The sequence below is a fragment of the Haliotis cracherodii genome, unplaced genomic scaffold, assembly GCF_022045235.1.
Source record: "Haliotis cracherodii isolate W230 unplaced genomic scaffold, xgHalCrac1.p SCAF_13, whole genome shotgun sequence".
NCBI lineage: Eukaryota > Metazoa > Mollusca > Gastropoda > Lepetellida > Haliotidae > Haliotis > Haliotis cracherodii.
In genome coordinates, this window is record NW_027266268.1 from 21,045,682 (window position 1) to 21,117,770 (window position 72,089).

At 39.4% G+C, this 72,089-nt stretch overlaps 4 protein-coding genes and 2 pseudogenes across 4 annotated transcripts; 5 read left to right on the top strand and 1 right to left on the bottom strand.

Annotated features, from left to right (window-relative positions):
- Window positions 1-1,736: 1,736 nt before the first annotated feature.
- On the top strand, window positions 1,737-3,644 carry LOC139458517 (uncharacterized). Its single transcript, XM_071239953.1, has 2 exons — window positions 1,737-1,866; window positions 3,523-3,644. The coding sequence occupies exons 1-2, from the start codon at window positions 1,737-1,739 to the stop codon at window positions 3,642-3,644; spliced, it is 252 nt and encodes an 83-aa protein (XP_071096054.1).
- A 324-nt stretch (window positions 3,645-3,968) lies between these two features.
- LOC139458519 (toll-like receptor 2 type-2) lies at window positions 3,969-4,325 on the top strand. Its single transcript, XM_071239954.1, has one exon. It carries the CDS (start codon window positions 3,969-3,971, stop codon window positions 4,323-4,325), a length of 357 nt encoding a protein of 118 aa, XP_071096055.1.
- An 8,191-nt stretch (window positions 4,326-12,516) lies between these two features.
- On the bottom strand, window positions 12,517-12,873 carry LOC139458520 (myeloid differentiation primary response protein MyD88-like). The gene has a single exon (XM_071239955.1). The coding sequence runs from the start codon at window positions 12,871-12,873 to the stop codon at window positions 12,517-12,519; it is 357 nt and encodes a 118-aa protein (XP_071096056.1).
- A 26,441-nt stretch (window positions 12,874-39,314) lies between these two features.
- Window positions 39,315-41,700, top strand: LOC139459716 (toll-like receptor 4; annotated as a pseudogene).
- Window positions 41,701-46,582: 4,882 nt separating this feature from the next.
- Window positions 46,583-49,102, top strand: LOC139459712 (toll-like receptor 4). Its single transcript, XM_071241359.1, has one exon. The coding sequence runs from the start codon at window positions 46,583-46,585 to the stop codon at window positions 49,100-49,102; it is 2,520 nt and encodes an 839-aa protein (XP_071097460.1).
- A 9,532-nt stretch (window positions 49,103-58,634) lies between these two features.
- LOC139459720 (toll-like receptor 2) lies at window positions 58,635-60,773 on the top strand (annotated as a pseudogene).
- The last annotated feature ends 11,316 nt before the right edge of the window (window positions 60,774-72,089 follow it).

Sequence of the window (72,089 nt, forward strand, 5' to 3'; positions counted from 1 at the left end):
CAAGTCCTGACCACCTTATCCCGTTAGTCACCTCTTGCGACAAACATAGTCGCGTTCAACCGTGGGTTGCTGAAGATTTCTGATCTTCACGAATGGCTCGCAACTTGATGACGTCGTAAATAGGACTGCGTTATGTTTGAGAGGGAAGTGCCTTGTGAGTTCCTCACAGACGTAGCTTGTCAACGCAGATGAATGCAAGGGCCGAACGATCGCACCGAAAAGTGGGAGAAATACATGACAATCGGTATTGGGAGAATAGGAGGAGATAGTGGACGTGAAAATTGTGAGAATACCAAAGTTAGCCCCCTGTACATAAAATGGACTTGTCCGACATTGCCAAGGTCATCATTATTTAAATACGGGTTAATGTTTCTAAAGCTTGTACATTTGTCTGGTCCAGACAATTATTTATATAGCCGCTGTCATATAGCTGGAATGTTGCTGAAACAACACTGTGACACACACAAAAATATCGGTTGCGGGCGTATGTTCGAATCTCCAGAAATAACGTCATGATAAAACACCCCTTATTCTTCATTCTTCGATTTATCGCGTAGCTGTCTTATATAACCATATAACATACCAACAAACATACATACATTCAAGTATATCGGTAATATGGAATATCAAGTTTAATATTTTGATCTGTGATCAGGGCGACAAAAACTACCCATAGTGTGGCATGAGAAGAGGGATGACTTCAACTGTCTTATAATCAATTCGGACTGTTTAACTGTAATACAGCAGCCCCGACCCAGTCATCGGTGTCTACATTTCTCATATTTTAAGATACAAACGAGCATGCTCTGTCAACGAAGAATTCAAAGAGGATCTAGGACTACAACGATTTTTAAATAATTAAGAAGAGATTTCCAATTTCAGGCGTCAAAATGATTATTTTGAGTTGTACCATGTGTTCCCAGATTGTTCCAGTGAACACTTGCCTTCTCGTGTGTTTGTGATGATGCCACCAGTGGGGCGCGATATATGCACTTTTTCATCCATTGATAGTAGTTCATTAGCATACGCACATACAGTCGGAGTTATACAATGGACTCCAGATGTTCCAGATTACAATCTGGTGCCATACGCCCTTCTTGCATGCTAAGATACAAACTCCACAATTACTGAAAACAATAACTTTTGTTTTATTTATATTCACTGTAATACTGATTTATCAGTGCAATATTCTGAAACCATGTACTCGTAAGTGCTTCTGTAAAGCACAAAACCGCATACGCAAAGAACAGAGCACAAAGTAATAACAAAATACCATAAAGGTTTAGATGCCTCTCCAATTCGCGTAAGATTTGCAAATTAGTTATGAAAATACTGGTCTCAGTATACACCCTTGTTTAACGCCAGCACAGGTTAGAAAATATGTAGTTAAATCAGATACAGTTTAATACTCGTTTTAAGATCACACCATATACTTTAAAGTACAATTACTATGGCTAAAAATAATACCAACAACATTTCCTAATCTTCATAATCAATTACTTGGAAAATTTATGTAAATAGCAACAGCGACCTTAGGCTTAGAGTAATACTTGGTATATAAATAAGATTTACATGAATAAATATATTCCTAAACGATACAATCAAATGTTTATTCCTCTTAGTTTACAATCAATGTATCTCATACTAGCTTAAGATTTGAATTTACTATACATATTTTGACTTGATAACATTTATGTTTGTGCATGAAATGTTGTCTTAATCATTTTCAGACAACCATGAACCCCAGGTATTCGGCAGTGCTTTTGCTACTGGCGGACTTGCTTGTGTCATCGCTTTCTCAGGTCCCGCAAACAGACAACTGTGAGTTTGAGTATCTACGAGAAGGCCTTAGGGTGGACTGTACAAGTAAAGGTTTTACGGATGTACCACGTGGATTCCCAAGAAATGTATCAGTCATAGATCTGTCAGGCAATGAAATAACCAGCATCAAGAACACTTCCTTTACTGTTCTACCTCATTTACAGGAACTCTGGTTATTCTACAACAATATAGATCACATGGAAAAAGATTCACTTCAGAACCTTCCAGCACTGTCACAACTTCATCTTGGAGGAAATAAGATCAACTTCACATATTCTGCATTACCACAAGGGCTCTTCAGGAATATCCCATTAAAAGCGCTTGATCTGTCCTTCATGTTATTTAATGATGAAAACTGGAGTTTTCCCGATAAAACCTTCTCCGATCTCATTCATCTGGAATCATTTGCAACAATTACACCTATGACGCCGGTGTTTGGTCCTGGATTTGAATCACTGAGCAAATTGAACACATTAATAATCCAATACTGTCAACCTGGTGGTTATCTTTCCAAGGATTCCCTGAAAATATTCCTTAAAATGAACATAACTACAGCTTCTTTAAGTGGATGTGACTCAGGTACAATAGATGGCGACGTGATTGTTATGTTTCCAAAAGCCTTTAACTTAGAAATAAGTAATTCTGGAAACACTGGTCTAATAAATGCTTTGGCCAATTTCAAATGTTTCCTAACTTATGGGACACATTTTATGAATCATGTTTCATTAATCGACATTAACACAATTGACATTACACTAGACAATGTCCGAAACAATCGATCACTTGTGTTGACAGAGTCTATGACTCGTCACCTTGTAAAAATGTGTGTTATTGTATTGATTCTTGACTCTAACAGAATCGAGATCATTGAGAAAAATGCCCTTAATCAGCTACCATTGTCCTCATGTCTCAGATACTTAGATCTGAGCAACAGTGAAATACTTGGGGACGTTTGTTTTTTTCAATCGCTCACCAATTTTCCCTTTCTATCTGTCATAGTATTAGGACACAGATCAGAATTATCACGATTTAAGGGTTCCACAGTAGAAAATAACGTAATATCTCATCATCAAAGGCCTTCGAATTCTGCTATGCAAATATATCATGGATATGTTCCTCACCTAAATGATCAGAAACTGTTACGACCAAAGGAAGTGAAATTAAACAATATCATCATGAGTCAGATCCGCAACAGTCATATTCAAAATGGTAACATATTCACAAGTATGAATGTTTCCCTGCCACCAAGACTGTCCTATCTTACCATGACCAATTTCTTATCAGATATCAAAATCTCGATGAAGATTTTAAGGAACATATGTTTTTCTGGAGGTCATCTGCACCTACTCGACGTCTCTAACTGTTCTCTAACTGTTATGGACGTTAGTGTTTTTGGACTTGAACAACTTCAGTATTTAGATTTTTCCGGGAATGGATTTTATGAACTACCCTTGAACTTGATGAAATCTTTTCCCGCACTCCGCAACTTATCCCTCAATTACATAAATCTCGGTATAACAAATGTTTGCAAAAATATTGAAAGCGTATTTGGTCATTTGCAAAATCTAGAATTACTCACTTTGACTCACAATAATCTAGAGGATTTGCCAAAAGATATCGAGAAGATCCCAAATATATCGAAGATTGACGTTTCATATAACTCAATCAGTCAACTCAGTGTAGATACAAGACTAAGACTAGATAATGTGAATGAACTGAGGAATGTGAGACTAATTCTTAACCTTCAAGGAAACATTCTTTCCTGTACATGTGGATCCCTTGACTTCATTACTTGGATGCTGGAGACGGATGTGGTGTTTTGAATTAACTATACATACAAATGTATAGACGACAGTGGAATCATAAAGGAGATAAACACTGTCTTGGATGCTTATATAAAATACTGGCGATCATGTATATCGCATTTCTGGTTATCATTTGCAATTTGCCTTCTGCTGGTATTCTTATTGGCCCTTACATTATGTGGTCTGATTATTAATAACCTTCTCAGATTAAAATGCTTGGTACTTAGATGGTTTGGAACGTCCTTCACAATCCCTGAGAGACGTGACTTTGTTTATGACGTATTTGTCTACTATTCATCAAAGGATGACCATCGATGGGTGTGCAATACCTTCAGAGAGAAAATGGAGACAGGCAGAGGTCTGCGTCTTTGTATTCCTGACAGAGACTTCCAACCTGGGGCCTGCACTGCTGAGGAGATTCTGGACGCCATCAACAACAGCTGGAAGACGGTCATCTACCTGACAGAGACCTTCCTTGAAGACGAACTCTGTTCCTTCACGCTCTCCTCGGCAGTCTACGCCAGCACCAACCTCATGCCCAACAGACTGATCATTCTCTACTCTGATGCGATCTTCGATCAGCCATTGCCACGCATCCTGACTCAGCTGCTGGATGGAGATCACAATTTCCCCTTGGATCTGTTTGATGACAATGAGCTGTGGGATCAATTGTATGGAAAGATACTGTGTTGGGTCTAACACCACTGCTTGTCGGGAATGACGAATAGCGTAACATTGATGTACCCTTAAACACTACAATCACAGAAACATGTATACTTAACCTTTTGGACTTCAACTTCACTGATGTTAATATCGATCTGTATTCATATTTGATCCCAAATATTGCCCAATGCAGCATGTAGTCCTATGTCTAAAGTAGCCCCAATACAAATTCTTTACAACTGTGAAATAGAAAGTTCGATGCCACTTACGACCATAATAGTGAGCAATATGAATATTCTGGTCAGATGTCTTTGACCTTTGATCACAGTCATGAGCCGTCAGAACATTTCACACAACGGGCATATCTAGTGTAACAAATGTTAAAGCAATGTAGCATACGTCTTAATAACACCTTGCTTTTGACGCCAGTCTATCCCTCTGAAGGGGATTGCTTTGTGAATAAGAAATATCCACATGAGAAATAACTGTCCTTACTGTCTGAGGTGTAATAATTTCTCTTGGCCATTTCACGGGAACAGGTAGTTGAATTAAAACATGTGTTCATGGTGTTTTGTTTTTTGTGAAGTCAGTTTGTGGTGTAGTATTTTTTTTTTATTGTTCCGCATTGTTATAAATATCTTCAGCTGTATTATTGTGTACATGCCCCTGGTGTTCCACATTCAGTAACATTATGGTTTTTACAGCTGCTCTCTTATTACAGTGAGGTTACCCAGTCAAGCTTTCCAAATATTGTTTTAGATAATGAAAAGCGGGAAAGCTCTATATTCGTCTGGGATTGAAGCATTTCGAAACCTATTAGCTACACCCTTCTGTTTTTTATGTTATGATGTCAGTAGTCAGTAGGCAGTATCACCCCTGTAAGTGAAATATCTGTATACTATTTTTTAGATCCTTTCCCGTTCGGAATTGAGTATGGGTCATACCCGTGGTACCTTGGAGGCCAAGAGGGTTCATGCCCCACTTTTTAGACATATTCTGTTTGTCGTATTTAAATATTCTCAAGACTAAAATTGTGGTTTGAAAGCCTTCACAATTCATGGGACAGTAGGGTTTTCATACTTCGACGAGTCTATGAATGTATTGTTTGGATATTGATATTATGCAGCCTCGTGTAAATAAGTGCTTAAATGTCATTATGTTCAGCATAACCTTGAATTTTAGAATAATGTTTGATGATATATAGTGTACAAAGGCTTTCTGCTTATGTTTGTAGCCCACCTGACTTAGAGTCAAGTCCACATCTTGTCATTATTGTGCTTTGAAATAAACTATTTTGCTTATTTTTAGAACCATGTTGAATTTTATTGCCGGTCTGTACTTGAAGTACATTGACAAGACATGGATAAACAATGCAGTGAAATTATTATTATTATTACATTATGATACGAAACAAAAGTGACGCAAAGCATCGCGATCTAGCAGCCAAATAGGCATCAGTGCGAGGTAAACACAACAAAACATCCAATAAAGCTGAAAGAATGCAAACTGGTGGTGACAGTTTAATCCTGGAACACCGAGAGCACCAGTTCTGCCCTAGCCAGGTGTATTGAAAGTGCCCTGTGGACATATTGAACCATAATGTGTTAAGCTCATGAGGGAGCGAACAATGCATACATTTGAACCATTTCTAACGTGTTGCCTTGGCAATACAAAAATCACCTGGGCCCCGTTCCACAAAGCAATTGTAGTGTTACCACTACGACTGTCGAAAATCTACAGCACAGTATCGTTTTAGTTCTACGATCGTTTTGATGAACGAGGCCCCGTTGAGTCTTATACCTGTAGACAACGTTTAGCGAAGAATGTTTGTTTGTTTGTTTGTTTGTTTGTTGTTTAACGCCGCACTCAGCAATATTCCAGCCATACGACGGCGATCTGTAAAGTAATTGACAATCTAGTGATTGACATCATGAGCATCGATCCACGCAATGGGATCGATGACATATATCAACCAAGTCAGCGAGCCTGACCACCCGATCCCGTTAGTCGCCTTTTACGATAAGCATGGTCGACTTTTACGGCATGTATGGGTTGCTGAAGACCTATAATACCCCGGAATCTTCACGGGTCGAAGGGGTTTATTAGTAACGATCCGGAAATGAATCTCTCCTTCATTGTGAAGTCACAGTAGATTCTTGAATAAACAAGACACACCATGAACACTGACCACATGTACAACAGCTCACTCCTATAAGAGATTCTTCCATGAATTTGGAAAATACGCATTTTGAAAGGTTAATCAGAGGTATCTGAACTGAACTGAACTGAAAATTTATTTACATGCAATCAGCGGCATCAGCGGTACAAATATATTTCAACAACATAATACATATAAATATAGAATAGATACCAAAACATCTTTGCCGAGCATGCATGCATATTTATACAGATTAACAAGGGTAGCAATATATGTTCAATTCAATAAGAGGGAGGATTACTTGAAAGGTTTAAACAATGACATGATGATTTCACAGAATTTGGACAGTTTTCTCAATGTTCCTAATCGTTAATTATTGAACAGTAAATTCACGTTTTGCATATTGGGTTTGATGTAGTAGAATCTGTGTAAAAATTGTTTTCTTTCGTTAAGATAGACAAATAGTGAGCATTTCCTTTCGCTAAAAGTATGTTTCTCCATCTCCCAGTTTCAATAGGTATATTATGGATACAAGTTCTAAACTTAAGTAAGACTCGACAAAAGTTTAGGCAATCATGTTTTATGATACTATACAGTGTACCTTTTGAAGACTTATCTCTTGCACTTGTCCAACACTGTAGGTTAATGTCATATAATCTTTCATGGACTAAATGTTTTAGATAAGTAGGATTTTTTAAACTTTGTCAAAACCAGATGTAGCTAAGTCAAAGTTTGTCAAAAGTACGTTTGATTTATGTAATCCATTTATGTTTACATTTTCCAACTAGGTTGCCATTGAATAACAACTTGTATTCAAGAAAGGATAATTTTCCCTGAAAGTAATTTTGCACAAAACTTATCATTCTCATTTTAGCAATGTTCGATAGAGTCTCCAAAGTTCCCCATGTACCATGTAATTTGGCGTACATTTTCTCAAGTGTAAATCTTGCTCAAAAGCATATAATTCTCATTTTAGCGATGTTTGATAGAGTCTTCCAATTTCCCAATGTAACATGAAATTTGGAAAACATTTTCTTAATAATAATAGATATTTTAGAAAACGCAAATGGACACCTTGCAATAAATCACAATAAACCACTCTGATTGAATTGCCGATTTGATGGCGGCATCACCGAAGAAGCTAATATTTTTTATAGTACTTCTTTCACTGTGATCGTAGGAAGGCATATCTAAATAATTTATATGTACAATTATAGGAAACAAAATGCAAAGTTGCGGTTACTACAATATTCAAAGGATGTGTGGTAATACGATTGTGACGTTATATCTTTTGCGTCACAATGAGCATTATGACATCATATTAGTGACGTCCGGTTTAGAACAATTTTTTTGCAAGGCTTGCTTAGTTTTTCGTTAGCTGTGTCCAACTCATGCGAGCTTACTAAGTTGCCGTGCTTCATGCTTTTGTTTTTGTAAAGTATTACGGAGTAAACAAACTGTTTGAAGATATAGATCGCCATATTTTGTTAAATATGTGTGGTCTTCCGTGAAGTCTGATCGACAAGCTACTCAATATAATAGTTCACATGAGCTATTATAGAAAGAAAGGTATTACGATACTTGCGATTCCTTCGGCATCCCTGTGTATTCCAGTATTGTACAATGTGAACGTAATACATACTGATTATCAGTTATTATCTCTATAAGTATTTGTGTTGAAAGACTTGTGTTTAGATTGAAAGTTTTGTTGAAACTGAGACAGTAGAGAAAATCCAGCCGCGTTTTACCGACCTCTCATTTGCGAATGATGTGATGAAATTGATACGGTTGTCATTGGGTGAATGCCAAACCAAAATGTCTTGTGCGCAAAATGTTACCCAGGGTTACGGGCACAGGGGGTACGGTGGCCCAATCGTCTAAGTCGCCGCAATTCGCTGTGCAGAGTTGCCTTCCTTGGGCACGCTAGAAACCCTTGATTTGGGGTTCGAATTCCGGTTCGCCCCGAATATGTGTCTGGGTTTGTCAGCACCATACCTGTACTCGTGGATTTCACCAAAGTGGTAAACGTCTGACTAGTGATGCAATACTGTTCAAAGTAGCGTTAAATCCTTTCCATGTTCATGAGAAATCTCTGCTGTATCATGAGTATCTGTTTATGAATGACTATGAAATAGTGATGATACCACCAGGTGTTCGCGAAAAGGAACCAACTCACTTCGAAATTTATTTCGCGCACAAGATATTTTCGTTTGGCATTCGCCCATGGACAACCGTAACATGTCTGTTTTGCCAATTTCATCACATTATTCGCAAATGAGAGGTCGGTAAAAACGCGACTGTATTTTCTCTGCTGTCTTCGCCTCGACCAAACATCCGATCCGAACAAAAATCATTCATCTTGTATAATTGGTATAAATCACCTAACATATAAATATGCACTTGTAGAGATAATAACTGATGGTCAGTATGTATTACGTTCACATTGACCTCCAAACTGGATTACTGCAATGCATTGTATGCTAATCTTCCCATGAAAGCCATATCAAAGCTACAACGCATTCAGAACTCCGCAGCTAGATGCATCTCTAAAGTTCCAAGATCCAATCACATCAGTCCTGTCCTCAAAGCACTACATTGGCTTCCAGTCTCCTTTCGTATAAACTATAAGGTATGTATCATCACTCACGACTGCCTCAACAATACCGACTATCCAGACTATCTCAAAGATCTTATATCCCTGTACTCTCAAGAGCGTGCTCTCCGATCCTCTGGTGGAACTCTACTGTACCAGCCTCTGTCTACTTCTGCTACGTCTGACCGTGCCTTCTCCTTTTGCAGTCCAAAGTTATGGAACTCTTTGCCTTTGAATCTGAGAAACTCTGCTTCTAAGGAAACGTTTAAGTCTCTCCTCAAAACCCACTTCTTCACTTCAGCTTTTCAATATATCTCCTGATTGTTGGCATATGTACATAGACATTACTTATTAACCTTGTCACAGCGACAGTGAGCAACTGTCGATGGATATTAGGCGCTTTACAAATCAATTATTATTATTATTATTATTATTATTATTATTGTACAAGACTGGACTACACAGCGACGCTGAATTAACGTGACCCCTTTCCTTATATAAAAACTCACATGAGCCGCCCTCCACTGTGATAGTTTGGCGTGTATCCGGTGTTGGTTTAAAGTCAAACTGTATTGTTTATTTAGGATATAAACATGCTGTGTTTTCAATGTAGAGCTAGGATACCTGAAGATTTAACCGCGCTAAATTGAATTTGGAACAAGACGCGCATATTACCATGATTAAATTAAACACGAACGCTTTGGTGTTAGCAAAGATATTGAGTGAAGCAGCATAAGTTGATTCCAGTGTTTTGAGTGGTTTGTCGATCAGAACAGCCAAATAGGGCGATCTATATGCTTGAGCAGTTTGTTAACACCGTAATACTTCGTTGTGTTCGTAAGAGGCGACTAACGGGATCGGGTAGTCAGGCTCGCTGACTTGGTTGGTGCATGTCATCGATCCCAATTGCGTGGATCGATGCTCATGATATCAATCACTGGTTTGTCTGGTCCAGACTCGATTATTTACATACCTCCGTCATATAGCTGGAATATTGCTGAGTGGGGTGTTGAACAACAAACCAACCAACCAATGTGCGCCATGTTTATTCAAGGATGTATTGTAACTTCACAATTGCATTGTATAGCCATGTGTTGTAATAAAATTCAACATAGTTCTATAATTTTTTAATTTTAAAAATAGCACATTTCAAAGCAGAATAATGACAAGACGTGCACTTGACTTTAAGTGAGGTGGGCTACAAACATTAACAGAACGCCTTTATACAATATATGGAATCAAACATTATTCTAAAATTAAAGGTTATTTTAAAAAAAATAAAAATTTTAAATCTTTTTTCACATTTCAAATCAAATACAATGTGTAGCATTTCATCAATTATACATTATTCAAAAAACAATCCCTTTACATCAAACTTTCAAAACCTTTTGCAAATATAGACAATCATAAAATATCATATCGTACTAAAGTACTCATGGAAATGAAAAAAAACCCTGTTTTGCTGGATTTAATCATCGACACAAAGCATTATGTAGATGTAAATACCAAATAACAAAACAACTGGAACGGTAATAGTCTGGATTTGCTAGTTTTATCTCAGTGCTCAATACAAAATGTACTTTACAGGAGGTAATTTGTAGGCACTTTCAAATTGACATGGCAGAAACAGGCTATAGGCAAATTAGCCTGGAAAAAAGTTATCAAAACAACAATTAAAATAACAGCCATATTTATGTACATAATAATAATGACATGTAAGTTGTTGTTTGAGAAGGAAATATGTTACTTTACATTCTGATATTTTGACGATGATTCACTATCACCAAAGGCCACTCACAAATCACTAACCACTGACAAATCACACGCACGTGGGTTTCAAGCACCTGTTTTCACCTGTCGTCAAGGTGTCATAGGTCATGGACATTCACCTTGATCTACTAACACCTGGTTATGCTCAGTTTCACAATAGTCTTTTTTGTTCATATTTTTTACACACTTTTACGTGTAAAAAGACATAAAAACTTTTGATACACTGTATTTGTACTTGTGCCAAGGCCCAATTAGTACTAATTGAGTTGTTTGAATATTTATATATTTTGTATATTAACTGCATTTAATTAAAATCTGAGATCGAAAAAACAAGTTTTTTTCATTTCCGTGAGTACTTTAGTATTCTTTGCTAGGATTGAAAAGTCTGTGGAAGAAAGACCAGAACTGAAAGAAATCTGTGTAATTGCAATTTGAGAATGCAGTTAACTTGGTCATATTGTAGCAACTAATAACTTCACGTTGAATATGTTTCTACTTTAGCTGAAAACCCTTTAGTGATTGTTTAAAGACAATAAATGTGATAAGTAATATAATTACATTGAGAGAGTTGTTATTCTTCCCCTTAAATCCAAATAAAATAATCTCTTTACAGAAGTCAAGTCTTCCTTCCACAAATGTTTTTAACCAGTTGAGAACAAGCTGCTACATGTGTGCAAAATAATCACAATCATTAAATGCATGTACAATAGTTCCACTATATAAACCACAGAAGTTGCAACTTGGTCAATCTTTTTAACCAATACAATGTAAGTAAAATTCAAGGTTATGCTTAAACATAGTGACATTAACATATTTATTTACATGGGACCGCTTAATAACAGTATCCAAACAATACATTCATAGACTAGTAGTAGTGTGATACCCCTAGTGTTCCAGAAAATGTTAAGACATTCAAACAACAATTTTAGTCTCATTAGAATCATTAAATACAACATGTGAAATATGTCTAAAAAGTAAGGTATGAACCCTCGTGGTCTCGAAGGCTACCACGGGTAAGACCCATACTCAATTCCAATCGGGAAGGGATCTAAAAAGTAGAACACAGATATTTAACTTACAAGGGCCATACTGCCTTCTGACAACTGACTACTCACATAACATAAAAAAGAGAATGGTGTAGCTAATAGGTTTCGAAATGCTGCAATACCAGGGGAACATTGAACTTACCCGCTTTTCATTATTTAAAAACAATATTTGAAAAGCCTGACTGGGTACCCTTAATGAAGATATTTCTTATGTGGACATCTCTTATTCATGAAGCAATCCCCTTCAGAGGGATATACTTGTGCATAAAGCAAGGTGTTATGCAGACGTACGCTACAATGCTTTAATATTTGCTACACTACATGTGCCCGTTGTGTGAAATGTTCAGACAGTTCATGACTGTGATCAAAGGTTAGCAAAGGTCAAGGTCATTTGACAAGAATATTCATATTGCTCACTGTTATAGTCGCTTATGGCATCGAACTTTCTATTTCACAGTTGTAAAGAATTTGTATTGGGGCTACTTTAGACACAGGACTACATGCTGCATTGGGCAATATTTGGGATAAAATATGAATACAGATCGATATTAACATCAGTGAAGGTGAAGTCCAAAAGGTTAAGTATACACGTTTCTGTCCAAGTAGTGTTTAAGGGTACATCAATGTTACGCTATTCGTCATTCATGACAAGCAGTGGTGTTAGACCCAACACAGTATCTTTCCATACAACTGATCCCACAGCTCAATGTCATCAAACAGATCCAAGGGGAAATTGTGATCTCCATCCAGCAGCTGAGTCAGGATGCGTGGCAATGGCTGATCGAAGATCGCATCAGAGTAGAGAATGATCAGTCTGTTGGGCATGAGGTTGGTGCTGGCGTAGACTGCCGAGGAGAGTGTAAAGGAACAGAGTTCGTCTTCAAGGAAGGTCTCTGTCAGGTAGATGACCGTCTTCCAGCTGTTGTTGATGGCGTCCAGAATCTCCTCAGCAGTGCAGGCCCCAGGTTGGAAGTCTCTGTCAGGAATACAAAGACGGAGACCTCTGTCTGTCTCCATTTTCTCTCTGAAGGTATTGCACACCCATCGATGGTCATCCTTAGATGAATAGTAGACAAATACGTCATAAACAAAGTCACGTCTCTCAGGGATTGTGAAGGACGTTCCAAACCATCTAAGTACCAAGCATTTTAATCTGAGAAGGTTATGATTCCACTGTCGTCTATACATTTGTATGTATAGTTATTCCAAAACAACACATCTGTCTCCAGCATCCAAGTAATGAAGTCAAGGGATCCACATGTACAGGAAAGAATGTTTCCTTGAAGGTTAAGAATAAGTCTCACATTCCTCAGTTCATTCACATTATCTAGTCTTAGTCTTGTATCTACACTGAGTTGACTGATTGAGTTATATGAAACGTCAATCTTCGATATATTTGGGATCTTTTCAACATCGCTTGGCAAGTCCTGTAGATTATTGTGAGTCAAAGTAAATAATTCTAGATTTTGTAAATGACCAAATACACTTTCAATATTTTTGCTTATATTTGTTATACCGAGATTTATGTAATTGAGGGATAAGATGCGTAGTGCGGGAAAAGATTTCATCAAGTTTAATGGTAGTTCATAAAACCCATTCCCGGAAAAATCTAAATACTGGAGTTGTTCAAGTCCAAAAACACTAACGTCCATAACAGTTAGAGTACAGTTAGAGACGTCGAGTAGGTGCAGATGGCCTCCAGAAAAACATATGTTCCTTAAAATCTTCATCAATATTTTAATATCTGTCAAGAAATTGGTCATGACGAGTTGGGTCAGTTCCGGTGGCAGGGAAACATTCATACTTGTAAATATGTTACCATTTTGAATATGACTGTTGCGGATCGGACTCATGATGATATTTGGTTTATAATGTTTCTGAACATCTAGGTGCGGAACATATTCAGGGTATATTTGCATAGCAGAAGACGAGAGCCTTTGATAAGATATCACATTATTTTCTTCTGAGAAACTTTTGAATCGTGACAATTCTGATCTGTGTCCTAATACTATGACAGATAGAAAAGGAAACTTGGTGAGCGATTGAAAAAAACAAACGTCCCCAAGTATTTCATTGTTGCTCAGATCTAAGTATCTGAGACATGAGGACAATGGTAGCTGATTAAGGGCATTTTTCTCAATGATCTCGATTCTGTTAGAGTCAAGAATCAGTACAATAACACACATTTTTACAAGGTGACGAGATCAACACAGGTGATCGATTGTTTCGGACATTGTCTAATGTAATGTCAATTGTGTTAATGTCGATTAATGAAACATGATTCATGACTTTCGTCCCAGAAGGAAGGAAACATTTGAAATTGGCCAAAGCATTTATTAGACCAGTGTTTTCGGAGTTTTGTACAATTAAGTTAATCGCTTTTGGAAACATAACAATCACATCGCCATCTATTGTACCTAATTCACATCCACTTAAAGAAGCTGTAGTTATGTTCATTTTTAGGAATATTTTCAGGGCATCCTTGGAAAGATGACCACCAGGTTGACAGTATTGGATCATTAATGTGTTCAATTTGCTCAGTGATTCAAATCCAGGACCAAACACCGGCGTCATAGGTGTAATTGTTGCAAATGATTCCAGATGAATGAGATCGGAGAAGGTTTTATCGGGAAAACTCCAGTTTTCATCATTAAAGAACATGTAGGACAGATCAAGCGCTTTTAATGGGATATTCCTGAAGAGCCCTTGTGGTAATGCAGAATATGTGAAGTTGATCTTATTTCCCCCAAGATGAAGTTGTGACAATGCTGGAAGGTTCTGAAGTGAATCTTTTTCCATGTGATCTATATTGTTGTAGAATAACAAAAGCTCCCGTAAATGAGGGAGAAAAGGAAAGGAAGTGTTCTTGATGCTGGGTATTTGATTGTATGACAGGTCTATGACTGATACATTTCTTGGGAATCCATGTGGTACATCCGTAAAACCTTTACTTGTACAGTCCACCTTAAGGCCTTCTTGTTGATACTCAAAGTCACACTTGTCTGTCTGGGCCTTAGAAGGCGATGCAACGATCAAGTCCGCCAGTAGCAAAAGCACTGCCGAATACCTGGCGATCATGGTTATCTGAAAAAGATTAAGACAACCTTTCATGCAAAATCATGAACGTTATGAAGTCAAAACATGTACAGAAAATTACAATCTTGAGCTGGTGTCCGTTCATAAACTTAGAGGTGTAAACATTTGACTGTGTGGTGTAACAATTTATTTATTCCTGTAAATTATTTTTGTACCAAGTATTAATGTAAGCAAAAAAGGTTGTTGTTGCTATTTATTTTGATTTGAAAACTAATTGATTTTGTAGATTTTGTTGTTGGTTCTATTTTTAGTCACAGTAAATGTAGTTCAAAATATATGAATTGATATTACAAAGTGGATCTGATTTAACTCTATAACTTCCAGTGTGTGCTGGCGTTAAACAAGGGTGTACACTGAGACCAGTATTTTCATTTCTAATTTGCAAATTTGAGACGAAATAGAGTGGCATTTATGGTATTTTGTTTTACTTTTACTTATTTTGTTACTACTTTTGCTCTGTTCTTTGCTTATACTGTTTGTGCTTTACAGAAGCAATTACGAGTACATGGTTTCAGAATATTGCACTGATAAATGGGTATCACAATGAATATGAATGACACAACAGTTCTTGTTTTCGGAAATTACATGCAAGGAGGACGCTGTATGGCAGTAGATCGGAATTCTGTAACAAATAAATATTTAGGGACAATATTTTCCTTTTATAAACGCGAAAAAATTCATCTCATAATCAAAACAAATATCTGCTTACAGTAGTGACCATTGTACAACTCCGAGTTGTGTTTGTGTGCATAAATTAATGAACAACTATCAGTTGGTGAAAAAGAGCATATATCCCGCCCCACTGGTGGCATCATCACAAACACACAAACAGGCAAGTGTTCACCTCAACTATCTTTGGAACGCATGGTACAACTCAAAATAAGGGAACTGCATTGGACATAATTTTGTCGAGTGAAAGCGGAAATATATGAATTGCATTGGACTTAATTTTGTCGAGTGAAATCGGAAATAAAGGAATTGCATTGGAAATAATGTTGTCGAGTGAAAGCGGAAATAAATTAATTGAACTGGACATAATTTTGATGCGTGAAATCGGAAATAAAGGAATTGCATTGGACATAATTAGGTCTAGTGAAATCGGAAACAAAGGAATTGCATCGGACATAATTTTCGTGAAATCGGAAATATAGGAATTGCATTGGACTTAATCTTGTCGAGTGAAATCGGAAATAAAGGAATTGCATTGGACATACCTTTGATGCGGAAATCGGAAATGTCCTCCACGTGTCTTCAACAAAACTATTTGAAAAACGTAGAAGTCGTAGGCGCGATTGTACCTCAAAATATGGGATATGAAGGCATCAGTGACTGGACAGGGGCTGCTGTAGTACAGTTCGACATAAAGGGAAAGTTGACTGTTAGAAAGTTAAAGTCATCCCTCTTCTCGCACAGTTTTGTGAGTAGTTTTCTTCGCTCTGAATCTTTTACAGAAAATCTCCAAATATTAAGCACATCAGGCAGTTTCACTAGTCTCTTTTATATCGCGTTGAGATGGGTATTTATTTTATCGTTATTGAAAGATATCGAATCACCGACCTATATACTTGAAGCTTAAGTTAAACTTATTTGTTTTCCAATCCCAGCAGATAGTCCAATTCATATGCATAAACAAACAAACAAACAAACAAAAGGAAAGAAAGAGGCCACATTTGGCTTCTTGTCTAAATGTCCTTCCCCACATTGATATTATCAATGAGTGAGTGAGTGAGTTGGGTTTAACGCCGCTTTTAACAGTATTCCAGTTATATCACGGCGTGTCAGCTTAATGTGGGAGGAAAGCCCGAAGTGATGCGGGTCTCAGACGTTTACCACTTCGGTGAAACCCACGAGCACGAGTATGGTGCTGACAAACCTAGAAACATAATTGCGGCGAACCCGGATTCGAACCCACAAACATAGGTTTCTGGCGTGCCCAAGGGACGCAACTCTGGACAGCGAATCGCGGCGCATTAGCTAGTTGACTTGGCCATCATGATGTGAAAATCACGAGGAAACGTTGAATTGTTTATACGTTATGTTATGAAACATAACGTAACTTAAGTCTCTCTCTCTGTGTGCGTGTGTGCGTGCGTGTGTGTGCGTGCGTGCGTGCGTGCGTGCGTGTGTGTGTGTGTGTGTGTGTGTGTGTGTACATTACATTTTTACAAACTGTGGCAGGAATGAGTTTGATTATGTCAGGGTTTTAGGCAATTTGTATTTATATGTGTGTATGTATGCACATGTGCAAATGTAAGTAAATGTATGTATTTATGTATGTTAATGCCTGTATAAGGGTGTGCAGGGATGTGAATGTGCATGCGGGAAAGCGCTTGCTGTGTGTATGATTGTATGGTCATTTGTTTGTAGGTAAAGATGGTTGCATGGCTGGATGATTGTTGTGTGTATACACCCAGCAATATTCCAGCTATATGCCGGCGGACTGTAATTAATCGAGTCTGGCCAGACAAACAATTTGGATAGATGACATGCATCGACCAAATCGGTCACAGCCAGTCTTTTGTGTATGTTCAAAAGACTGGTTGCGACCGAATGGGTTTTGCGACCGCCCTGAAGCCTTGTAGCGACCTCAGTGAAATCTTTCAGAGACTCCTGAAACCTCATTGCGATTGTCAAATATTTTGGTCGCCAGGAGGTTGCATCGCGGTCGGACTGTCTGTGTGACTGTGGCTCAACGGCAAGCATGGTCTTCTTTTACGGCAAGCATGAGTTGCTGAAGACATATTCTACCCGGATCTTCCGGATCTCGATGACGTAGATCACAACTTCATGACATCGTAAATTTGACGACGTTATTTTATGAGGGGGAAGTGTCAACTGAGTTCTTCCCATAGATGTAGCTGGGCAACGCAGATGAACGCGAGGGCCGAACGATCGCAAGGCTAAGGTGCAGATACTCGACGTGAAAATTGTGAGAATACCAAACTTAACCCCCCTGTACATAAAATAGACTTGTCCGACATTGCCAAAGTCGGATTGTATTCAGGGAGTCATCATCATTTAAATACGGGTGAATGTTTTTGAAGCTCGTACATACTATTGACCTCCGTAAAAAAGGCTTACAAAATGTTGACATCTCATATAAGAAATAAACGACTCGTGGTCGTTGTTTATCGTACAATAAAACACTGCTGGGAGAATACAACATACCATTCAGGAGATAAACACACTGTGTAGAGCTAGGTTACCAGAACACTTAACTGCACTAACTTGAATTTGGAACCGAACGCGCATTCTACCATGATAAAATAAAACGCGAAATCTTCAAAAGGTGTCAGCAAATATATTTAGTGAAGCGGCATGGGTTTTGAGGGGGTTGTCGATTAGACTTTACGGAATCACTGCTCAAGCAGTTTGTTTACAATGTAATACTTCACACGCATTAATGACGGGCAGTGAAAGCATGTAGCATGGCAACTTCGTAAGCTAACGTGAGTTGGGCACCCCGCAAAAAAACTAAGCAAGCCTTGCAAAGATCATGTTCCACACAAGACGTCACTATTTTGACGTCATATCGCTCATTATGACGCAAAGGATTTGACGTCACAGTCGTATTAAGAAAAGAGCCAAATACCAAGGTATCTGTTGTCCTCATAACTTGATATACATTTTCTTTGCAGATTCTATCCTGTTTTCTGCACGCAATGTATTGCCACACATCCTTTGTATATTGTAATAACCGCAACCTTTCATTTTTAGCCTGTAAATGTATATAACAATATGTAAATATGGCTACTGACAATGCCTATAAAAGAAGCACTTTTCTAAAGATATTAGCTCCCGCGGTGATGCGGCAGTCAAATCGTCTGTTTCAATCAAAGAGGGTTTATTGTTATTTGAAAACTCTGATTGACCAATCAAAATCGAGAATTCACATATTCATGGTAGAATGTACGATGAACAATTTCCACTTGTCGTTTATTTCTTCACAATATGGCTCTATATGTGACCTTATCGGTGTATGGAGTGTACGTAAGAGGGTATAGTTACAATATTGAAAACAACCTATAAACTATGTCTTTTATGGGAATCCTATGACGGAGCATGTGATACCACCAGTTTCACTTGTGAAGATCAGGGTTAGAGTAGGTCTTCAGCAACCCGTGCTTGCCGTAAAGGGAGACAATGCTTGTCGTAAGAGTCGACTAACGGGATCGGGTGGTCAGGTTCGCTGATTTGGTTGATGCATGTCATCGTATCCCAATTGCGTTAATCGATGCTCATGATGTCAATCACTGGATTGTCTGGTCCTGACTCGATTATTTTCAGCAGGACTATAGCTGAGTGCGGCGTTAAACATCAAACAAACAACTTGGACATGTAAATACTTTCTACGAATTTTATGATTATTTTCTCTCGAACTGACTAACTGTATCCGGGAACATTGATATTAACAACCAAATCGTAATAGTTTTTCTTCACGTTACTTGCACTTTAAGGCTAGTTAAAGTGAGCTAAAGCGATGAACACATTGGTTCAGGTGAGACCATTTGATTGGACATCCATTTTTGTCAACCTTGAATTTGCAGTAAGGAATCTCGTTTGGAGCCCAACATTGCTATATTTTCTTGTTAAAATTTAACAATAATTTGTTTTGCATTGCAACTATACAACATATCCCATATTTCACAAATACGATTTCAAATTTGTTTTTATAATCACTGGCATATAGATTCTAGATAAGCCCTTGGTCTGAGGGTGAAGGAAGGTGGATCCCTCATGGATGGTAGGTAATCTGTATTGAGAGTATTTTACTTTTAGGTATCTATTAAATCTAGAGAATTTAGTCCAACTGACCACTTGAAATACCGAAGAAGGTTACTGTACATTCTGTTGCTCTTGGCACATTTATTTCTACCCCTGAAATTCAGACTTGACCACAGAGGCGACTATGGAAATATTTACTGTATTAAGCTTTCATCTTTAAAATAATATAATAATCAAATGTGCATCAGTGTGCTTGTTTTTGAGTGAACGGATATTCGCATATCAAAATTACTTCTCTCAAATTCTAACATGGAGGGTCATCAATATAATTCTATTGATGACGTCATTCAGTGTTATTAATATTCAACTATTTCAAATGTTAATCATAAAATACAGTGACGTCATATTTAAAAGAACGTACATATCTTCAATTTGTATATTCAGTCACTTATTCGCTATCTTGATTTTCTGATATAATGAGAGTTTTTCCGCGTCAGCCAGCGTTAAGTCAATCGTCAGCCCAACGTAGCCAGGAGCCAGTAGTTAGTAGTTATGATATCGTACTCACCTGGTAATTCCTGTTTTCCTCAACTGTTTGCAACCGCAGCACTTGCGTTAATGTTAATGTTTAACGTGTGAATCCAACGTGACTTGAACTATGTAGGTGATTTATTTCCTGTTTCATTTTCATTTCCTTACTGACAGACATTTTTACCCCCCGAATTGAGTCGACCTAGGCTGGGATCGTGCAAATTCCAAACTGGCCACATGAGCGTGGATCATGATCATGTTGTCATCAAGCGTTTGTGGGAACCGATGTAGTTCACAGAATGCCCCCTCCCTAATATACATGTATGTCACAAAAATGGATACAAATTGTTTTCTTGTAAAATTTCATGTTAAAGGGCAGGAACAGTAGGGAATGTAAAAAAAATTGATACTTTATAGATGTATTTTAATTGTTTGGTTTGGTTTGTTTGTTGTTTAACGACGCAATATTCAATCTATATGACGGCGGTCTGTAAATAATCGAGGCTGGACGAGACATTCCAGTGATTAATATCATGAGTATCGATCTACGTAATTAGGGATGCAATGACATGCATCAACCAAGTCAGCGAGCCTGAACACCCAATCCCGTTAGTCGCCTCTTACGACAAGCACAGTCGCCCTTTACGGCAAGAATGGGTTGCTGAAGACCTGTTCTACCCCGGATCTTCACGGGTCCATTGTACATTGAGACAAGAACAACAGAACCGGTGTGACGCGGGACTATGTGGAGAACGATGTTATTCACCATGTTGAAAGTAATGATAACTTAGTAGATTTCTTTTACACAATTTGAGATGGAAAGATATTCATGTGATAAATTACTAAATAACTTTTGAAAAACTCTTTTGGAAATGGGTTCAATTCTGAACATATATTTTGTGAATGGAAGATTTGGAACTGACTATCAAATAGTCGACCGTTGGTTGGTTGGTTTGTTTCACGCCGCACTCAGCAATATTACATCTTTATGACGGCGGTCTGTAAATAATCGAGTCTGGACCAGACAATCCAGTGATTGACATCATGAACATCGATCCACTCAATAACGATACGATGACATGCATCAACCAAGTCAGCGAGCCTGACCACCCGATCCCGTTAGTGGCCTTTTACGACAAGCATAGTCGCCCTTTACGGCAAGTACTGGTTGCTGAAGACCTATTCTATCCCGGTTGGTACGTTGACCGTACATTTATTGGGCTTTGTAGTGTGATAGATTATGTTTTGACATCGAGTCACATATTCCCCGATGACAATGAATGTCTCTGTAAAACACATAAACGATGCAATTATTTAAATGCGTTCAGAAAAAAACTAAAGATAACTCGTACCTTATTAAGTAGAACAAAATTTGCAATGAATACAGATAACTGTGTAGAATCAAGAAGGACCACTATGCACAATTGTAAAAGGAGTGACCTAGAAAATGCAGCAGCGGTAGACTCTTAACGTTTCTGGGACATCATTAAGCGGGTGTCTGGACGACCGCAACGCCCCAACCCTATTGATTACAAGACTGGTGGACTATTTCTCGTCGCTGTATTCTGAACCAATGGTTTTCAGGATAATGTTGGTGAGGGGGAGGACATTGTGATATGTCAAGGTTATGTGCAAGAACTGACCATTGACAGAGTAAATTCCCCAATCACCAGATCCGAACTTTTTGAAAGCATCAGTGCCAAGAAACAAAATAAATCAGCTGGTCTTGACGACATTCTTAGTGAATATCTAAAATATTCGTCCGCTGTTATAATACCATATTTAGAAATCATATTTAACAGCATTTATCAAAACAATGCTTTCCCTGAATGTTGGACTACTGGGATAATTATCCCATTGCATAAGAAAGGAGACGCCTCTGTTCCTGATAATTTTAGGGCTATAAGCCTCCTGAGTATCCTGAGTAGAGGTTTTACTTCTATTTTAAACAGAAGACTAGTGTATTGGACTGCAACACTTGAAAAATATCTGAATGTCAGTCGGGGTTTCGGAAAGCTTATTCAACTATTGATTACTTTTTTGTTTTAAACTCTGTCATTCAGCGTTAACTTTCATGTAAATGAGTTCATTTTATATAGCGGAGGACCTGATTGTGTGTGGCAGTACTGTCACTAACTTACAAATGAAGTTGAATATCATGCATAATTACTGTTGTAAATGGGAAATGCCAGACAATCTATCGAAAACAAAAATCACTGATTTTTAAAAAAAAATAGGCGAGGTTTATCACGTTATGAAAAATGGTATTATGATGGAAATGCGTATAAAGTAGTTACAGGATGCAGTTATCTTGGCTTATATTTTAGCAATAGATTACTGAGGTCGAATGCTTAATTAGTATTGCAATTCAGGCAAGAAATGTGTTCCTGGTCCTTTTATTAGTATACATTTCTTGAAACCATACTCGTCTCACTTTTACTTCATTTTTTTATACAAGGATAACACCAATACTTTTATACGGGGCTGAATTTTGGGGTTTCAGTGACATAGAACCGACTGTGGTAAATGTTCTATTCAGTCGCTTGCTATTTTGAAATGTGTCTCTTTATCATATGCAGGAATCTCGGTTACCCCCAAAAATGTTACAATGTGTTGCTGTCGTACACTACTGCCTAGAAGTTCATTCCCCTTACACGCATGGGCAACGCGTTACGCAACCAGTGTGCATCGGGTTGGTCACGCGTGTGATACCCGTGTGCAACGCGTTGCACACGGGTGTGCACCCCGTCCGCCACTCGTGTGCAACGCGTGACACACTCATTAGAGGGGGAACAAACTTTTGACCAAAGGAGGACCCGTCTTAAGCTGAACCTGGAGGTGGTAACAAGGAGAGAAAATTTTGTTATCCTGACGAAAAATGATAATGCACATGTATTTCCTAATGTCTCCTTTCTTTATGTGATTTTGTGGGAGTAACATGAATACTGTTGTGATCAAATAGATGTGTTTTGTTTTATACGACCATTGCTTCTAAATCCGATGGTGTTAAGAGAATACATGGTCCTGGAACATGTTATTGCAATTGAAATGCTTTTATTGTGATTTGACATTAACCGTCTGTAGTACGACTTTCAGTGATAATATGTATGAGGTTTGGCGGCGCATTGTTTTTATTGGACCCTAATTACTTTGTGATGACTTGGACTCTTTATCACAGCTCCATAGCCGTGAGGCTGGAAAAGAGCAGCATGTAATTAATGAGGGTGGGTTATATCATTGAGGATACACTTGAGGGAGAGAATACTAATTACCGTACTACAGGAAGAGACCTGTAGACGTAAGCGCGGGGTTGTGTTTTAGCTGGCCGTTCGATAATGGCCGCCAGGAGAAGTGAGCTTTGACTGCGTCATCTAAAATAAATAATAAGATACAGCAGTGTTATTTTCACGGTCTGTTGAATAAACTCCCAGTGCAACGGTCAATGTATCTTCTACTTGATCCTTGATACATCATTTTGGCATTCACAATATATAGTATTTCAACGTACAAAAGAGCACTGATCTAAAGCAATTCCGCGGGAGTAGTTGTTACCTGTGCATTACTGTATTTTCTCAGTGAGTACCCGGATGATATAGCAGAAATCTAGACTTGTTCGCAACCTGTGCTCGCCATTCGTAAGCGCATTTTTATTGAAAGTAGAAGGACATATGGTCACACTGATCAACAAAAATGAAATACAGTTTTTGAAATGTAGGTATATTTGTGGGGAGCATCGGTAATAGTGATGCAGTTTTGATAAGTCACTTGCTTGGTAATTGTGCGATCTTCGTGTACACTATTTTGACTTGCAACACAAAGAAAATATTTCATCTGCACATTGCTTATTTTACCGTGTGTATATGTTTACATTCAAAATGTAAACAGATTTCACTAAGGAAATGTATTAAACGCCTAAATATTCAGTTTATTTTACAAATTAACTGAAAAATATGTCCATCTTTATTAATATGATAACGAATTCCAAATATTTGTTTATGTTTAATATCATCACCAAGTACAGTTCTGTATTGTTTGGCTTCTTTTCTTAGCATAATTGATATATTGTGATGTGTTTAAGCTCTTTTGGTCGTCTTTATCATTTTTAGTCAGTCGGTTAAATAAATAAATGGATTATTCAGTCAATTTGTAAAATGACTGAAATATTTAGATATTTAATAAATTGCCTGAGTGAATCATATTTTACACATTGACTGTAACATATACACGCTTACAAAAGAAAATACTTGTGAAAACAACGTCTATCGCGCATCGAAAAACTTCCCAACCAAACGGAAAAGAACAAGAATGATTCTGTTCAAAGCTGCAGCGAATGAATGAAAACAAAATGCAAATATCATTATTACAACCTACCAAAGTTATAATGTATCCGGGAATATCAACATAAAGGAACAATATCCATTGCGTCTGCAGCTTTAAAAAAATACTTATTCGATGTCAAATGCCTATGTGAGAATCAAATACTTTAATAATAATTATTTGGAAACAATATTTGGAATATATATGAAATATATTAAAATATTTAAATATATCGTTTTTAAACGTTATTTAAATGTATCGAATATTATAACCCGTATCTGTTTCTTAACTGATCACTTAGTTTGTTTCAATTGTTTCACATAGGTGCCACATAGGTGCCAAGTTAGCTGAGAAAGCCCACGTGACAACTATTTTTATGATGTCAACGGTTCTTAAAAACATACATTGAGTTAGATAACAATGAACAACCAGTCAGTGTATTATCGGTTACCCTTTGAACAAAGTATGTTGTTTTTACATCTGTACTTCACGCCATGATATGAGTGTATTCCCTAGGTTTAGTAACCCTACCTTCACATGTAAACACTTACTTTTGACATATCCACTGTGCAAGATAACAGTAATTAATCAATCAACGTATTTCCTGTTGATCCTTTGATGTCTGGGAATGATCAGTTGATTTACAAAAAAAGTAAATCAACAGATCATACATCTCTTGCTGGGCTGCCACGTGCATAATTCACATTCCACCTCACTTCAAACCTGGATTTAGATTAAATAATTACCCCAGGTACAAGAAAGACCAAATTTGAACCTTTATCCGGTAATCTGAGTGGTGCTACAACTGAGTATACATAATATAAATTCATTAACTGAGCAGCATGTGAATTACGACAAATACAGAAGTGTAGGGTTATACCAGAAAATGTGGATGACAACAAGGGAGTAGTAATTGTATCATCCACGCAATCCGAAATCCGCAAATGCTTTCACTCAGCGATACTTTTTTTATTATCAAACTGTAACAATCAGGGGTATTTCCAAATAACGACATCCGATGAGCTTTCGCCGTTATTTGTCTGTTTGTTTAGGCTGAAGAAATTAATTACCATGCGCCCTTTGTTGAAATCTTCATAGATCACGGGTAACCAATCAGTTTTCAAAAATGCGAAAGTTTATTCAGCTGTCCTTGCAGACTGGTAGCCCAGTCTCTTGTCACGCTCGGTTGCGTTAACGAGCAAATTGACTCACGGCAGCTAGTAAGCCCAAGCGGAAATCCAAAGGTCGTATTACCTGAAGAATCAACCTTCATTTGCGAAATATCTACTGCTCTTAAAATCAATATTTCTCCCAATACTAAAATTCAGAACTTTCTAACCAAGGATTACCAGTTGAAACTGGTCGATGGCTGAACATTCCCAGGGAAGACAGCCAGTGTCCACTCTGTGATTCTATCGCTGTGGGAGATGAATTGCATTATTCATTCCGATGTGAAGCTTTACACCAACGGCGATATGAACTCTTAAATAAGCAATATCTTAAGTTTCCAAACATTTATGAAAATTATGACCACTAACAGTGTAAGAAATCTAAAAGGCCTATCTAAATTCCTTAACAATGTGTACAATACAATTGGTAAATTGTATTAGTATCCACGTATCCTATTTTTATTATTTTTGTTAAATTGTACATAATAAAAATTGTAGATAATTGTATGTCATGTTATTCTAAGAATAAATGAGTTTGAGTTTGAGTTCGACACCCGAGAAGAAGCCAGAGATTAGTGCTCCTTTTTGAATAGTTTACAATCATGTGTTTTAGGGTTAGCTGTGTTGGCTTAAACGTATTTTTATTTCAAAAGAAATCTGGATCGGTAAACAAGCAAAACTTGCTTATGTAATACCTCTCCAGGTAACAACTTAACAACAGCTGGATATATATATATAAGAGAGTGATGAACATAAACATACAAAATGCACAAATGAAATACACGAAGCCAGTACACTGAAGCAAGTGGTGTCTGTGAAATAAGGTAATGCAGTTTTCCTTTACTACATGCATAAAATTAAGCTACTCAAACCTTTTGCTTTTGACAATGATGTCATGGACTGATTTAAGAAGAGTCATGTTTGTAGAACTGCTTAACTACTGCCATGTAATATCATGTTTATTAATAATTGCATCAGAACGATTAATTGAGGATTTGATTTCTTTTAATGAGCGAGCATTAGTTACTTCATCGGATAGAGGGTTCCGCAGGTTGATCATATCCAGAAGAAATGATAATAAGCATAGGTCTGTGTTCTACATTTGATTGTTTGTATGTTGAATCTTTTTCTAAGGTTATATTTGCTGTTATCAGAGAATTGAATATACACTTTTCAAATATTTTGGCTAAGCAACTTGTGAGTGCTACAGGTCTATGATTTGGGCATTCATGTTCATCGCTGACACTGACACCGCATCAGCCCGGCAGTGGACTTGACACAGTTATTTGCGCACTGATTATATAACTCCTACAGACAGGTGGGGTGGTTGTTCAAAGCGAAACGGACGACCCCGTCTGTTATCTAATAAATGCTGTGCGGCGCCTTTGATCTTGCCTCCAACCATACACCTTATAGTAGTAAACGACGATCAGGATGGCCTGGAAATAAACACAATTCTGTCTGCCCAGTGTATCCACAATTAACTAGAATGCTTCATATCTACAAATATATATATAGAAAATTGCATCAGTGTGGTTTATCATGTACAATGCTTTCTTACGCTTGGTGAGGCAGACTGAAATTGAACATTTGGATAACGTCAGCAGGGATAAAAGAGGTCATACCAAAGAACTTTATTTACTAGTGGAAAAATCAGACATTCCGATCAACCACTACAAGCCCCGGCCGGTGTTTGCACTTCTTTATTTAATCATTACGCTTTTTTACCCTAATAGTATAAGTGCTTCCCCGTGTGCGAGATAGGCTAAAGTCGGAAAGCGCACGTTAAATCTCCGAGGTACCTATCTACCAGAACTTTATTTGCTGTTCTGGTCATACATAAATATATGTAAGTTACGTACATGGGGAGGCTAGATTATTTACAGCTTACAGCAATATAGTGCAAATATTATGTTCAATAAAAGAAAACGTTGATAGATCTATAACACACTTTTTGTACTTTTAAACAAACTGTGGACTTTTAAGACATTTTCGCTTATTGTAATAACATCTAGCTAACCAATCATGTCTATCTATGAAATCTACAAGCATAGTTGCTGTCAAACCTAAAAAAACATATACAGGGAGGTAAGTTTTGACTTGCCAAGCACCTTAAGGTGAGTTTACTTTTAAACTGTCAAAAGCTATTGTCCCTTCAATACTAGTATAAGTCTGGAAGCTGTCTCTCGGACTGTTATGAGTTATGATGTATTTTATGATATAACTGGGGAATGTTCAAATTAGTTACTGTCATTTAATCCAACGTTCTAACTGTCAACTGTCTCAACAGGATCATAGGTTTGGTTATATATCTCCTCCCTGTCTCTATGTCTTAAGTTAGTAATCGGTAACTGCGGTCCAAATGTATCAACTTATTCATCTATTGTTGCAAACTTGACTGATTTAAACATATCTTATTGATCATGAACTACTCAGTCAGTCAAGCACCTGTATCAGAAATTTAAAACCAGCCATGTTTCATGTAGTCCCAATATCACTGAAAAATGCCGATGTAACGTGACATATAAATTTACTCACAGACAATATATTTTTCGTGAGAGTGAAGCACAATTTTATTAAAGTTTTATTAACAATTTCATAAACTATAATAATATTAATATTAAAATTCATCATCACTTGCCAAGTGTATGAAAATGTCCCCATTTGGGAGATGTCACATATAAACAAGGATTCGAACTAAATTTGATCGTCTTTGACACTGAGGTTTATCCCCACTTTGCCAGCAAACTGCAGAAGATTAACAGTGAGTGAGTGAGCATCGTTTCTATGTTTATACAAGAAAAGATGTCATCCCAAAAACGCTCACAGTAGTTAGTGAGTAAACTCACAACCTGTCATGACCTGGTTGAGTGACTTCCTCCAATCAACATGAAAGGATTACCCACAGAGAAAGAAAGGATTAAAGTCACCCATAAATCTTCTCCTAACGTAGTACTCCAACTTCTAAATGCCTCTCAAAGAAGGATTAAAATCCTAAAGATATCCTATCTACGTGGTATAGGTACTCACAACCTCTAATAATAAACTGTTACGTTTGGTATCCCCAGCAATACTCACCATGGTCATTGGGCAAATGTAAAAATCACAAACCCTAACGAGATTCTGTCAACATGGTCACACCCGGTGATTGTGAAGATCTCAAATTCTATCAACTGTCAGACAGCATGGCTGTTCATATTCATTTACAACATCCTCTTATAATTAGTATAAAAGTGTCCCACACAAAACCTTCTTTTATTTATTCTTTCAAAATACAACACAGAAAGTGGGGTGTGGGGAAATGGGACATATTCCTACGTGAAATAATGAGACATTAGTAGTGGTGACGGCTATATCATAATTGTACTGTCTAAAGCATAAATTTGGCGAACGAAAAACGTTATATTTGCAATCAAATGGAATGACTCGTGTGGGCAAATGAATATGTTCGCAATCCACAAACAATCATTTTATTAATGGCGAACATTTACCAACCCCCGACAATCGTGTCAACACGGGGGTTCCCCTAGCAATAAACTCGCATCTAAATTCACTACTGTTCTACTGTCGGCTAGCCACAATGGCTAGACTGGACCCTAGTGGAATGGTTCATGCCATAAAAGTCTAGCAACCGAACACTAATTAAGATGGGCCGACCTTGTATTTACGGTCTGGTGAGCACAGCTCAATGGCCGCTCATTAACTCAAATTTCACATCTCACTGTTTTGTTTTATCTCACTATTCATTTGATAAATTTGTCAACTTCAACTGGAACCCGGTCCCGTGTTACACGCGTGGCACACGCGTGTGCAACGGGTTGCACACGCGACGCACACCCGTTGCACACCCGTGTCCAACGGGTGCTCACCCCGTGTGCAACCCGTTGAGCACCCGTGTCACATGCGTGTTACACGCGTTCTCAACGCGTGTTAGGGGAATGAACTTTTAGGCAGTAGTGTACGATGAACAAGGCCACGTAAATTAGGTAACGAAACTTAAAACTGTTATTTTCAGATTAGGATTTGGTGATGTCTGGTACTTTCAAACATGTGGTAATAAAACTATGTAATAAATATTTATGTCAGCGGTTAAAAGATACATTCTGAAGTTTAATACACTTCCGTCATCGCAAAGAAAAGTACATGTTTTCCGCCGATGCTGTAAGAACACAAGAACTCCAACTTTGATAATATGCAATTATTTTAAAACTGCCCGAGGCCAAGTGAAGACCAAACATTCGTAATAGACTATATTCTCCCTTCAACTTTGCGCCTTTTCTCAGAAACAACAAAAAGTAGAGCCATGGAACTTTCAACGTGCACTGCACCTTTCATATTCGAACAACCTCACAACAACGACAACCTGGTCGTTATTTACAGGTTTTCTTTATGGGTCATTACTGGCGTGTCATTTAGCCGATTGTGTTAAATCTTTGTACAAAGGTGTATCTAGGGACACTATACAATATGACTTTATTTACACTACTACCTTGCTTCCATGGAAACGGAAAGGGCATCTGCTGAGCCCATTGATCGATATCCAGAGATTTCGTTCAAATTTGGTATTTAGGTATAATGTATTTCAGGACTCAACCGAATAGGTTTTCTTACCACAATGGCAATGCAACCGAGGCATCTGATTGTTCGAAATTTAGTTGTTCCATTTCGTTAAAGGATATTTACATATATTTTTGCACACAAAGCACATTTTATTACAATAGCAACGGAATGGAGTCCTCTGGTCGAAATATTTTCCCATACTAATAAATTATGAAACTAGGTGTGGATGATAGGTGCAACATCCAGTAATATAACCTCATTCAGAAATCCAAGATTGTCTCACAGTCGCCATTTTGTAATTTACAGGTCTCAAACATCTTAATGAGTAAATATTTATTTATGAATTCCTTTTGAAAACCCTCGTGAATATCATTTCATTAGATTATAAGTTCATTGTACGAGGTTAGGGGTATAATGGAATCAGTGTGTCCGCCCGTCTGTCGGTCTGTCCGCAGAAAATAACTTTCCGGACAATTCCTTCTGAACTAATTGACTGATTTCAATTAAACTTGGTACACGTGGCCACTTCAACATGTTGTTGGGCACATTGCAATTGTTGTTGTGTTTCATTATTATTGCCTTCTATGACTTCGTCATTTCAATTTGTCTGGACAACATCTAAACTACTGCATCGATTTCTTTCAGATATGTACGTAGGTGTAGCTACGGACACTGTACATAAATTCCCTATAGGACAGTTCTAGTTAGCTTAATTTGTATCTATACATGCAAGATCTCCGAAAGGCTTATGTGACGTATTGACGAGCGTCATCCGTCATGCGAAATCTATTCACAATCCAATACGATTTATTCATAAAATATGTCGAAAGATAGCATTTGCAGCTCACATGGCACGAAGTTCCGCGGTGAGCTTATGTCAGCTCCCCCAGAAGATCGAATGATCAGTACCTAACTGGCATGAAATACTCTACAGGCCGTATGCCTAATGTTCTCTTTCGCTGTTTTCAATCAACAAAGATCTTATTACAAGATATTCTAAACTTCTACAGAAAAGGTATAGACTTCACTTCCGAAATATATATAACTTTAAGTGGCTATTTTTTACTCGACACGGTACTTGGGAAACCGACGGTTTTTTTTAAACCAAACATCACTGCATTGGAATTCCTGTCGTTTGTAATATCATATGGTTCGGGTGTATGCTTAACTGTCATATCCGTAATACTGCAACAAAATGTCCATTATTTATGATTTGATTGATTAGTAAAATGTTTTAAAGGTGTTCGGGCAACTAGGCCCATTTACACCTTGCCCATAATAAAGGTTTTCTAAGTACCTGGATATTTTATAAAGTATCAAAACTGCCATTCTGAACATCATGGTGAACAATATTCCGAGAACATAAAATACCAGACAATGAGAAGTCAATATTGAGAACTGTTAGTGCCTCCACCATTGCCTTACGCTGATTAACATACTTTCGGCAATGCAATTAAAAATGAGCTACATTATCAAGCTGATTACACACTGAACAATGTGCAGAAATGTCTGATCTGCTTGGTTTGAGTCCTCCTTTCCGTCGTTATGGTAATCGGATAGTAACTAGTAACGGAAATGAGGTTACCTTGCAGAGAATCGAAAAATAACTTTTGTAAAACAGTAAGTTTGATAGAAATCGGTTAAAAGGGTTTGGGGTTATAAACCCTTTTATAAGGCCTGCATATAGCAACCAGGTGGTCGTTGTAGAGAGGGCATCTAAAAATGATTAATCATTTGCACATCTAAACAAGGTAACGATCAATTAAATCATGAATGTTAGAAAAGTTTTATTTCATAGTGATAACCCTAAATGTATAAAAATACTATCTATCACTTCAATTCTTAATGTAAAACAAATTACATAAAGAGTATTTTTTACATTAAGAGTTGTAAACCCGCAACCCTAAATGTAAAATATTTTTACATTAAGAGTATTTTTTACATTAAGGGTTGTAACAAGGGTCAACCCGCAACCCTTAACGTAAATTTGTTTACATTAGAAGTAATTATTAAACTCATGGGCAAAAGAAACGCTGGTTTTATAAACGTTGACACAGTTTTGATCAAAACCTAAAACCATGATTCGATACCATATAAAAACATTCTCCCAAACGAACCAATTATTTCCTAGGGGTTGTGGCGAATCGGCAGCACGTGATTTTCGGAGAAATACGTTTTTTTCCTCTTTTTGTAAAAAATGCATAAGGAAAATTTCGTGCTAGATCGAGGTATAAATTGTGCACAGAAACCTTCTGTAGCATTGAATGGTTTAGATTTCACCTACAAGAATACCACGTTTGACGTCTGAGCAGCAATCGAGAGCAATAGGAATGTTGCAGATGGGTGAAACTCAGATCAGAGTTGCAGAAATCATGAACTGTCACAAAACCACCATCGAGAGACTGGTGGAACGTTTTAGAGATACTGGCCGGACATCAGACAAACCACGAAGTGGAAGACCACGAGTAACCACGCACAACGAAAACCGCTATTTGCGTATGTTGCACCTACGTAACGGATTCCTCACTGTGACGTCATCAGCACAAAATGCTTTCCAACACACCGTTAGCAGAAGGACTGTAGCCCGACGTCTTCGCCATTTTGGTTTGAGAGCTTATCGACCTTTGAGGGGAATGGCCTTGACCCGACAACATAGACTCAACAGATTGAGGTGGGCTCGTACCGTGCAACGCTGGCAAAGACGACATTGGGACAGAGTGCTGTTTACCGATAAGAGTAGGTTCCAGGTTTTCAGTGCTGACGGCCGATTGCGAGTTTACCGGCGTAGAGGCGAACGTACGTCACGTTGCTGCGTTCAGGAAATGCACCCCCCTGGCGTTGGCAGTGTGATGATCTGAGGCGGTATTTGCGGTGACACCAAGACCGATCTGGTGGTTATAAATTGTAACCTCAACGCTTACGGCTATATCAACCAGGTCCTTACACCAGCCGTACTTCCATTCCTGCAGAATAATCCCAGAACGCTGTTGCAACAGGATAACGCCACTCCACACCATGCACGTGTTACAAGAGACTTTTTGAATGCAAACAAGATACAAGTTATCCCGTGGCCAGCCCGATCCCCTGACATGAATCCAATAGAACACCTCTGGGACCATCTTGGGAGACGTATTCGGCAACGTCAGCATCCCACACATGACAGACAGACATTGACGCAGGCACTGCAAGAAGAGTGGCGTCTCATCACTCCAGCTATTGTGATAAGACTGGTAACATCAGTACAACGTCGTGTCAGGGAGTGCATACGTGCTAGAGGTGGACACACTCGACATTGATCTTCACTTGTCCCAAACTTGAAAGGGACTATTGTTGTAACTTATAATATACTGAAAGGCAAAATAAACGTCACATCTGAAAATGCTGATAAAACTTAACAGACATTGGCAGTTACATGCTCTGTGGTCAATAAACTCATTTAACATTGTACTGCGTCTTTTTGCTGCCTTAAAGTCCATTTAACAATTTAGTTTAAAATGGAGTGCTTTGCCCAAACGCGGCCTACAAAAGTGCAATCGGACTCAGTTGCGGAAAAGTCTTGTCAAAAACATGATGCACGTGCATTTCGTGGATGGTATGGGTATAAAATTCACCCAAAACTGTTAAGCTGGCTTTCGCTATTTCGATTCATCAGCCATGCCAAGGAATTGAGAGACAACAAGCGATTGGAAGACTGCAAGCAGGCCAGAGTGCACAGGTCGTTGCAAATGCATTCAGTGTCAACGTCAGAACGATATATCGTTTGCAACATCGCCACAACCCCACCAACACCACCGACGACCGACCGCGTAGTGGTCGTCCTAGAGTCACAACTCATAGACAAGATCGGTTCATTATACGCCAACATCTGCAGAAACGATACCGAATGGCCGTCCTGCTCGTGTACCCATCCTGAGAGATCGTCACCGACAGGCCCGACTGCAATGGGCCAGGCAGCATCCAAATTGGCGTCAACAGCAATGGAGAAGAATCATCTTCACTGATGAAAGTCGCTACTGTGTTTCAACGGTGGATGGCAGAGTCAGCGCCTGGCGAAGGAGGGGCGAACGTTATGCTGATGCTTGTGTTATGGAACGAGACCCGTGGGTCGGCCCAAGCATCATTGTTTGGGGTGGAATCGGACTGAACCAGAGAGTGGGACCTCTGGTCTTTCAAAATATTGGTCCAGGCAGGGGTAATGGCCAGTGGTCCAGTGTCCCAGTCGTCTAAGGCGCCGCGATTCACTGTGCAGAGTTGCGTCCCTTGCCTACGCCTGAAACCTATGATTGTGGGTTCAAATCCCGGTTCGCCCCGATTATGTTTCTAGGTTTGTCAGCACCATACCCGTGCTCGTAGGTTTCACCGAAGTGGTAAACGTCTGAGACCTGCATCACTTGGGGCATTCCTCCCACATTAAGCTGACACGCCGCGATATAACTGGAATACTGTTAAAAGCTGCGTTAAGGTTGCGTCACAATGATCTAAAATGAAGTGTGATGCAATTGCATGCAAGACATATCTCATGTTAGGGTTAATACCTCAAGATAATAAAGATTAACATTATCAGCAACTTCCTGTACCACAGGCGGAAATAGGATCCGAGTTTGATTTTACACTACTCACGTGTTTTATGCACGCATCAACAGGAAACACATTTCTACGGAAGGAAATGTCACTGCTAACAATATTCCCCGAGAAATTGTTTGTAATGCACACGGTCATGTTGAGAATACAGTTACTGGGCGCATTCAAAGGATGTTTCGTTGTTGTTTAACGCCGCGCTCAGCAATATTCCCGCTACATGGCGGTGGTCATTGAATAATCGAATCTGGGCAAGACAATCCAGTGATTGACATCATGATCATCGATCCACGTAAATTGGATAAGATGACATGCTTTGTTTGTTTGTTACTTAACGCCGCAATATTCCAGCTATATGACGGCGGTCTGTAAATAATCGTGTCTGGACAAGACAATCCAGTGATTATCATCATGAGCATCGATCCACGCAGTTGGGATATCGTGTAAACGTCAAATTAAAGAATTATTCAAGTCTGGACCAGACAATCCATTGATTGATATTATGAGCATCGATCCTCGCATTGTGGGATCGAGGACATACAAAAACCAAGTCAGCGAGCCTGACCACCCGATCCCGTTAGTCGGCTTTTACGACACGCATGGGTTGCTGAAAATCTGTTCTACCCCGGACCTTCACGGGTCTGTTCTTTAGAATTGGTTTCAATATATTTTGTGTTTATGGGGGTATAAACGTAAAAACCGGTGTGCAAACTGTAAATCCGCGCATACCGTTTTGTCTAGACGGAATCGTACAGTTTGGCGTGTGTAATTGACTGGACCATGCGCGTAGTCGTCCCGACGTCCCAGAACTCCATGATACCAACACATTCTCGTAATATATATTCACAATTATGTATATGACATTTCGTATTGCCGATGATTGGAGACAACCTCTTGTAACATATCGTTGTAGTAACCTCCTACTGAGTGACACTCGTTAATCCGTACTTTACCGTTCCTCTGGGTGAACTGACCCGTGAAGATTCCGGGGTACAATAGGTCTTCAGCAACCCATGCTTGCCGTAAAGGGTGACTATGCTTGTCGTAAAAGGCGACTAATGGGATCGGGTGGTCAGGCTAGCTGACTTGGTTGGTACATGTCATTGATCCCAACTGCGTGGATCGATGCTCATGTTGTCAATCACTGGATCGTCTGGTCCAGACTTGATTATTTACAGACCGCCGTCATATAGCTGGAATATTGCTGAGTGCGGCGTAAAACAACAAACCAACCAACAATCCAATCACTAACGGGATCGGGTGGTCAGGCTCTCTGACTTGTTGGTGCATGTCATTGATCCCAACTGCTTGGATCGATGCTCATGTTGTCAATCACTGGATCGTCTGGTCCAGACTTGATTATTTACAGACAGCCGTCATATAGCTGGAATATTGCTGAGTGCGGCGTTAAACAACAAACCAACCAATCCATAGAGGGCAGCAGGTGGTTTATGATATGGTTTAAGTTATTCATAAAAAGATAGTTACAAACAATAACTGTTATTTGTAGATCAAAGGACGTTTCACACACTCAACAATGTATGCAAATGCTGTAGTCTGGTCTGCGATTGGCACTTTTATCAGCTTTAACTGCACTTGAATTGTCGGCACAGTAGAAAGAGACAAAGTTTTTTTTTAATCAGTCCCTGAGTCGTCTGAGAAATGTTCTAAACACAATCACGAAAATTTGTTTAGGTGCCAGTTTGGTCTCGGGTCGACAGATCTGACAGAAACCGAAGAAACATAACATTACAGTTCAGTAAACTACGGTTATAACGAACTCAAAGGGAGCACTAATTCAGTTCGTTATAAAAGAAGTTCGTTATAAGCATATATACAGCATATATGCAACAAATGGCAGGGACTAAAAATAAATTCGTTACATCGGTCAGTTCGTTATTTGCGTGTTCGTTATAAACGTAGTTTACTGTAAACTGGACACAATTTCCAGCTACACACTGGTCACTATTTCAGCAAAATAATCGTACTAAGTCAACAATCAGCGTAAAATAAAACTGATGGACAGCTGCAACGCATCACAAGATACTTTATATAATAGATCGACGTTGCAGCCAAGTCTACATTTGTCATGCACCGATGTTGGTTGGCTTGTTGGTTGGTTTGTTAGCTTTTAACGCCGCACTCAGCATTATTCCAGCTATATGACGGCGGTCTGTAAATAATCGAATCTGGACCAGACAATCCAGTGATTGATATCATTAGCATCGATCCACGCAATTGGGATCAATGACATGTATCAACCAAGTCAGCGAGCCTGACCACCCGATCCCATTCGTCGCCTTTTACGACAAGCATAGTCACCTTTTACAGCAAACATTGGTTGCTGAAGACCTATTCTACCCCGGATCTTCACGGGTTCCACTGTTGAGAAAAAGCCACCTGGAAGACTGCAGGTTAATAAATATCCTGTTTTTGAAAAAACATTCAGAGCAGCTTAGACCGGTATGACACTCATCATTTATACACGCAGGCAACAATAACTTAAGGTGTTATCACTGATTTCATAAAGTAACTTTGTTCCGTTGACGTCTTTCTTCTGCTGCTAGGAATATTTCGTTAGGGTTTTACATGAATACTACAATCAACTCCATTTTCAACTTAAAGTTCTAGACCGCTTCCGTGGGATAGTGGTAGAGTGGAAGGTCCGGGGCTCGATCCCCAGCCGCGTCATACCAAAAGACGTGGTACTTGTTGTTACCCTGTCTGGCGCTCGGCATTAAGAGGCTAAAACAAGGACTAGCCGGCTCGGAGTCAGTATACTGTGTCTGAGTGGGGTATTCATGTTAAACTGTGGCATGTTATCTCAGTGGGCTAGCACTATAAATCGGCATCAGCCCGGACTAGTACAAGCACACACACGCACGCACGCACGCACATGTGCATGCATGCACGTCGCTATATAAGTGCAATAATCTTTGATGCGACGTTAAACCCTATTTCACCTCACCTTAAAGTTCTAATAAGTCGGGATAGTTCTTAATTGCAATATTAGGTTTTACAAAATACATACCTTATTCTACGTAGTAACCGCGATAATTGCAAATGTACTGGCTTGTGAACAATCCCAATCAGCACCCCTTCCGATTGATCAATGTACACAAGACTTATTTATTCGTGTATAATACTCACTCGTGTGATAAATGCATCCTAAATTATGGGCAATTAAATTCTGGAAAATATATCTGTCGTGTATGATACGCACAAACTTTTCTTTTGTATCATTTCAGGCTGTCAGCATAAACCACGAAATTTACCATCTTTCAACCTCTGTTTTTTTTCTCAATACAAATTATATTCTAATAAGAGCCCTCTATTTTTAATTTTGAGAACGCCCCGGGCGCTTATTACATCGAATACGGTATGTAGTATGCTCCATTTGAAATGCGACTGATATTTGTATATTTTGGGGTAGGAGCAACAACTTAAACACGTCATAGCTGTTCAATCCTGAACGAAAGATCGAATGATCCACATATACTGATGACGTCACGCAGTGACATGGTACACACAGAGTAAGCGTATTAACAATACCACGTGCTTCTACGGCACACAAAATATACAGTAATAATATTCGAAGTACTGCACAGTGTATAATAATGAGTGAGTGACAGAGCATGGTTTTACGTCGTTTTCAGGAATATTCCAGCACTATCACGGTGGAGAACGCTGGAAATGGTACTGCATCCCAAGTATGCACCCATGTAGGGAATCTAACCCAGGGCTTCAGCGTGACAAGCGAACGATTAAACCACTAGGCTAACCTCACCGCCCCTGACAATAATGAACAGTTTAATCCAAACTATGGTAAAAACAGAATTACAATGGCTTGCAGCGGACTGTCCTTGTGTGTGTGATTAAAGTCAACTCCGTAGTGTTATTACTGTCTGCTGAAAATTTGTATTTCGTAGTTTCTACACTTAAATATTGAACACATCATCATCATCCAAACTAGAGGAGTTATGAGAAGTTATCATTACATCTGCAACCAAGGTAACCTGATGACATTTTCAAAAGTAAAAGTCAAAGGTCAAATCGGCATGTTGGTCTGCTTTCTTTGACAGGATATCCTCGCTTATTGAATGATTGTCTGGTTCAGACTCAGTTATATTACAGATCGCCGTCATAAAGCTGGAATATTGCTGAGTGCGGAGTTAAACAACAAACAAACAAACTCTTTGTCCTCTGCACAGTCAGATATACATACATGTACATTATTATGCTTTTTTTATTTGTTTGTTGTTTAACGCCACACTCAGCAATATTCCAGCTTTATGACGGCGATCTGTGATATAATTGAGTCTGAACCAGATAATCCAGGGATTGATATAATGAGCATCGATGCACGCAACTGAGATACGATGACATGTATCAATCACGTCAGCGAGCCTGACCTCCCGATCCTGTTTATCGCCTTTGTTTTAAGAACACAATCTGTTTAACCTGATCTTATTCTTGCAGGCAATGACAAGAAACGCCTTCCTCACAGTAGTGACGCTCTGGCTGGTCGTCTTAGGGTTGCCATGTTTAACCACGAAAAAATGACATTAACAGATGCAAGTATGCGGAGACCGATCGAGATGTAGTTGCCAACTGTTCGAACAGAAACTTCACTGATGTGCCCCAAGGATTTGCTGAAAACGTGACTTGTCATAGAATGAAATAACAAGCATTGAGAAGATGTCCTTTCCTTATCGTCTGAAGGTACACACACTCAGTATGTATTGTAATAGTCTCACTCATCTAGAAAGAGATTCACTCAAGAACTTACCACACCTTTCGAAACTTGACCTCAGAGGAAACAAGATAAACTGTACGTCTTCATCATTACCGCCAGGCCTCTTCAGAGATCTTCCAATAAAACGCCATTTTTTGAGTGACATGAACATTAAACAGATTTATTATGATTTGGAGTATGCAGAGGAGACATTTCTTGAACTTGCTATCGACTCTCCTCCAAACCCAACATTTGGTGTCGGATTTGTCAGTATGACACATTTACACACTTTAACAATTCAAGTTTGTCAAACAGGAATCCTAAATACCAGTGCATTTGACGTTTTTGCAAAGGTTAATCTTACAGCATTTCAGATAAATGCATGTAATAAGGGTGAGATAGATAGAAACAACTTATCTGTTTCCATATTTAGATATCTTAGATATTAGGAACACAGTCCACACTGATTTATCTAAGCGATTGGTAAATCTAAATAATTATGAAAATGCATCCATGCGACGAATTTCTTTCATAGCAAACACCGCAAGATATGGAGTCAGAATTGACCAATGTTTCACGCTATCCACAAATGATACACGTTTTCTTGTCACAATGTGTGTTTCATAAGTTTATCTTGTAGGCAACAGAATACGAATCATTCAGAGAGGTTCTCTGACTCAACCTCCATTTTCCCAATGCCTTCGTTTTTTAGATCTCAGTCACAACATGATCCTGGAGAAGTATGGTCTCCTTCACTCTCTTTCTGTATTCACAATTTGGCTTCATTTCACTGTGTACAAAACGAGAAAGATCCTAAACAAGCTAATGACCAAATATACAATTTCTTTGACTCACATTCAATTTTTCAAGATACAAATGAGATGGTATGGCCAAGAAATGACCCTCAAACATGTGTTTTCTCGGTCAGTGCTGAGACACGAGACAGTGAAGTCAATCCTCAAAGTGAAAGTAGTGCCACAGTGTTGGTATTTACACGAAAGCTTACCTCACTTTATTTTGCACCAGCATTTAAACTTTTTGTTGATATAGACGCTGATTTGGCCTTTCGTGGAACTGATAATGGTTAAACATAGTATTTTCTAGTTGTTTGGTATGTGCAAAAAATGTTGATATCTCTGAACTGAAGAACCTTCAAAGTTTGGAAATTTCCGGAAATGGATTTATTGGATCCCCAAAGACATTGATGAAATCCTTTCCAAGCATTCAAAAACTATCATTAAATCGTATCACAAAGGGATTTATGTGTATTGTTTACAACATAGAATCGATATTGGGCCAATTTCAACATCTTCAGAACCAGCCCCAGTTAGATAATGTCCTTTCCGATTTGCCAAGAAATGTGGAGAAAATATTAGATATTAGACTAATAGATGTCTCGTATAACTCAATAAAAGAGCTGAGTGTGGGAACAAGAAACAGATTAGACACTGTAACTCAAAAGAAACATATATCGGTTAATCTGCAAGGGAATGTGGGTGTGGTTCTCTTGAATTTATTTCATGAGCAGTGGATACAAAGGTACGGCTCATTGAAAGGACATATTACATGTGTCGAATTGATAATGGGAAAATAATTCACTTAACAAATTTTGTAGATTCATACATGAAAGTGTGGAGGTCGTGCATTGCTTTCGTTTCACTTGTATTTCAATTTGTCTTGTTTCCCTTTTTTATTAGGTTTGGACTTTCAACGACATTTTAAGTAGGGTGTATTTGTCTACCATTCATCAAAGGACGACCGTCGGTGGGTGTGTTGCCTTGAAGCAAAAGCTGGAAGGTGAAAGAGATCTTCGTCTTTGTATTCCGGACAGAGACTTCGAGCCCGGAGTCTACACGTGTGAGGAGGTTCTGGGTGCCATCAACAACAGCTGGAAGACTATAATCTATCTGACTCAGACCTTCCTGGAAGCCGAGCTCTGTTCCTTCGGGCTTTCTTCTGCCGTTTATCTTGATGATAATCTGAAATCTGACAGATTTATCATCCTCTATTCGGGCGCGATCTTCCGTCATCCATTGCCACCTATCAATAATCAACTTCTGGATGAAGATAACAGGTTTCCTTTGGAGTTCCTTTTGGGATCAGCTTCACAGCAGGATATTGTGTAAGAATTAACAATAACAATGGTGTGTCTGGTGACGGAAGTAATGTAATGGCATTTATCAAAAGGGTAAACCAGAAGATCATACCAGGCTGTGCCGAATTGCGTCACTTGGGCACGCCAGAAACCTTTGATTGTTGGTTGGAATCCCGGTTCGCCCTGACAACACCACACCCGTGCTCGTGGGTTTCACCAAAGTGTTAAACGCATTAGAAGGTTTCTGAAGACCTATTCATCCTCGGATCTTCACGGGTCTAATGATAAGCACCCCTGTGTTAATAATATACTTAGAATAATGGTTTATCTTACATATTGTTTAAATGCATTTTACATATTATTTAATTTCTTTCTGTTTATGCTTATACATATGCTTTATTTTATATAATATGCTGCTTTGAAATAACCTATTTTTTTTCATTTTAAGAAACGCGTTAAAGCGTATTGCTGGTCTGAACTTGAAGTACATTTGACAATATAATATAAAATGCTAATGCAATTACCAGTCTTGATTATCCATCGCAAACAGATTCCATTTTGGACGTAAAGGGCAAAATAGTTGTGACAATATATGGACGGTCCACTGAAAATCAGTGATGACACCAGCTGTTCCTGAAAGGGACCTAGCGGCAGCACCCGCCATTCACACAATTTGTATAATAATTATTTTTTGCCAGTAGTACCCACCCTTCACACAATGTATATACGAATGTAAGTAATTACTGCCTGACGCCGCACGGTGGTTCTTCTGCCATGCGACGGCGCCCTTTACACAAACCTGATCGATTAACCGGAAAATCCAAGGACACGATAATGCATTTACTGATTTGTTGAAACTAATAAAATCGATGTGTTAATTTTGAATTATGTCTCCTGTGTACAAGTGCAGATATTTGCAGCTTATAAGTAAACAAAAACGTTGACGAAATATATTCGTTTTGCAAAACAGTGGGGGACAGTTTTGATGTCTCGGCACGCCAGAAACCTATGATTGTGGGTGCGAATCCCGGTTCGCCCTGATTATGTTTCAAGGTTTGTCAACACCATACCCGTGCTCGTGGGTTTCACCGAAGTGGTAAACGTCTGAGATTTGTATCTCTTCGGGCTTTCCTCCCACAGTAAGCTAACACGCCGTGATATAACTGGAATACTGTTAAAAGCTGCGTTTAACCCAACTCACTCGCTCACTCACTGAAAACGGATGTGTTATGCTCAGGAATTTTCATCGAGTATTCACGATGTGGCATTTCATAGTGTTTGATATCATTCGAGGTGAGGTGAAATGCGGCTTAACGTCGCGTCCAAGATTATTGCACTTACATAGCGACGCGCATGCACGTGTGTGTGTGGCTGCTTGTACTAGTCCGGACTGATGCCGATTTATAGTGCTAGCACACTGAGATACCATGCCGAAGTTTAACATGAATACCCCCAGTCGACCAGTCCTTGTTTGAGCCCCTTAATGCCGAGCGCCAAACAGAGTAACAACAAGTACCATCTGTTAACGTCTTTTGATATGACGCAGCCGGGGATCGAACACCGGACCTTCCGCTCTCCGGGGGACGCTTTACCATTAGACCAAGAAGGCGGTTTGATATCATTCGAAGGTGAACATTGCTGATAATAGGAGAAAACTTCCTTGAGAAACCGGTAACGTAACATTGCCGTCACATTCTACACAGTGAAACCCCGTTAATCCAGACACTACCCTTCACTGTGAAATCCTTTGAATAAACTAAATTCAGGATAAACGAATCAGTCTGTACATAGTTATGTCATTAAATAGTAACATTCTCAATAGATATGATTCAATTACCGGGTTTCCGGATTAATGAGGTTCCGACTAAGCATGTTTCGCTGTTTCAAAATGTTTCATACATGTAGATTTGGCTAATTATGTGAGTACGTTAAAAATATCTGTCAGCACGGAAAATAAAATCAAAACAGGAAATAAATCACTTTTCCAATTCAAGTCGCGTCTGTTTCACTCCGCAAGGAAGTTAGACGGTAACTTTAGGCAAGTGCTTCGTTTGCAAAAAGCGGTATTAAAAGGTGAGTACAACTGAAACAATCATTATAACGACCAGCTACCGGCCACTGGTTGCATGGGGTTGACGATTGAGTTAACGCTGGCTTTCGCAGTACAACGCTCATTAGAAAACTAACCTGGCAGATCAAATTCAAATGGTTATGCTGACAACCAAATGTGACTTCCGGGTTTGTTAAGCGACCTTTCAGCATTTGTATGGTTACAAAAGCATAATTACTCATCTACACGAAGTCCACAAGATTGTATGTATGCCTTAGAATGTGATTTCCAAATAGTCTTATATTGTAGTCTGTTAATCGCTTTACGCCACACAGCATCATTCAAGCTTTATCATGGCAGCCTGTACATATTCAAGTCTTGCCCCGACAGGCCAGAGGGACCTATCCTGTCCACGAGATCACGTACACTTGTTTATTGACATGATCAGATTGAAACCGGTCATGTCACATGTACGTGTATCCTCGTGTTTGTCGATGCTGACAGAATCCTATACTTCATGGAAAATGGCACACTGCCTTACTAAAACAAGCGTTTCCTCGATTGGTTGGTTGGTTTGTTGTTTAATGCCGCACTCAGCAATATTCCAGCTATATGACGGCGGTCTGTAAATAATCGAGTCTTGAAGAGACAATCCAGTGATTGATATCATGAGCATCGATCCACGCAATTGGGATCGATGACATGCATCAACCAAGTCAGCGAGCCTGAACACCCGATCCCGCTTTTTACGACAAGCATAGTCGCCGTTTACGGCAAGCATGGGTTGCTGAAGACCTATTCTACCCCCGAATCTTCACGGGTCGCGCGTTTGCTCGATCACAAACGTGATAGTAGTGTATCGCTGCCTCTGCATTTTAAACGTGTGCACATTCTATTGTAAATCACCAGCACACACACTGGCTGCGCCATGCTGTGGGAGCCAGTATTCCGCTTGTGTAGGATATTTAATGGGGAAGGGTGGGCTTAGATCACCTGACACACTTCTCATTAGGTTTACTGCAAATGCCCTTCACAAGCTACACACAGAGTAAATCAAGTCCTGTTCACAAAGCCGGGTAGCATATTTAGTTTCTGGTATTCTGTTCATACGGGTAGGGCATCTGTAACAGTGTGCGGGGTTATATCATAATTTGTGATTGTGTGTGGTTAAAAGCCGCTACGAATATTACAGTCGAACCTCGTTGTGTCGAACTCCCGGTTGTCTCGAATGGGAGACCCAAGTGTCCAAAAAACCTTCTTTCACGACGATAGAGATTGACGTGAGGGTGTATTCTGGTATGTCACTGTATTTAAAGATCTTTGGTAGACGTCATAGTACTAAATGACGTCATCAATGAGATGAGTTAGAAATTGAGGAAGATATATATATATATATATATATATGTATATATATATGCGCACGAATGTATCAGTTTAATCCAAACTAAGCACAATAATGTACAGAAATTATGATAATGTTTTAAAGATGAAAGTGCTAAAAAAATATTGTTTGGAAAGTGTTAAATATTATTCATAATATTTTCATACGAAACTGCTAACACGGTTTCTCCTTTCAGTCAAGTGTGAATTTCCGCGGTAGAAGTAAATGTACATTATGTCACAGAACGCAAAATAAACCACTTCTATACAAAGCATCAGGGTCATTCTGACACCTGCAGCCCAAGTGAAACTAGCCCATTTTTAACAACGTGTGCCGGGACAACAAGAAGGCTAACAGATGTTATATATACTAGTTTATATATATCTTCCCACAACATAACAACACTGTGAAGATCCGGGGTAATATAGGTCTCCAGCAACCCATGCTTGCCGTAAAAGGCGACATGCTTGTTTGTTGTTTAACGCCGCACTCAGCAATATTCCAGCTATATGGCGGCGGTCTGTAAATATTCGAGTCTGGACCAAACAATCCAGTGATTGCCATCATGAGCATCGACCCACGCAATTGGGGTAGGATCACATAATCAACCAAGTCACCAAGCCTGACCACCCGATCCCATTAGTAGCGTCTTACAACAAGCATAGTCGCCTTTTATGGCAATCATGGGTTGCTGAAGACCTATCCTACCCCGGATCTTCACGGGTCAGAAACAAAGAACTAGAAAGTCATATGGTTCTAGCTCAGTTAATAACAAAATTATCAGTTTGTGTTAATTTTTATCCCGTTTATGAATACATTTTTTCATCGCATAACAAACAGCCCCCGATGTAAAAAAGCTTTTAGTACTTCCTGTTCGGATTATCTTACTTCTGGGTTCAAAAACACATTTTTACTTCAATAAAACTTTAAATATAAAAGTTCCTTGTTTCTAGTTTTGATCTGTAAATAATCGAGTCTGGACAAGGCATCCAGTGATTGACATCATGAGCATCAATCAACAGAAGTGGGATCAATAATGTGCATCAACCAAGTCAGTGAACCTAACCACCCGATCCCGTTAGTGGCATACCCAGTAACATATGTTTGTACACGATTTTGGTAAGGGTTTTGTCGCTTTTTATTATCATTATTAATATGAGTAGTAGTAGTTGGTTGGTTGGTTTGTTGTTTAACGCCGCACTGAGCAATATACCAGTTATATATGACGGCAGTCTGTAAATAATCGAGTCAGGACCAGACAATCCAGTGATTAATATCATGAGCATCGATCCACGCAACTGGGATCGATGACATGCATCAACCAAGTCAGCGAGCCTGACCATCCGATCCCGTTAATCGCCTTTTACGACAAGCATAGTCACCCTTTATGGCAAGCATGGGTTGCTGAAGACCTATTCTACCCCGGAATCTTCACGGGTCCTGTAGTATAGAACACATCCTCTTTAAGATAATTTCTTTCTTTCAGGCAATGACAAGGAACTCCTTTCTTGAAATGCTGACTATTTGGCTGGTCGTCTTAGGGTTTCCCTGTTCGGCCAAGATGTACGATTTCATCAGCTGCATTTACGATGAGAACGATCGAGATGTAGTTGCCAACTGTTCGAACAGAAGCTTCACTGATGTGCCCCAAGGATTTGCTGAAAACGTGACTGTCATTGACTTGTCACAGAATGAAATAACAAGCATTGAGAAGATGTCCTTTCCTTATCGTCTGATGGTACACACACTCAGTATGTATTGTAATAGTCTTACTCATCTAGACAGAGATTCACTCAAGAACTTACCACACCTTTCGAAACTTGACCTCAGAGGAAACAAGATAAACTGTACGTCTTCATCATTACCGAAAGGCCTCTTCAGAGATATTCCACTAAAACGTCTTTTATTGAGTGACATGAACATTAAACAGATTCATGATGATTTGGAGTATGCAGAGGAAACATTTCTTGATCTCAATCAACTCGAAGAACTTGCTATTGATTCTCCTCCAAACCCAACATTTGGTGTCGGATTTGGCAATTTGACAAATTTACGCAATTTAACTATTAGATTTTGTCAAAAGAATAGCCTTAATACAAGTGCATTTGAGGTTTTCACAAAATTTAATCTTACAGCATTTCAGATAAATGCATGTAATAAGGGGCAGGTAGATACAAATATAACTGATGTGTTTCCATATTTAGATATCTTAGATATTAGGAACACAGACCACACTGATTTATCCCAGCGATTGGTAAATCTAAATAATTATGAAAATGCATCCATGCAACGAATTTCTTTCATAGCAAACACCGCAAGATATGGAGTCAGTATTCAGCAATGTTTCAAGCTATCCACAAAGGATACACGTTTTCTTGTCACAATGTGTGTTTCAGAAGTGTATCTTGTAGGCAACAGAATACGAATAATTGAGGGAGGAGCTTTGATTCATCCTCCATTTTCCCAATGCCTTCGTGTTTTAGATCTCAGTCACAACATGATTCTGGAAGAGTATGATCTATTTCAATCCCTTTTCTTTTACACACATTTGGCATCATTTCACTTTGAACAACACGAGATAGATCTTAAACAATATAATGACTATATATACAATTTCTTTGACTCACATTCAATTTTTCAAGATACAAATGAGATGGTATGGCCAGGAAGGGAACCTCAGACATGTGTTTTCTCGGTCAGTGCTGAGATTCGAGGGAGTGAAGTCAATCCCCAAAGTGAAAGTAGTGCCACAGCGTATCTGATGTTATTTCCACGAAACCTAACCTCACTTTATTTTGCACCGGCATTAAGACCTTTTGTTGATATGAAACATGATGTGCATTTCCTTGGTTCTGAAAAGTGGTCAAAAGTCGTATTTGTTAATTGTTCAGTAGTTGCATATAATGTTGGTGTCTTTGGACTGAATAACCTTCAAAGCTTGGAAATTTCCGGAAATGGATTTATTGGACAACCAACGACATTGATGAAATCCTTTCCCAACATTAAAAATCTATCATTAAACCATATCACAAAGGGATTTAAGGGTATTGCTGACAACATAGAATCGGTATTGGGGCACTTTCAACATCTTCAGAACCTGCATCTGAAGAATAATGACCTTTTTGATTTGCCAAGAAATGTGGAGAAAATAACAAATATCAGATTAATAGATGTCTCGTATAACTCAATAAAAGAGCTGAGTGTGGGAACACGAAAGAGATTAGACGCTGTGGCTCAGAAGAAAAATATATCAGTTAATCTTCGAGGGAATGTTCTGTCATGTGGGTGTGGTTCTCTTGAATTCATTTCATGGTCAGTGGATTCACTCGTAGATTTCATTGACATTGATCATTACATGTGTCGAAATGATAATGGGGAAATTATTCACTTAATGAATATTGCAGATTCATACATGAAAATGTGGAGGTCGTGCGTTTCTTTCTTTTGGCTTTTATTTTCAATATGTCTTTTTTTCCTTCTTATCTTAGGATTTTCTTTAAGTCTTCATATTGCAAGAAATGTAAATTTGTTAAAGCGATGGAGTGTCAAATGGTTAGGTTTGGACTTCCAACAACATTTTAAGTATGATGTATTTGTCTACCATTCATCAAAGGACGACCGTCGGTGGGTGTGTAGCACCTTGAAGCAAAAGCTGGAAGATGAAAGAGATCTTCGTCTCTGTATTCCGGACAGAGACTTCGAGCCCGGAGTCTACACGTGTGAGGAGGTTCTGGGTGCCATCAACAACAGCTGGAAGACTATAATCTATCTGACTCAGACCTTCCTGGAAGACGAGCTCTGTTCCTTCAGGCTTTCTTCTGCCGTTTATCTTGGCGATAATCTGAAATCTGACAGATTTATCATCCTTTTTTCGGACGCGGTCTTCCGTCATCCATTGCCACCTATCATTAATCAACTTCTGGATGAAGATAACAGGTTTCCTTTGGAAGAATTTCATAAGAGTTCCCTATGGGATCAGCTTCACAGCAGGATACTGAGTAAGGATTAAGAATCGCAAAGGAGCGTCTGGTGACGGATTCAAGCAGTGTATAGAGCGGATACGCCTAAGGATCACTGAACATTGTTATGTAGTGTTACTGATAATTGCATACGTTTTTGTAAATGTATGTCAGAATAAATTGCTCACACTAGACTTATTGTAAAATAATCTGTGCTCCTAAAACATAACATGTTTCAGGTGATTATCGTTACACAGTGACTGGGGTTAGCGATAATATCAAGTTAATCATGAAATGTAAATTGTCTAATGATAAACCCCGTTAGGCCTTACTCATTCCGGTTAAAGGGACTGTTTCGATGTATCTGCTGTGTTTTAAACATTGTTAATGTAATTATTATTTGCGGTTTCGTTTTGATTTTTGTTTACATTGTACATTGTTTACATTTTTATGGGGTGAGATGCGAGGTTACTTTACCCTCTGGCGTTGCCGTTGGATGTCTGAGGCATATTCTGGGTGTCACCTATTGAACAGGTTGTGCAAAAGAGGTTTTACTCCCTCACCACTTTTTATTCCATGACATTTTGTTTGTTTGTTGTTAAAACCGCACTTAGCAATATTCCAGTTATGTGACGGCCGTCTGTAAATAATCGTGTCTGGGCCAGACAATCCAGTGATTGATATCATGAGCATCGATTCACGCAATTGGTTCGTTGGTTGGCTGGTTGGTTTGTTGTTTAACGCCGCACTCAGTAATATTCCATATATGACGGCGGTCTGAAAGTAATCGAGACCAAACAATCCAGTCATTGATATCATGAGCATCAATCCACACAATTGGGACAAGATTGCATGCATCAAATCAAGTCAGCGAGCCTAACCACCCCAATAGGTAGAATAGGTCTTCAGCAACCCATGCCTGCCGTAAAAGGCGACTAACGGTATCGGGTGGTCAGGCTCGCTGACTTGGTTGATGCATGTCATCGATCCCAATTGCGTGGATCGATGCTCATGATATCAGTCACTGGACTGTCTGGTCCAGGCTCGATTATTTACAGACCGCCGTCATTCATATGGTTGGAATATTGCTGAGTGCAGCGTTAAACAACAAACAAACAAACAGCATAGTCGCCTTTTACGGCAAGTATGGGTTGCTGAAGAACTATTCTACCCCGGATCTTCAAGGGTCCCACGCAGTTGGGATCGATGACATGCATCAACCAAGTCAGCGAGCGTGACCACCCGATACCGTTAGTCACGTCTTACAAGCATAGTCGCCCATGACATGTTATGGGTGGTATATATAAGTACCGTTAGAGTCATGTCAGTGCCCATTATACGACCTTGTGTATTTAATGTAACTTAACTGCGATAAATAACATTTATAAAGAATTTTATTCACAGTATTTTTCATTTTGTGCATGTTGGTAAATTATCCGCCAATATTTTTATGTATGTTTTCACTTGATTATGTGATTGTCCGTGGCTGCACCCTCAAAGGGGGTTGAAGTAGTGTCAAATTATTGTCCCCCTGAGAGGGTATGTAAGACCACGTCTTTCAAAGTGTATTTATTGTTACCACGTTTTTAATCGTAGAATATGTGTTGTTTTAATGTTCGGCTAATTGTGTCAGCCATCGCCAACACCTGAAGGGATGGTACAAATCCTGCTGGGGTCCATGCAGATAAAAAAAAGTACTGTAAGTCTCCATGATCTATCTTCAGTTGCTGGCGATCTATAGCTTTTTTTATATTGTATCGTTACGTATAGTGACATCTTTTTATGGCTGTATACTAGTTTTAAATAATATTCTGTGATCTTCTAGTTATTTTACTGTCCTTTGTTGACAGGCTTTAATTGTTTAAATGTATATATTATGTATAATTTTTGTAAGTCACGATATGGCTGAAATACTGCCGATAAATTTTAACTCATTCACTCACTCACTTTTGATTATGTTGACATTATGTTGGAAGTTGTGATGATTATATGCTGAATTTGCATGTAAACTACATTTATGATCTTCCCAGAAATCTAATAAAAGTGTGCTATCCTAATTTATGTGTTCTGGGTATAAATTCCGACAAACTATGTTGAACATTAAGGTTCGTTTTTCGAGGATTCGCCTTGATTACAACCTTATTTTGTTTGTACTTTATGTGCCGCCTCCGTGGTAGAGCGTCCTCCGCCCGGAGAGCGGAAGGTCATAGAGGTCCGATCCCCAACCGCGTCATACCAAAAGACGTCAAAAGATGTTACCCTGCCTGGCATTCGACATTAAAGGTCTAAAACAAGGAACTGTCCGCTCGGTGTATACTGTGTCTGAGTTGGGTATTCGTGTTAAAACAGCGTCATGGCATCTCAGTGGGCTGGCACTATAAATATCGCCATTTGGTCGGACTAGTACAAGCGGTAACACACACGTGCATGCACATCGCTATGTAACGCAAATAATGTTGAACGCAACATTAAACCCAATGTTACTGTGAAGATGCAAACCGCATATATGTGATAAACAACAGTGAACGTTAAATTTGTATGGTTTTAATTTACTTAGGAGTGCGTGACATTTAATTACTGTAAATTATGTGAGAAAATGAGTGAGTTAGTATGGTTTTACGCCGCTTTTAGCAATATTCCAGCAATATGACGGCGTGGGGGCACCACAAAGAGGCTTCACACGTGTTTATCCACATTGAACAGTTACTGTATGTACATCTATGCTGATCAAGGAGAGTTACTGTATGTACATCTATGCTGATCAAGGAGAGGTACTGTATGTATGGTTATGCTGATGGAAGAGAGGGACTTACTGAATGTATGGCTATTCTTATCGAAGTGACTTACTGTATGATTGCAGGATATTATCGAGTGTCAATATCCGCCAATACATTTGTCATGCACCGATGTACCAATGTTCTGTCCGCTTTAGCTCACTTAACTAGCCTTAAAGTGCAAGTAACGTGCAAAAAACGATTGCGATTATGTTGTGAATATACTTTTTCATAGCTACAGTAGGTCAATTCGAGAGAAATTAATAAAGAAATTCGTAGAAAGTATTTACACGTCCAAGTGAAAGTGGTGATATCACACGCTCCATTCCCAGACAAAACTATTTGGTGTTGCTGCAATGGTGCAGCGGTGAGAGATAAATGGTTCAATTGTCTGATATTTAGACTTGGTTGCAGAGTCTGTGTACTATATAATCTATTTTGTGATGCTTAGCAGACAGAAAGACGTACAGACATTGTATTACAGTCTCACCTCATATTTACAATATATAAATAATGCGACAAAACCCTTTCCATATCCAATAGAAATGTCTGCATAAAGCAGAGTTGACTGTACGATTTCGACTATATAATGAGCATGTGTTTATGAATCACTACCAAATAGTAATGATACCAGGTGTTCGCGAAATGGTGAACGTATCCTGCCCCACCAGTGTCACCCATCACAAACACATGCAAATGCAAGTCAATTGTTCACCTGAAAATAATAAGGAACATGTGGTACAAGTCAAAATTGGGAATTGTCTGGGACATCTTTTTTGTCAATGATGTGTCAAATTTGGGAATGTCCTCCACATGTCTACGATTAAACTTTTTAAAAGCTTTACTGAGGCCTTGAATGTTGTTGCCTTGATCAAACAACTTCTATTCTACTCCGGATCTACACGGGTACCAATAGAAGAGGCGCCACGCCCATGGGTACATACATCCCAATTCATTGAAAGTAACAATAGTGACGACCCGTGAAGATCCGGGGTAGAATAGGTCTTCAGCGACCCATGCTTGCCGTAAAAGGCGACTTTGCTTGTCGTAAGAGGCGACTAACGGGACCGGCTGGTCAGGCTCGCTGACTTGGTTGATGCATGTCATCGTATCGTTATTGAGTGGATCGATGTTCATGATGTCAATCACTGGATTGTCTGGTCCAGACTTGATTATTTACAGACCACCGTCATATAGCTGGAATATTGCTGAGTGCGGCGTTAAACAACAAACAAACCAATCCTGCAATATAACCTGAAATATGAAAGTCCAATGATTATTGTTTCTTCTGAAAACAGGAGCCATGTTTATAATTAGAACTTCCAGCGAGAGGGGTATTAGAAAACTTTGCATCTTAGTTTTTAGTATTTACTGTGTGGATCATAGCTCTTCCGGTATCGACAAAAAAGGATACCTTTTAACTTCTTTTAACTGAAAGTCACATACTGCAGTTTAGGTTATGGTAAAATTAATAATATCTTTTTCTGTTTCGGAGATTAGGTTAGTTGGTTTGTTGTTTTACGCCGCACTGAGCAATATACCAGCTATATATGACGGCGGTCTGTCAATAATCGAGTCTGGACCAGACAATCCAGTGATTGACATCATGAGCATCAATCCACGCAATTGGGATCGATGACATGCATCAACCAAGTCAGCGAGCCTGACCACCCGATCCCGTTAGTCGCCTTTTACGGCAGGCATGGGTTGCTGAAGACCTATTCTACACCGGATCTTCACGGAGAACATATAAACATTGTTGTTGAACCTCAAACCAAAAATACCTCCTTCAAACGCAATCAGCAAGATTCATACTTCCAGTCTCTAGCTGACGAAGGTACAAAGCTAATTGTAATTGTCACTTCCTTAGAAAAAACTAGCAAGGTTATTGCTCTATTTTATACGAGATCCTCCATCGATGTAAAAACAGTTAGTGGGGAGATTTTGTGTGTCCCGACCCTCCGTCGACAGCGGAAGTACTCATAGGACAATCATTGAAAAAAATTAATTAAAAGATATATTAATAAACACAACTAAACAAAAACATTGCATTTATCAAACAGTGAGAAGGGTTCCTGTTATGGCTTTAGTTATCACTTCATCTTGAGCAGTATTTCATATTGCACGATTTTACGACAGGTTCTTAGTCGATGTAAAGGCAATTAGTTCAAGTATTCTATTGACGCTTCTTTGAAGATGTATGATTGGTTAATTTGCTGTTTTACGCCGCCCTCAGCAATATTCTAGCTATGACGGCGGTCTGTAAATAATCGAGTCTGGACCAGACAATCCAGTGATTGATATCATGAGCATCGATCCTAGCATTGTGGGATCGATGACATGTATCAACCAAGTCAGCGAGCCTGACCACCCGATCCCTTTAGTCGCCTTTTACGACAAGCATAGTCGCGTTTTACGGCAAGCATGGGTTGCTGAAGACCTACCCCGGATCTTCATGGGTCTGCACCGATGTACCGATGTACTACCCCAAATAGCATTCGCGGCGAACTCGTGTTATTCAGCAGGAAGCAGAGTCTGTAAGTCCCCATGATCCCCAGTGAGGTGGTCTCACGTTGGTTGCTGGTGGTTTATAGCCTATTTCTAATTGATACCACTAGGAACATAGTGAATGAGTGAGTGAGTTGGGTTTAACGCCGCTTTTAACATTATTCCAGTTTTATCACGGCGTGTCAGCTTAATGTGGGAGGAAAGCCCGAAATGATGCAGGTCTCAGACGTTTACCACTTCGGTGAAACCCACGAGCACGGGTATGGTGCTCACAAACCTTGAAACATAATCAGGGCGAACCGGGATTCGAACCCACAATCATAGGTTTCTGGCGTGCCCAAGGGGCGCAACTCTGCACAGCGAATCGCGGCGCCTTAGACGACTGGGCCACCCAGAGTATGCAGAGCCCTGAGCATGCAAAGTCTTGTAGTTTGGGCAGGTTGGGACGAGAGGTTGGGCAGCAATAGAGCGAAATATGTTTCTGGAAAAGATATTATAGAATAGTCTGTCCAAGGCCGCAGGCAAAGGACCTGGCGATTGTTGCGGTATCTGGTACTCAAAATAACTTTGAGTCTGTCTCGCGCTTCACGAGTTACAGTTGCTACAAAGAAATGGAAGATAATAATATTATTCATCATCAAGAAATTACGACAAGGTTTTGAGTTGGATAGTATGTAATCGATTCGGGGCTAATCGATTAATAAAAGCGGCGAGAACCCTTTCCCGAACTAACTACAGGTTGACAGAAGGAGCCCTTATCCACGCCTTGGGGACTGACGGGTCATAATTAGACAACTATTACGACAAACATGGGGTACTTAGACCTATTCTGCCCAGGAATGTCAACCGAATGTAGTTGTATCTCCCACTTCTAAATACAACAACATATTTCGCAGGTCACCTTCAAAATGATTGAAAAAACAAAATGAATAAAAGAAGGCGTTTTAAACACATCATATAAAACAAGAGTGCTCTGAGAGCACAACATCCCCCGCATGAATTATTTTAACGAGTTTATATTTTCTTTGTATTTTTCATGAAGCCGCGTAAAACAGGGGCAGTAACTCTGTCAACATTAGTCGCGGAACTGCGATATGCGTATCATCAACATGTCGACATCTTGTGTGTAGAGTGTCAGGGATATTCTCTGGAAACTGTAGGAGGAGTTGATTTCACAAGCTTAGTACCCTCTCTCACAATTAGGCAAATGAAGCGCCGTAAAACAAGGGCAGTAACTCTGTCAACATTAGTCGAATTGAAACGGGACTGCGATATGCGTATCATCAACATGTCGACATCTTGTGTGTAGAGTGATAAAAACAACTGACAAAATTAAGTACACTGTTTAAAGTTTTATCAATAATCTAGTTATATGACGGCAGTGTTGCTTCCAGGAATTTGTAAGTTAGAGGGATATACCCCCTTCACTTTATGAACAGGGCTAAGTGCTTACTACCTATGAGCAATGGTTGTTATCTCTATACCAAGAGTTGCCACTTCCTAAATAAACGCCTCTCCTCCAGTATGCTACAGTTTCATCATGAGGGAACATTCTTGATGAGTGACCCTCAATTGGAATAATTATCAGCTGATGTACTGTGTTGCATCTAAACTGTAGCAATGTGTGCATTGTGTGTCAACAACAGAACCCGCGTTCGCAGTCAGGTGTCTGAAGGTGTACATGAAGTGAACGTTTTTCCCTTTTTCGGGAAATCCATACTTGTCTTCTTTTCAAATAGCTTCATGCCATATCTGAACGTTTTGCCTTTGTTGGAAAGTTGAACATACATGTACAGTTGCAAGGGCACTTTCCTGAAACTTTTTCAGATGGGATGTTTCAAGTAACTGTTCAGAGTGGCTTTTTCCTGTGTTTAGCAAGCTCCACTGTTGCGTTGGTTGGTTTGTTGTTTAACGCCGCACTCAGCAATATTCCAGCTATATGACGGCGGTCTGTAAATAATCGAGTCTGGACCAGACAATCCAGTGATTGATATCATGAGCATCGATCCACGCAATTGGGATCGATGACATGTATCAACCAAGTCAGCAAGCCTGACCGCCCGATCCCGTTAGTCGCCTTTTGCGACAAGCATAGTCACCTTTTACAGCAAGCATTGGTTGCTGAAGACCTATTCTACCCCGGATCTTCACGGCTTCCACTGTTGTGAAAAAGCAACCTGGAAGACTGTAGGTTAATAAATATCCTGTTTTTGAAAAAACATTCAGAGCAGCTAAGACGGGAATGACACTCATCAATTTATACACGCAGGCAACCATAACTTAAGGTATTATCACTGATTTCATAAAGTAACTTTGTTCCGTTGACGTCTTTCTTCTGCTGCTAGGAATATTTCGTTAGGGTTTTACATGAATACTACAATCGACTCTATTTTCAACATAAAGTTCTAGAGCGCTTCCGTAGGATAGTGGTAGAGCGTCCCCACCAGAGTGCGGAAGGTCCGGGGCTCGATCCCCAGCCGCGTCATACCTTGTTGTTACCCTGTCTGGCGCTCGGCATTAAGGGGCTAAAACAAGGACTGGTCGGCTCGGAGTCAGTATACTGTGTCTGACTGGGGCATTCATGTTAAACTGTGGCATGTTATCTCAGTGGGCGAGCACTATAAATCGGCATCAGTCCGGGCTAGTACAAGCAGCCACAAACACACCTGCATGCACGTCGCTATATATGTGCAATAATCTTTGACGCGACGTTAAACCCCATTTCACCTCACCTTAAAGTTCTAATAAGTCAGGATAGTTCTTAATTGCAATATTAGGTTTTGCAATATACATACCGTATTCGACGTAATAAGCGCCCACGGCGATATTTGCTAATATATTGGCTAGTGAACAATCCCAATCAGCACCCCTTCCGATTGACCAATCTACACAAGGCTTATTTATTCGGGTATAATACGCGCTCGTGTGTTATATGCACCCTTAATGATGGGCAATTAAATTCTGGAAAATATATCTGTCGTAATTGTATCATTTCAGGCTGTCAGCATAAACCACGAAATACACGATCTTTCAACTCTGTTTTTTTTCTCACCAAAATTATATTCTAATAAGAGCCCCATATTTTTAATTTTGAGAGCGCCCAGGGCGCTTATTACATCGAATACGGTATGTAGCATGCTCCATTTGAAATGCGACTGATATAGGTATATTTGGGGGCAGGAGCAACAACTTAAACACGTCATAGCTGTTCAATCGTTAACGAAAGATCGAATGATCCACATATACTGATGACGTCACGCAGTACACACAGAGTAAGCGTATAAATAATACCACGTGCTTCTACGGCACACAAAAACATACAGTAATAATATTCGAAGTACTGCACAGTGTATAATAATGAGTGAGTGCCAGAGCATAGTTTTACGTCGTTTTCAGCAATATTCCAGCACGATCACGGCGGACAACACTGGCTCCCTAGATTGCACCCTTGTGGGGAATCTAACCCGGAGCTTCAGCGTGACGAGCGAACGATTTAACCACTAGGCTTACCTCACCGCCCCTGACAATAATGAACTATTTAACCCAAACTATGGTAACAACAGAATTACAATGGCTTGCAGCGGACTGTCCTTGTGTGTGTGATTAAAGTCAACTCCATAGAGTTTTTTATGTCTGCTGAAAATTTGTATTTCGTAGTTCAAAAGTAAAAGTCAAAGGTCAAATCGGCATGTTGGTCTGCTTTCTCTGACAGGATATCGTCGCTTATTGAATGATTGTCTGGTTAAGACTCAGTTATATTACAGATCGCCGTCATAAAGCTGGAATATTGCTAAGTGCGGAGTTAAACAACAAACAAACAAACTGTTTGTCCTCTGCACAGTCAGGTATACATACATGTACATTATTATGCTTTTTTGTTTGTTTGTTTGCTGTTTAACGCCACACTCATCAATATTCCAGCTTTTTGATGGCGATCTGTAATGTAATTGAGTCTGAACCAGATAATCTAGGGATTGATATAATGAGCATGGATCCACGCAACTGAGACACGATGACATGTATCAATCACGTCAGCGAGCCTGACCTCCTGATCCCGTTTATCGTTTCTTACGACAAGCATGGTCGCCTTTTATGCAATTTAATGAACAGGCTCTGAAGATGTCTGTAGTATTGTGAATCTATCCAGATTCGGATATTTACAGGCCGCCTTCTTATGGCTAGAATATACTGAGTGAAGCGTTAAACATGAAACAAACACTTTTTTTGTAATTTGTATTTTTGTATGTTATATTATTTTTAAGAACACAATCTGCTTAACCTGATCTAATTCTTGCAGGTAATGACAAGGAGCGCCTTCCTCACAGTAGTGACGCTCTGGCTAGTCGTCCTAGGGTGGCCATGTTGAACCATGAAAAAATGACATTAACAGATGCAAGTATGCGGAGACCGATCGAGATGTAGTTGCCAACTGTTCGAACAGAAACTTCGATGATGTGTTCCAAGGATTTGCTGAAAACGTGACTGTCATTGACTTGTAACAGAATGAAATAACAAGCATTGAGAAGATGTCCTTTCCTTATTGTCTGAAGGTACACACACTCAGTATGTATTGTAATAATCTTACTCATCTAGACAGAGATTCACTCAAGAACTTACCACACCTTTCGAAACTTGACCTCAGAGGAAACAAGATAAACTGTACGTCTTCATCATTACCGAAAGGCCTCTTCAGAGATCTTCCACTAAAACGCCTTTTATTGAGTGACATGAACATTAAACAGATTTATGATGATTTGGAGTATGCAGAGATGTGCAGAGATTATTTCAGATAAATGCATGTAATAAGGGTCAGATAGATACAAACATAACTGATCTGTTTCCATATTTAGATATCTTAGATATTAGGAACACAGTCCACACTGATTTATCCCAGCGATTGATAAATCTAAATAATTATGAAAATGCATCCATGCACCGAGTTTCATTCATAGCAAACACGGCAAGATATGGAGTCAGAATTGAGCAATGTTTCATGCTATCCACAAATGATACACGTTTTCTTGTCACAATGTGTGTTTCAGAAGTGTATCTGGTAGGCAACAGAATACGAATCATTCAGAGAGGTTCTTTGACTCATCCTCCATTTTCCCAATGCCTTCGTGTTTTAGATCTCAGTCACAACATGATCCTGGAGAAGTATGGTCTCCTTCACTCTCTTTCTGTATTCACAATTTGGCTTCATTTCACTTTGTACAAAACGAGAAAGATCCTAAACAAGCTAATGATCAAATATACAATTTCTTTGACTCACATTCAATTTTTCAAGATTCAAATGAGATGGTATGGCCAGGAAATGACCCTCAAACATGTATTTTCTCGGTCAGTGCTGAGACACGAGACAGTGAAGTCAATCCTCAAAGTGAAAGTAGTGCCACAGCGTATCTGTTGTATCTAGCTGTTCGGTATCTGCAAAAAATGTTAATATCTCTGGACTGAAGAACCTTCAAAGTTTGGAAATTTCCGGAAATGGATTTATTGGATCCCCAACGACATTGATGAAATCTTTTCCAAGCATTAAAAAACCTATCATTAAATCGTATCTCAAAGGGATGTATGTGTATCGTTAACAACATAGAATCGGTATTGGGCCAATTTCAACATCTTCAGAACCTGCACCAGTTAGATAATGACCTTTCCGATTTGCCAAGAAATGTGGAGAAAATATTAAGTATCAGACTAATAGATGTTTTTATAACTCAATGAAAGAGCTGAGTGTGGGAACAAGAAACAGATTAGACACTGTAACTCAGAAGAAACATATCGGTTAATCTTCGAGGGAATGTGGGTGTGGTTCTCTTGAATTTATTTCATGAGCAGTGGATACGAAGGTACGGCTCATTGAAAGGACATATTACATGTGTTGAATTGATAATGGGAAAATAATTCACTTGACAAATATTGTAGATTCATACATGAAAGTGTGGAGGTCGTGCATTGCTTTCGTTTCACTTGTATTTCAATTTGTCTTGTTTCCCTTTTTTATTAGGTTTGGACTTTCAACGACATTTTAAGTAGGGTGTATTTGTCTACCATTCATCAAAGGACGACCGTCGGTGGGTGTGTTGCACCTTGAAGCAAAAGCTGGAAGATGAAAGAGATCTTCGTCTCTGAAAAAGAGACTTCGAACCCGGAGTCTACACGTGTGAGGAGGTTCTGGGCGCCATCAACAACAGCTGGAAGACTATAATCTATCTGACTCAGACCTTCCTGGAATACGAGCCCTGTTCCTTCAGGCTTTCCTCTGCCGTTTATCTTGATGATAATCTGAAATCTGACAGATTTATCATCCTCTATTCGGGCGCGGTCTTCCGACATTCTTTGCCACCTATCATTAATCAACTTCTGGATGAAGATAACAGGTTTCCTTTGGAGTTCCTTATGGGATCAGCTTCACAGCAGGATATTGTGTAAGAATTAACAATAACAATGGTGTGTCTGGTGACGGAAGTAATGTAATGGCATTTATCAAAAGGATCATACTAGGAGGTGCCGAATTGCGTCACTTGGGCACGCCAGAAACCTTTGATTGTTGGTTGGAATCCCAGTTCGCCCTGACTGTTTCTAGGTCTGTCAACACCACACCCGTGCTCGTGGGTCTCACCAAAGCTTTAAACGCCTTAGAAGGTTTCTGAAGACCTATTCTACCCGGGATCTTCACGGGTCTAATGATAAGCACCCCTGTGATAATACAATACTTAGAATAATGGTTTATCTTACATATTGTTTAAATGCATTTTACATATTATTTCATTTCTTTCTGTTTATGCTTATATATATGCTTTATTTTATATAATATGCTGCTTTGGAATAACCTATTTTTTTCATTTTAAGAAACACGTTAAAGCATATTGCTGGTCTGTACATGAAGTACATTTGACAATATAATATAAAATGCTAATGCAATTACCAGTCTTGATTATCCATCGCAAACAGATTCCATTTTGGACGTAAAGGGCAAAATAGTTGTGACAATATATGGACGGTCCACTGAAAATCAGTGATGACACCAGCTGTTCCTAAAAGGGTAAGCATGTCCTGCCCTAGCGGCAGCACCCGCCATTCACACAATTTGTATAATAAAGTATTTTTTGCCAGTAGTACCCACCATTCACACAATGTGTATACGAATGTAAGTAATTACTGCCTGACGCCGCACGGTGGTTCTTCTGCCATGCGACGGCGCCCTTTACACAAACCTGATCGATTAACCGAAAAATCCAAGGACACGATAATGCATTTACTGATTTTTTTGAAACTAATAAAATCGATGTGTTAATTTTGAATTATGTCTCCTGTGTACAAGTGCAGATATTTGCAGCTTATAAGTAAATAAAAACGTTGAAGAAATATATTCGTTTTGCAACACAGTGGGGGAGAGTTTTGATGTCTCGGCACGCCAGAAACCTATGATTGTGGGTGCGAATCCCGGTTCGCCCTGATTATGTTTCAAGGTTTGTCAGCACCATACCCGTGCTCGTGGGTTTCACCGAAGTGGTAAACGTCTGAGATTTGCATCTCTTCGGGCTTTCCTCCCACAGTAAGCTGACACGCCGTGATATAACTGGAATACTGTTAAAAGCGGCGTTTAACCCAACTCACTTGCACACTCACTGAAAACGGATGTGTTATGCTCAGGAATTTTCATCAAGTATCCACGATGTGGCATTTCATAGTGTTTGATATCATTCGAGGTGAGGTGAAATGCGGCTTAACGTCGCGTCAAAGATCATTGCACTTATATAGCGACGCGCATGCACGTGTGTGTGTGGCTGCTTGTACTAGTCCGGACTGATGCCGATTTATAGTGCTAGCACACTGAGATACCATGCCGCAGTTTAACATGAATACCCCCAGTCGACCAGTCCTTGTTTGAGCCCCTTAATGCCGAGCGCTAGACAGAGTAACAACAAGTACCATCTGTTAACGTCTTTTGGTATGACGCAGCCGGGGATCGAACCCCGGACCTTCGGCTCTCCGGGGGGACGCTCTACCATTAGACCAAGAAGGCGGTTTGATATCATTCGAAGGTGAACATTGCTGATAATAGGAGAAAACTTCCTTGAGAAGCCGGTAACGTAACATTGCCGTCACCTTCTACTCAGTGAAACCCCGTTAATCCAGACACTACCCTTCACTGTGAAATCCTTTGAATAAACTAAATTCAGGATAAACGAATCAGTCTATACATAGTTATGTCATTAAATAGTAAGATTCTTAATAGTTATGATTCAATTACCGGGTTTCGGGATTAATCAGGTTCCGACTAAGCATGTTTCGCTGTTTCACAATGTTTTGAAATATACAGTGTTCGTCATTGCATGTTCCTTAAAGCATACATGTAGATTTGGCTAATTATGTGAGTACGTTAAAAATATCTGTCAGTAAGGAAAATAAAATCAAAACAGGAAATAAATCACTTTTCCAATTCAAATCGCGTGTTTCACTCCGCAAGGAAGTTAGACGATAACTATAAGGCACGTGCTTCGTTTGCAAAAAAGGTGAGTACAACTGAAACAATCATTATAACGACCAGCTACCGGTCACTGGTTGCATGGGGTTGACGATTGAGTTAACGCTGGCTTTCGCAGTACAACGCTCATTAGAAAACTAATATGGCAGATCAAATTCAACTGGTTATGCTGACAACCAAAGGTGGCTTCCGGGTTTGTTGAGCGACCTCTCAGCATTTGTATGATTTGATTTATGTGCTATTGATTCGAGTTTGGTTACAAAAGCACAATTACTCATCCTCACGAAGTCCACAAGATTTGTACTAAGATTGCATGTATGCCTTAGAATGTGATTTCCAAATAGTCTTATATTGTAGTCTGTTAATCGCTTTTCACCACTCAGCATCATTCAAGCTTTATGATGGCGGCCTGTATATATTCAAATGTTACCCCGACAAGCCTCTCCTGTCCACGGGATCACGTACACTTGTTACTTGACATGATCAGATTGAAACCGGTCATGTCACATGTACGTGTATTCTCGTGTTTGTCGATGCTTACAGAATCCTATACTTCATGGAAAATGGCACACTACCTTACTAAAACAAGCGTTTCCTCGATTGGTTGGTTGGTTTGTTGTTTAACGCCGCACTCAGCAATATTCCAGCTATATGACGGCGGTCTGTAAATAATCGAGTCTGGACCAGACAATCTAGGGATTGATATAATGAGCCTCGATCCACGCAGCTGAGACACGATGACAGCTGAGACACGTATCAATCACGTCGGCGAGCCTGACCACCCAATCCCGTTAGTCGCCTTTTACGACAAGCATAGTCGCCTTTTACGGCGAGCATGGGTTGCTGAAGACCTATTCTACCCCGGAATCTTCACGGGTCGCGCTTTTCCTCGATCACAAACGTGATAGTAGTGTATCGCTGCCTCTGCATTTTAAACATGTGTGCACATTCTATTGTAAATTACCAGCACACACTCTGGCTTCGCCATGCTGTGGGAGCCACTATTCCGCTTGTGTGTGATATTTAATGGGGCAGGGTGGGCTTAGAACACCTGACACACTTCTCATTATGTTAACTTCAAATGCCATTCACAAGCTACACACGCAATAAATCGCGTCCTGTTCACAAAGCCGGGTAGCATATTTAGATCCTGGTCTTCTGTACATACGAGTAGGGCATCTGTAACAGTGTGCGGGATTATATCATAATTTGTGAGTGTGTGTGGTTAAAAGCCGCTACGAACATTACAGTCGAACATCTTTGTGTCGAACTCTCGGTTGTCTCGAATGAGAGACCCAAATGTCCAAAAAACCTTCTTTCATGACGTTAGAGATTGACGTGGGGGTGTATTCTGGTATGTCACTGTATTTGAACATCTTTGGTAGACGTCATAGTACTAAATGACGTCATCAATGGAATGAGTTAGAAATTGAGGAAGATATGTTTATGCGCACGATTGTATCAGTTTAATCAAAACTAAGCACAATAATGTACAGAAATTATGATAATGTTTTAAAGATGAAAGTGCTAAAAATATTGTTTGGAAAGTGTTAAATATTATTCATCATACTTTCATACGAAACTGCTAACACGGTACCTATTTCCGCGGTAGAAATAAATGTACATTGTGTTACAGAACGCAAAATAAACCACTTCTATACAAAGCATAAAGGTCATTCTGACACCTGCAGCCCAAGTGAAACTAGCCGACTATTCAACAACGTGTGCCGGGTCAAAAGAAGGCTAACGGTTGGTTGGTTGGTTTGTTGTTTAACGCCGCACTCAGCAATATTCCAGCTATATGACGTCGGTCTGTAAATAATCGAGTCTGGACCAGACAATCCAGTGATTGATATCATGAGCATCGATCCTCGCAATGTGGGACATGTATCAACCAAGTCAGATCTATTCTACCCCGGATCTTCACGGGTCCGAAGGCTAACAGATGTTGTATATATCAGTATATATATATCTTCCCAAAACTGAAGATCCCGGGTAGAATAGATCTTCAGCAACCCATGCTTGCCGTAAAAGGCGACATGCTTGTTTGTTTGTGTAACGCCGCACTCAGCAATGTTCCAGCTTTATGACGGCGGTTTGTAAATATTTGAATCCAGTGATTGACGTCATGAGCATCGACCCACGCAATTGGGATAGGATCACATTATCAACCAAGTCACCAAGCCTGACCACCCGATCCCATTAGTAGCGTCTTACAACAAGCAAAGTCGGCTTTTATGGCAATCATTGGTTGCTGAAGACCTATTCTACCCCGGCTCTTCACGGGTCAGAAACAAAGAACTAGAAAGTCAAATGGTTCTAGCTCAGTTAAAAACAAAATTATCAGTTTATGTTAATTTATATCCCGTTTATGAATACATTTTTTCATCGCATAACAAACATAAACCTGAATGTCCCATGATTCTAGCCCCCGATGTAAAAAATCTATTAGTTCTTCCTGTTCGGATTATCTTACTTCTGGGTTCAAAACACATTTTCACTTCAATAAAACTTTAAATATAAAAGTCCCTTGTTTCTAGTTTTGATTACGTCAGGTGTTTAGGTAAACAGACACTGACTACATTAGATTGGTCGGTTGTTTTGTTGTTTTACGCCACACTCAGCAATAGTACAGCTATATGACGGCGGTCTGTAAAACAATCAAATCTGGACCTGACAATCCAGTGATTGATATCATGAGCATCGGTCCACGCAATTGGGATCGATGACATGCATCAGCCAAGTCAGCGAGTCTGACCACCCGATCCCGTTAGTCCCCTTTTTACGACAAGCATAGTCGCCTTTATGGTAAGCATGGGTTGCTGAAGACCTATTCTACCCCGGAATCTTCACACGTGTAACACGGAACCGGGTTCCAGATGAAGTTGACAAAATTTTAAATGAATAGTGAGATGAAACAAAACAGTGAGATGTGAAATTTGAGTTAATGAGCGGCCATTGAGCTGTGTTCACCAGACCGTAAATACAAGGTCGGCCCGTCTTAATTAGTGTTCGGTTGTTAGACTTTTATGGCATGAACCATTCCACTAGGGTCCCGTCTAGCCATTGTGGCTAGCCGACAGTAGAACAGTAGTGAATTTAGATGCGAGTTTATTGCTAGGGCAACCCCCGTGTTGACACGATTGTCGCGGGTTGGTAAATGTTCGCCATTAATAAAATGATTGTTTGTGGATTGCGAACATATTCATTTGCCCACACGAGTCATTCCATTTGATTGCAAATGTAACGTTTTCGTTCGCCAAATTTATGCTTAAGACAGTACAATTATGATATAGCCGTCACCACTACTAATGTCTCATTATTTCACGTAGGAATATGTCCCATTTCCCCACGCCCCACTCTCTGTTTTGTATTTTGAAAGAATAAATAAAAGAAGGTTTTGTGTGGGACACTTTTATACTAATTATAAGAGGATGTTGTAAATGAATATGAACAGCCATGCTGTCTGACTGTTGATAGAATTTGAGATCTTCACAATACTTACTTACTTACTTTGGAGATTTAACGTGCGCTTTCCGAATGATGCGTATTTCGCACACGGGCCCGGCCAGGCCATTTAATGTGTTTCCGAAAGGGGCGATGGTGGTCCGTGCAACCCAAGAGGCGGCTTGGTTACAGGCCGGCAAAGCCACATTTCGAAAATAGATAGCCCAAATTGATGTGGCTCTCGCGGCAATGGTTATGGTTGCGTGATTGTATAATGTGGCTCTCGCGGCTATGCTGTCAAAACATGCTTTGTGATTCTAACAGGTTACCGTATATAACAAAACAAGTCTTGTTTTCTCATTTTTTATTCAACAAGGATAACATATTCATCAAAACTTTACATTGATGAATATGAATAGCATATGAATATCATAATGGATTTAATGTCATTACTGCAGATGAAGGTGTCGCCCACGTGGTCAGCATATTCCATCTCACTCAGGTGTGGGTTCAGGAGCTGGATCTTGAGGGACGCAATACGTGCATCGATTGCCTTGTACTTCTTTCTTCGTGAAGGTTGTGCCACCCTTCCAGGTGATTGTTGGTACGGTGGCCTTGGTTTCGAAATGGTTCCAAATCTCTGGCATGAAGGCCTGTCCTTGAACCCAACTGGTTGTCACGTAGTCCATGAAGGCAGTCACTTTAGGGCCAGCAGGAGAGTCAGCAATGGCATCAAGCCACATATCATCGACGTTGTCACGAGGTACTAGAGGGAGGGCAGCAGCTCTTCTCAGCAGCTTCCTCACCTCCTCATCTTCCTTATAGTCCATCACCAGACCTTCTTTCTGCACCACGCTTTGTAATTTAAATGTGGGACACTCATATAAAGGTATCGGTAATCGGATTAATTAATTACCTGCTAGAATAGGTGAAATGCACTCGGCTGAAAATGTGGCTTTACCGGCAATAGCCATTTCTGAAATGTGGCTCTCCCGGCTAGACACCGGCGGCTTTAGGGGTTGCTTATATAGAATTTGGGAATTTTGAGATTTGGAATAGATGCCGATGGGGTTGGGGAGGAGAACTAAGGGAGCTGGGTATGGTGGATGATTGTTTGTTTATGTGATTTTGATTTGGTAGGTTATTATGGTTTTAGATGCGTTTTATTAGTTCCGTTTTGATTAAGAATACGCCTAAGGCCTTGAAGTTTTCTAGTTTATTTTGTGGGTTTAGTATTGCTTCTAGAGTGAGAGCCTTGTTTAGATTGAGGGTGGTTTGTAATGCGGTTCGATGTGTTAGGTAGTGTGTGCAGTGGATGAGTGCGTGTTCTGGGTTTTCTGGTTGTTTGCAGTGTGGGCAGTTACCTGTAGTGTGTTTTTTAAATTTTTTTAGGTGGTTATTTAGGTTGGTATGTCCTGTTTGGAGTTTAGTGATTACTCTGTCGATTTTTTTTTTATGGAGGGAGAATTTTTGGTTTGGTTAGTGGTTTGCTGAGCACTCTTTTGATTTGGCTATTTGAGTTTAGATATAGGTTATGCCATTTTTTGTGATTTTTTGTTTGTTTACACTTTTAATTTCTGATTTTGAGATGGGTAAGTTTAAGCTTATTTCTGGGATTTTGAGGGATAGTTTAGCTGCTTTATCGGCGTTTTCATTACCGTATATTCCTACGTGGGGTATCCACAAGAAGGTTATTTGTTTGCCTGCCTTAGTTAGGTCGTTGGAGCTTTTAAGTATTTGATTTATTAATTTAGGTCGGTTTTTGGTATTTTTGTTTTGGAGGGCTTGTAGTCCACTTAGGGAGTCAGTAAGTATTAGGACTTTTTGGTGGTTTTTGGATTCTTGATTGTGGAGGGCTGATGCCATGCCCATTAGTTCTGCCGTGAATATTGATTGGTTATTTGGGAGTCGGAAGGATTGTTTGATCTTCACAGTCACCGGGTGTGACCATATAGACAGAATCTCGTTAGGGTTTGTGATTTTTACATTAGCCCAATGACCATAGTGAGTATTGCTGGGGATACCAAACGTAACAGTTTATTATTAGAGGTTGTGAGTACCTATACCACGTAGATAGGATATCTTTAGGATTTTAATCCTTCTTTGAGAGGCATTTAGAAGTTGGAGTACTACGTTAGGATAAGATTTATGGGTGACTTTAATCCTTTTCTTTCTCTGTGGGCAATCCTTTCACGTTGATTGGAGGAAGTCACTCAACCAGGTCATGACAGGCCGTGAGTTTACTCACTAACTGCTGTGAGCGTTTTTGGCATGACATCTTTTCTTGTATAATCATAGAAACGATGCTCACTCACTGTTAATCTTCTGCAGTTTGCTGGCAAAGTGGGGATAAACCTCAGTGTCAAAGACGATCAAACTTAGTTCGAATCCTTGTTTATATGTGACATCTCCCAAATGGGGACATTTTCATAAACTTGGCAAGTGATGATGAATTTTAATATAAATATTATTATAGTTTATGAAATTGTTAATAAAACTTTAATAAAATTGTGTTTCATTCTCACGAAAAATATATTGTCTGTGAATAAATTTATATGTCACGTTTCATCGGCATTTTTCAGTGATATTGGGACTACATGAAACATGGCTGGTTTTACATTTCTGATACAGGTGCTTGACTGACTGAGTAGTTCATGATCAATTAGATATGTTTAAATCAGTCAAGTTTGCAACAATAGATGAATAAGTTGATACATTTGGACCGCAGTTACCGATTAACAACTTAAGACATAGAGACAGGGAGGAGATATATAACCAAACCTATGGTCCTGTTGAGACAATTGACAGTTAGAACGTTGGATTAAATGACAGTAACTAATTTGAACATTCCCAAGTAATATCATAAAATACATCATAACTCATAACAGTCCGAGAAACAGCTTCCAGCCATATACTAGTATTGAAGGGACAATCGCTTTTGACAGTTTAAAAATAAACTCACCTTTAGGTGCTTGGCCAGTCAAGCGTGGGAAGGCACGGCGTCGGCTGGCGAGCATGTGTGGCGAGAAGTCTAGCGGCGGTATCCTTCTAGTAGTCTCTTGGTCAGCTTCTCATCCTGGGGGTCGGGATTCTGGTAGAGACTCTTGGCAAGGAAGGCGGCGGTATTGGCGACGAAGTGGTTTGAGGTCGGTACGCCACTACTCTGGAAGAAGTGGTACAAGTCTGTGTAGTTTCTGATGTCGTACTCGATGTCCTGTCCCCCCTACTTGTGCACCATGACGAAAGGGACTCCTTGTTTGGCGTAGAGATGTTCCTTTTGGGTGTTGATCTGGTCAACATTGAGATCCGACCGGGCCTTTTAGTGGTTGATCGGAATGTCTGACTTTTCCACTAGTAAATAAAGTTCTTTGGTATGACCTCTTCTATCCCTGCTGATGTTATCCTAATGTTCAGTTTCAGTCTGCCACACCAAGCGTAAGAAAGCATTGTATATGTTCTGATAAACCACACTGATGCAATTAAGCAAATGAATATTTGCTGTGGGCAAATATCTTTTTTCTATATATATATTTGTGGATATGAAGCATTCTAGTTAATTGTGGATACACTGGGCAGACTGAATTGTGTTTATTTCCAGGCCATCCTGATCGTCGTTTACTACTATAAGGTGTATGTTTTGAGGCAAGATCAAAGGCGCCGCACAGCATTTATTAGATAACAGACGGGGTCGTCCGTTTCGCTTTAAACAACCACCCCACCCTGTCTGTAGGAGTTATATAATCGGTGCGCAAATAACTGTGTCAAGTCCACTGCCGGGCTGATGCGGTGTCAGTGTCAGCGATGAACATGAATGCTCAAATTATAGACCTGTAGCACTCACAAGTTGCTTAGCCAAAATATTTGAAAAGTGTATATTCAATTCTCTGATAACAGCACATATAACCTTAGAAATAGATTCAACATACAAACAATCAAATGTAGAACACAGACCTATGCTTAATAATAATTTCTTCTGGATATTATCAACCTGCGGAACCCTCTATCCGATGAAGTAACTAATGCTCGCTCATTAAAAGAAATCAATTATTAATTAATCGTTCTGATGCAATTACTAATAATTTTTACTTCAAATATTTTCATAGATCATGCCAAATTGTCCACTGTCGCCTTAGGCTCGGCTGCAGTGACTTAAACGCTGATAAGTTTAGACGACATGTATCAGACATACCAGACTGCACTTGTGGATATCACCTTGAAGATGCAATTCACTTTTTCTATGACTGTCAAAAAATACGTTAATATCAGAAACGCTGTGTATTTCTACACACATGGGTATGGTCTAAAAATGATATAACGTGGCAGTAGTTAAGCAGTTCTACAAACATGACTCTTCTTAAATCAGTTCACGACATCATTGTCAAAAGCAAAAGGTTTGAGTAGCTTAATTTTATGCATGTAGTAAAGGAAAACTGCATTACCTTATTTCACAGACACCACTTGCTTCAGTGTATTGGCTTCTTGTATTTCATTTGTGCATTTTGTATGTTTATGTTCATCACTCTCTTATATATATCCAGCTGTTGTTAAGTTGTTACCTGGAGAGGTATTACATAAGCAAGTTTTGCTTGTTTACTGATCAAGATTTCTTTTGAAATAAAAATACGTTTAAGCCAACACAGCTAACCCTAAAACACATGATTGTAAACTATTCAAAAAGGGGCACTAATCTCTGGCTTCTTCCCGGTTGTTGGACTCAAACTCAAACTCATTTATTCTTAGAATAACATGACATACAATTATCTACAATTTTATTATGTACAATTTACCAAAAATAATAAAAATAGGATACGTGGATACTAATACAATTTACCAACTGTATTGTACACATTGTTAAGGAATTTAGATAGGCCTTTTAGATTTCTTACACTGTTAGTGGTCATAATTTTCTTAAATGTTTGGAAACTTAAGATATTGCTTATTTAAGAGTTCGTATCGCCGTTGGTGAAAAGCTTCACATTGGAATAAATAATGCAATTCATCTCCCACAGCGAAAGATTCACAGAGTGGACACTGGCTGTCTTCCCTGGGAATGTTCCCAGCAGGCATTACAACGTTGAAACAACGTTGAAACAACGTCACTCTTCAACGTTGAAACAACGTTGCAAATTGGTTTCATATGAAAATTGAACTGACGTTGACACTTCAACGTTGTTTCAACGTCAGATGTCAACGTTGTTTCAACGTCAGATGTCAACGTTGTTTCAACGTCAGATGTCAACGTTAATTCAACGTAGTTTCAACGTTGTATCAACGTTGATGTATCAGAGGACCCCTTGTAAACCTTGAAATAGTGTGTTTTTTTCAGTACAGCATCAGCTCAAGAAGTGGTGGCCTCCCTGATATTTGAGATCAGTGAAATATTCTAGACGGTCATAATACACACCAAAAAACGAACCATTATGTTTTAGTTAAACAATAAATAAGCTGAGCTATAGCTAGCTTAATTAGGGTGTTAACCAATTTCACTAACCTCAAAGAAGTGTGGAAAAAAACTAATACTGTAAATCTGGAAATTAATACGACTGCTGACCCCTAACCATCAATGCCAAGGTCACTGATTGGTATGAGATGGCCTCAGCAGTGATAACTCACCAGCTGCCCATTGTGTAATTCCCTTCCTTTGAATGGTTTGGGTTTCCAGCTATATGATGGCAGTTTGTAAATAATCGAATCTGGAACAGACAATCCAGTGATTGACAACATAAGCATCGATCCATGCAGTTCGGACCGATGACATGCATCAACTTAGTCAGCGAGCCTGACCACCCGATCCCGTTAGTCGCCTTTAACAAGCGC

Excerpts from the sequence above, each read along its gene's own strand:
- LOC139458517 (XM_071239953.1), top strand. The coding sequence starts at position 1,737 with ATGAACCCCAGGTATTCGGCAGTGCTTTTGCTACTGGCGGACTTGCTT. Across the intron at positions 1,867-3,522 it reads CCTTAGGGTGGACTGTACAA|ATAATGTGAATGAACTGAGG; the intron begins GTAAAGGTTTTA and ends GACTAAGACTAG.
- LOC139459712 (XM_071241359.1), top strand. The coding sequence starts at position 46,583 with ATGACAAGGAACTCCTTTCTTGAAATGCTGACTATTTGGCTGGTCGTC.
- LOC139458520 (XM_071239955.1), bottom strand. The coding sequence starts at position 12,873 with ATGGAGACAGACAGAGGTCTCCGTCTTTGTATTCCTGACAGAGACTTC.
- LOC139458519 (XM_071239954.1), top strand. The coding sequence starts at position 3,969 with ATGGAGACAGGCAGAGGTCTGCGTCTTTGTATTCCTGACAGAGACTTC.